At 36.9% G+C, this 63,249-nt stretch overlaps 2 protein-coding genes across 3 annotated transcripts; both read right to left on the bottom strand.

Annotated features, from left to right (window-relative positions):
- Nucleotides 1-34,317: 34,317 nt before the first annotated feature.
- LOC129258907 (uncharacterized) lies at nucleotides 34,318-47,801 on the bottom strand. The gene is made up of 4 exons (XM_054897145.2): nucleotides 45,151-47,801; nucleotides 40,021-40,365; nucleotides 39,324-39,443; nucleotides 34,318-37,230 (listed from the first exon to the last, which is right to left on the bottom strand). The coding sequence occupies exons 1-4, from the start codon at nucleotides 46,057-46,059 to the stop codon at nucleotides 36,997-36,999; spliced, it is 1,608 nt and encodes a 535-aa protein (XP_054753120.2). The 5' UTR covers nucleotides 46,060-47,801; the 3' UTR covers nucleotides 34,318-36,996.
- A 753-nt stretch (nucleotides 47,802-48,554) lies between these two features.
- LOC129258908 (uncharacterized protein DDB_G0271670-like) lies at nucleotides 48,555-53,909 on the bottom strand. Of its 2 annotated transcripts, none has more exons than XM_064098533.1 (2): nucleotides 53,446-53,909; nucleotides 48,555-52,204 (listed from the first exon to the last, which is right to left on the bottom strand). In XM_064098533.1, the coding sequence occupies exon 2, from the start codon at nucleotides 52,078-52,080 to the stop codon at nucleotides 50,539-50,541; it is 1,542 nt and encodes a 513-aa protein (XP_063954603.1). In that variant the 5' UTR covers nucleotides 52,081-52,204; nucleotides 53,446-53,909; the 3' UTR covers nucleotides 48,555-50,538. The 2 variants fall into 2 exon arrangements, with proteins under 2 accessions (XP_063954603.1, XP_054753121.2); XM_054897146.2 differs by having other exon boundaries at nucleotides 53,442-53,779.
- Between the last annotated feature and the right edge of the window lie 9,340 nt (nucleotides 53,910-63,249).

Raw genomic sequence — 63,249 nt, 5'->3', positions numbered from 1 at the left:
TGTGGGCGTGGATGGGAGTGGGGGTGTGTGTGTGTAGTGAGTATGTAGGCTGTGTGGGTGTGGTTGTGTATGCGGGCGGGTGGGTAGGTGTGTGGGGATTGATACGGGTGTGTGAAAGAGGATGTGGCGTGGATGAGGCAGAGATATGGGTATTAATGTGGGTGTTTGGGGAGTGAGGTGTTTGTCTAGGTTTGCATTGATTTAACGCAGTTGATGAAATTCTTTAAAGATGTATAAATCAATGCGATGATTATCGCGTTCATGATTATTGGCGCTCGGACTCTGAATCGTAAACCCTCTCAAAAATTATTCAGGTTCGAAAAATTGAATGCATGGTATCAAAATCGCATAGCTCGCTCGCCTTCTCGATTTCCGATTTCTTTCTTTAAGAATTTCCCCTCTTTATTTTCAGAGTATACCCCTCCCCAATTAATTTTCAGCATAATATTAGCCTGAGCCCCAATGAACACCTCCCCTCCTTTCCAACCTAAAATATACACCCCCCTCGGTTGCACCTCGTTATTCGCTATTTTCCCTATAAAATTAGAGTTAACCAATTTCCATCGCGTCCATGAACGCTAACAATCAAACATGAAAAACACTAGTGTTTCAAACCTCATCGATAATTTACTTATGCCAATAAGACGTTGTGGTGATGCATCCTAATTCGAAGCTTTTCTCTTCCAAAGTTTGCAGATTAGATAGCAAAGTCACAGCCCGCCTCCATTTTCCCTTCATCTTTTAATTTTCCTTTTATCCCGCTGTTACGTACGACCTTTACCTTTTTTCATTATGTTTTGCACACATTGTTGCCGTCAAGAGCTATTGTTGGTTACTTACATTTACCTAGAAGTCTTGTTTTCTTTCTGCAAGTAGATTGATTGACTCACCAATCGCTATGCGTTTGTAAAACGTCGATAGTCCTCTTAACATGCTCAGAATGTTACAAGAAATAAAAGGGTTTTTTTATCAATCAAAATCCTGAATGTCATTTTCTTCGAAAAAAAAACAAATATAAAAATCTATAAAATGCCCGAGTACCATGTTAGAAGTTGGACAAAACATACTGATAATTGCAAATACTTTATATTTAACATGGTAACATGGATTCCTCAACAAATGTAATATGATTACAAAGAAAAAGAGTTTTAGGTAAGTGAACAAATTAAAAAGGTAAAGATATCTTCAAATCGATATTCTTACCTAAAGCATGGGCGGCGGAGCGAAGTTAAAAGTGGGGGCACAGAGAAAAAGGGCACCTTTTCTTTCGAAAAGGGCACTATCTTAAACATGGCCGTATGCAGAATTTTTTTTCGCTGGGGTGGCAGCACGCGTAAACCTTTTGGAAAAATCAAAAGCGAGGGAGCGAAGTGACCGAGCTGATCATTGAGGCACTTTTGCATTTTTTTAACATGAAATTGTTGGATTTTTTTGCATATTTTGTGTGAATTTTGAAAAAATCTGCAGTAAAAAGTGTGAGTTTTCAAAATTTCGGGAGGGGGGCAACTGCCCCCCCCCCCCCCGCTGCGTACAGCCATGATGTTAAAACAAAGAGAAAATTACCTCATTACCCTACTCACATGACTCATGAATCTGAACATGCGTTTTTTTTCTTCATTTATTATACACTTGCAGAAGGAAGCAGAACAGCGCTAAATAAAGAAACCGGGAGCTCATCGGGCACGAAAAGGGTGTTTTTTTTCTGAGGACAACTTAACTGATATGAAAACAGGCACATATATGAGAAGGCAAAGGGGCAACCGTTAACACATAAAACAGGTCCTTCTCAGGTGAAAGGGACACAGACCACATTCGTGGGGGCACTTTTATTAGGTAAAAAGGGGCACTGAAACGAGAAAGGGCACCAATAAGAAGGCAAAATGGCACTTGCTAACGGCATAAAAAGGATCCTTCTGAGGTGAGAGGGGCACAGGACATGTACGTGAGGGGCACTTTTCATGCGTAAAAAGGGGCACTGATTCGAGAAAAGAAACTTACAAGAAGGCAAAGAAGCACTTGCTCAGACGTAAAACGGGTCCATCTCATGTGAAAGGGGCACAGAACACGTCCATGAGGGGGCATTTTTTTAGAAAACAATTGGTACTTATATGAGAAAGGGCACTTGGAAACACCCAAGTCGGGTCCTCTTCCGATGAAAGTGGCACTGTACACGTCCGTGAGGGTGCATTCTTCTTGCGTAAAAAGGGCACTCTTTCAGTGCTTTAAAAAGTGGGGAGCACTGTGCCCCCCCCCCCCCGGGATCGCCGCCCCTGACCTAAAGTACATGTGCTCTTCAGGGATTAACGTCTACTTATATAACTATTTCTAAGTTTTTAAAAGTGGTGCTTACTCAAGCGGAAAGACTTACCGACAGACATATTGCCATTCGCTTAAAGACAGTGGCGTATACCGTGGGTACCGGCATTGGGGGGCACCAGCAAACAAAATTGAGTAACTTAGTGGGCGCTTGAAGCGCGCTCAATTTCCATAGAAACATTTAAGGACTGTGCCATTACAATGATGTATCTCACTGATCAAATAATGCGAGCGCGAAGCACGAGCTGAAAAATTTTGATATTCAGACCTAAAAAGGGATATTATAAGTATTTTTTGTGATTATGATACGTACCTATCTTATTAAACAAACAATGCAAGCGCCAAGCGCGGGCCAAAATTTCTGTATACATTGACCCCAAAACAGGAATATTTTAATGACTATTTTCTAGGAGTCCATAAAGAACATGGATATCCCTCCAAAATCAACAAATGCGAGCGCCAAGCGATTTTGTTAGAACTACACCTAAACACATGAAGCATATCTTGTAGTCATTGTAATCATGAACATGATACGTACTAATCAAATATTGCGAGCGCGAAGCGCGATCTGAAATTTCTTGAAATTCAGACCTGAAGAGGTGCATTTTAAGACTTATTTTTAGAAATTTACCGAGACCATAAGTATTTCACTATATGATGCGAGCGCGATGCGCGATTTTTATCGTTTGTTCATTGTGTGTATATGTTTATAAATATGTGTATCCTATTCAACTTCATATATATTTTTTTTTTTCATGTGGTAAATGTGTTGAACTCTCATAAAATCTAAAATATTCATGATATTACTAAAGACTACTTTGTGTGGGTTATACTTTCGAATGACATTTTACAGAAAATTCAATTCACTTTACTTCAACCAAGACCTGTTCGTTTAAACGTGTTTATGATCTTTCGAAAGAGAACAACAATAATGCCATGGATGTATAAATAAAAATATCTATATTTTGCAGCTGTAATGATAAATTCGTGTATAATTTGTCATCATTCTGACAAGCTGTAAGGACATATTGTATATATAAATTAGTGATTTTATTCTCCACTTTAGAAATAAAATATCTCCAAGAAAATCTGGTCGGTGAAAAAAAAAATCAATAAATATGCAGTATAATCTAGGTAGTTGTCTTTTATAACACTTGTTGTGTAGAACGACTCGTCCAATGGATTACATTACTTTGATTCCCTGTCCATTAATTAGAATTAAAAAATAACGGAAGTTTTGACCGGACAGTAAATTTGAGTTGGGCAAACAGACGTCTCGCAGTTTTAAGCTCTCCTAAATCAACGCATGGAGGGGGAAAACAAATTTTCTCTTCAAATATCCCCCTCCCACTTCCCCCCCCCCCTCTCTCTCTCTCTTCCTCTCTTTCAACTTTGTCTTTCATTGCACTTCCAGTTTTGTATTGGTTTAAAACTCCCCCTATCTCATTTACCTACCTCTCTCTCTCTCTCTCTCTCTCTCTAACTATTTACCTATCTATCTATCTAACTAACTATCTATCTATCTATATATTTATCTATTTATCTATCTATCTATCTACCTAAATATCCATCTATCTTTTATCTATCTATCCATCCATCTATTTATCTATCTACCTATCTATCTATCTATCTATCTATCTATCTATCTATCTATCTATCTATCTATCTATCTATCTATCTATCTATCTATCTATTATCTATCTATCTATCTGTCTGTCTTTCTGTCTGTCTGTCTATCTATCTATATATATATCTATATGTCTGTCTATCTATCTATCTGTCTGTTTATCTATCTATCTATCTAAGTATCTATCTATCTACCTATCTATCTATCTCTCTGTCTGTCTGTCTGTCTATATATCTATCTATCTATCTATCTATCTATCTATCTATCTATCTATCTATCTATATATCTATATATCTGTCTGTCTGTCTATCTATCTATCTATCTATCTATCTATCTATCTATCTATCTATCTATCTATCTATCTATCTATCTATATATCAATTAAACTACATGTCTTTAAAACCTCTCTCTATACCCCCCCCCCTCTCTCTGTTCCCTTTCTGTTTGAATTTATTAACAGCGCCGAGTCAACCCCTGCTCCATCCAGTATTCTCTCTCTCTCTATCTTTTTCTCTCCCCATCTCTTACCCCTTTCTTCCCAAACCAACAGACCAATAAGCCATCCCACCAGGCCACCACCAACACGGACGAAACATCCCCCTAAACAAAAAGGATATAAATCGGAAAACCCCACACCCATTGTTCTGGGCACTCATTTTCTCTTTTGTTTGTCGCCCGTTTTTTCATTTGCTTTGCACCTGCGAGAGAAAGTCCCTTTCACGAATTCGGTAGCTCAGGTGTGCCGTGTTTACAGAAACACGATTCCGAGCATTGCCGCAAACAATGGGATAACTCTTTAACTTTTGACTTTTAATTGAAGAGTCGTTATCAAAGGACGGCCCAACGACGTGAAGAAGGGAATTGAACCAATACATGAAGCGTGTTGGTAAAGCCCCTTTCACAACTGGTGGTCGGTCTGCCTACAACTGTCGCGATTTTGTGCAACATAATATTGTGACCAAATTATCGCACGAGCTATCAATAAGCCCACTTACTATTTAGCAATTACATGCTCTTAAGATTTTAAGACTTCCAAGCACCCCCTTCGTAATTTCACTGAGATTTGCCAATCTTTAAGCAAATTTGTATTATTTTTTTTTATTTTGATCGTGAAGATGGTGGATTAAAATGTCGAAATTATAGAACGTCAACTAAATACGAACTAAACAACGAAATGTAATAGGCTACATAATCATGTGTTTGCTTTTTGTTTGATTGTTGTATTTTTTCTTGAGAATAAGGTTAAAAAGCGAATTGAACATGAAATGTCCTTTTAGCTACCCAGGCATGGCCATACGAAGCGGGGAAATTTTGAAAACTTACATATTTTTAATGAAAATGTTCAACAAATGCAACAAAAGTATGCACGGAATACTTAAATTTCATTTTACAGAATGCAAAAGCGCCCCAATGACAAGCTCGGTCGCTTCGCTCCCTCTTTTTCGATTTTTTTTCAAAAAAAGTGTATGCATGCTGCCGCCCCTCCAGCGAGAAATTTCTGCGTACAGCCATCTACCCTGGAATACTATGATAATATAGACAATCTAATGCGATCAGACTCTGATAAAAACACAGTTAGCATTCATAATGGAAATGGAATTGCTAAGAACAGCGCTCGAGCTCTTAGAATCCAAAACTGCATTGTCTGCACTTGACACTGACACTTGAGATGTTAATTTGAGTTCTTTCTAGGAGCTTATACTTGTAGCTCTTTTTAAAAGTTTGGACATCGGCTGCTGTCTAGTGCTAGTTTAGCACTTCAATTTTCAGACTGTTATCCATCTATGTATTGGTGAGATCGGTAATCTGATTTGGCCTGTCATCATGGTCATGGCGAACATAGTTCCTAAAATCATGCTAAATTTTACCAATGGCGTTCCGACTACTCCCAAAGAGTGGTGTCTTTATTCTTAATATTAGTTTTCACAATAGCAACGGGGATGGATTCTGCAACGTTGTAAATCTATTGAAGGCCAAATCACAATGGACAACTGAGAGGTTTTTGTCGAAAGTGGATGGACCGGCACGACCGGAGCGGACGAAAAAATTGCAATAGATGTTGTTTGTGCATAAACCAGGACGACACTGCTAATTTGATTCACCGATTTTCGACATAGACGGTTTTGTCATGAAGGGGTTTTGAATACAGATTTTTCGTGTTCCAGAAGGCGTCGGTTGAGTAGTTGCGAACACTCCCCATTGAAGTTGTGATTGATGAGACCTCGATCTAACTGTAAATCTCTCTATTATCTTAGATATATTGACGGGCAGACTTGCAAATAGGTGTTATACTGTTCTCAGACGACATAATCATGATTATCGATGTTTAGAAAGTGAATGAACGTGATGATGAGGGGGTGGTTGTCTTCAATTAACGGGAGAGGATATAATCATGGCAATGGGCTGATAAATGTAAGTAAAAAAGAAAAAAAGGAGAAGTGGAAAGTAGGATAAAGAAAGGAAGGAAAGAAGGAAGGATAAAGAAAGGAAGGAAGGAAGGAAGGAAAGAAAAAAAAAATTAAAAAAAAAAGAAAGAAAGATAGACAGAAAGAAAGAAAGAAAGAAAGAAAGAAAGAAAGAAAGAAAGAAAGAAAGAAAGAAAGAAAGAAAGAAAGAAAGAAAGAAAGAAAGAAAGAAAGAAAGAAGTGAGAAAGGACGAAAGAAATTAAATAAGAAAGAACGATACAAAGTTCAAAAAAGAAAATGAGGAGAATCGAAAAAAAAAGAGAATTAAAAATACGAAAGCGATGGACGAAATATGATAGAGAACAAAATGTTAATCTTGTAACTTACATTCATATCAACATGCCCAGAATGATGCTCAAAAATAAATACAAGAAAATTAATATTATAAAAGCAAAGTACACTCTCAGAAATGTTTTAGCCAACCTTCCGGGTTGGTTAGAATATGAACTTACCAACTCTTGGTTAAGTAAGTAAATCGCTATTCGCTTTAACCAAGGGTTCATAATTACGTTAACGAACCTAATCTGTGAATGTAAATAAAAAAGAGAACAATATGATATACGTTTATGAAAATAGACCATAGAAATGTGAAAAATATATCTGGGTATCACTAAAACTTACATGTTATTGAAAACCTTACCTAACGGATTTACTTTCTTTTTTTCTTCTTATTTTTAAAGAGCGCTTTTTTATTTGTTTGTTTGTTTGTTTCGTTTCGTTTATCTTACTTTTTGTAAAAAAGAAAGAAATATATTTAATAAGAAATTGATAAGACTAATACAATTTTTATTATACACGTGGGTGGAAGGAATACAGACGATATTTCGACAATATTAATTTGCTAGATACAGCCCTTAATGTATCTTAAAACTTGGGAGCTAAATTGCACCTTTATAGCAAGAATGATTACAAAAAACCCTTGCAGAGAAACAAAAAGCGTGGGAAATTCTGGAATCTCCAGTACTTCCCCAATTATGGACATTGAAAGTACTCGAAAAAAACAGAGCAATTTAAGACCAATTACGCCACACACAAAAATCCCCAAACGATAACAAATAGGCAATAATTATGACAACTTTTTTGTGGGCTTATATTGATTATTTTCTTGCGTCTAGCTTCGAGATCGGAGCTCGTGCCGGTGAGCTAGGCGGGCGGACCCGGCGCAATATGAATCGGATTCACACCCTTTTATTGCTTATGGCACCCGTATAAGCTTTTTGAGTGGCTGACAATGAAATGAATAAACAAAAAGCTCTCTCTGGTTTAATCAAGACGTTTGGATGGGCATGATGGAAGGGGTGGGGCAGACAGAATTATGAACATGATAAAGGCACGTATTTGTGTGAAAGATAGAAAATTGGTGTTCAAGGAAATATCATGAGGGGTTCTGTTTTAACGGTTTATAAACTAATTATATAATAAATCGGGGGAATAGGTTTGGCAATTTGATCTTAAAATATGTACCTCACTACCACACACACTCCCCGACACAATAGCAAATGTTTAGGACCTCAGGATCAACCCAAAGTTTTCTTATTAATTGCTAGTGTAGAGGTCTATATTTTCTACGACAGAAAGCACAGGTCTCACCCCACCTATATCAAAATAATGATGCCGCGGATGAAATTTGCTATTTAACCTATGTATTGTTTAAACATATCTTCTCTTTGTACACATATATGTTCTGATCGAGAACTCAAATATCTTCAACAACTCACCTCCTCTTCAGAATCAGCCACTGATCTAGATCAGTGCGGGATTCAACTAAGTACGTTCATCATCATGTGCTTATTCAATGTTAACTATATAGGTCCAAGTTGAATAATATATATACAAAATTGCAAAAATATGCTCATTTCTGTTTTGCATATTCTTTGATATCATACTTTCTCATATTTGTTTTGTTTCGTTTAAATCGCAACTATTATACAATTTATGTTTTATGATATACTATTTGTATTTTACTTTTCCTCACAATGATGAAATCGAACTTTGAACTTGAATAATTTTTACATTATTTTATTAACCAAGACTTAATGCAGGTTTTAAGATACTTGGACATTAGCACGGCATTTCACAGCAAAAGAGTGTTTATCAGACAGTCAGACAGCATAATCATAAAATAAGATTTATCCAGGCGAAGGGGTGCTAAATACAATCCCCCGCCACGTCAAGAAGATTGCTTTTTTTTTTTAGTGAACATCTTAATCATGTTGCTATCAAAATCCAACGAGCAGTGCTTCTCTCGACAATACCATGAATACAGATGATGTACCGTTAATTCTGCTCAAAATGGCAACAAAAACATGTTTAGAAGAAAAAGGGTTTAAGACGATACAGACGCACTTGACCACGTTCGGTTCTTAAAGAGCAACAAACAACAAACAACAACAATCGGCAAGAAGCCAAGAAAGGGGTACAGAATAGCCCCCTCTTATAGAACACGTAGAAAGGGGTAGGGTAATCATGGGTCTCATTATGAGGAACAATGGCAGATTACGGAGCACGAGAAGGGTAAATTGAGGATACTAATTTCTTTTGAAAGGGGCATGAAGGGGATAGCCAGCTGTTCCGTAGTCTAGCACTGCGGATCGGTCGCGCTCGGGTGGAAAGGGTTCAGGGAATCACTGAGCACTCAGCTCCGATCATAAGTATGCCTTCTGAAATGAAATATAACAAGTACTAGTATTAGGATAAAAACAAAAATATCATCATGATCATCATGAAACTTGGCATCTTTTGACGGAAGGATTTTAGTATTCAAGTGGGCCGCAGAATCATATGAGAACGGCTTTGGAAGTAAATAGGGGGCGGGGTGATTAGAAGAAAGTGGGAGGGGGGCTGACCACGCAAAAAATCACAATATCATTGCGATTCTTGTTTTTGTACACATTTACTGAAAAGGGGGGCTCCACCTCATTGGCGCCGCGGGGCCACGCCCTCCCCCTCATCCAAAGTCAAATGAACGATCACGATGTGGGCATTATGAACGGTTTTTTTTTTAAGTGGGTCTGGTAGGCAGCCTAGGCGCTATTCGAAAGTCAAAGATACTTACACAAAGCCGCCAAAACACACTTGACACTCACTTAACGAGCACAATGACATCATCAGATCTTCACAGTTATGGTTTAGACAGTCCACCAATTAAACTCTTAAAGTCCTATCGCCATTTTTACACATTCCTGTCACAAGCTCGGCAATCTTTAACACATTAATATTAATTGTGGGGAAAGTGAACTATAAAGGGAATATTTGAGGGCGTGCGTCTTGTATTATGAGGATGAGTCACTCTTAAGGGAGTGGGATAAGATAGTTTTCTTATTACTATCAAAATCAAATTCAAATAATATAATGTTGATATACCTGTGGCTACGTATTCATCGATGTGATAATATTTTCGGCGATATCACAAACATGTATTTTTATTTGCTTGCTACTGAAGATATGAACTGATTTTATAATAATATTGATATCATCTATTTTTTTTTTGCTGGAAGTTTTGCATTTGTTTGCTTTATTGCTTTATTGTGGGAAGGGGAACTTCATATCCTAATTTACGAATGTTTCACTTGGGGGAACTATAGGTAGATGTATAAGTACCGTCAACTTCATAAAAAGACAAAATAATGGCAAAGGTAATGAAAAGAAAATTGAAGAAGTTATGGGTAAGGGATAGAGAAATAGAGGAGAGTGGAGAGAGGCTAAAAAATAAGGAACTGGATAATAACGTCTTTGGGAGAGAGAGTAACAGGGAGAAAGATGGACAGTCACAGAGTGAGAGAAAGAGGGGAGAGAAAGAGAGGAGAGAGACGAGGGAGAGAGAAGAGAGGAATATGGTATATAGAGAGGGGAGAGGGCAAGAATGGGAAGGAAAGAGAGGGAGGGCGTGAGAGGGGAAGGGAGAGCGAATTGTATCTATAGATGGGTGAAAGTTATTTGAAGAGAGAACGGAAAAAGGGGCGTGTGGGTTTTAATTGGTCTTCTTCTTCCCTCACACAAAGTGCGTGGAAGCTCGGCACTAATTACACGGTACACACGCGCACAATGGCCGCGTGCAAACAGTAATTACAGCCCAATGTTTGGGCGAGGGGATCAATAGGAGGGGGGTCCAGGGGGGCGGCGGTGCCTTCCAAAGGGCCTCGCCTGACTCCAGTCGGGCTGCTTGTACAGGTGTCCCTTTCCAATGACGTAAAAAATGCAGAAAGGGGAAAAAAAGAATGTGTGGAGGAACGAAGACAACAAGAAATACCTCGGTGTATTCAATTGCCGTGTTCAAACATTTCGTGTCGTGGCATGGGAATAGGGTGATTACGATTTTATTGGTTCTCTGTCTTTTCCTCGTACTTCTCTTGACTTTTATTTTTACCCCTTTTAAAAGCGTCTTGTTTTGGTAAAACAATCTTTGTAAGTTTCCTTCTCTGGTAGGTCTCATCTATGCACACACAGGGAGAAAGGGATGGTCTGCGGGTGTGGGTGTGGGGTTTTGAGGGGAAGAGGTGAGTATGTGGGTGAGGGGTGAGTAAACTTAAGTAAATTTGTTGAGATATTTAGATTGATAAATGGATACATACACTAGGTAGGTGGGTAGGTAGATAGATAGATAGGTAGATAGATAGATAGATAGATAGATACAGAGATAGATAGATAGATAGATAGATAGATAGATAGATAGATAGATAGATAGATAGATAGATAGATAGATAGATAGATAGATAGATAGATAGATAGATGGATAGAGATAGATGGATAGATATGGATAGAGATAGATATTAGATACAGAGATAGATAGATAGATAGATAGATAGATAGATAGATAGATAGATAGATAGATAGATAGATAGATAGATAGATAGATAGATAGATAGATAGATAGATAGATAGACAGATAGATAGATAGATAGATAGATAGATAGATAGATAGATAGATAGATAGATAGATAGATAGATAGATAGATATATAGAGAGAGAGAGATAGATAATAATAATAATAATAATGATAATGTGACTTATATAAAGCGCCAAATCCACTCTGTAGAGTGCTCAAGGCGCATAAAGAGCTAAGAGTTAAGTAAAAAAAAAAAAATTTAGAAGATTTTTGAAAGTTTCGACAGAGGTACATTTTCTTATATCTTCAGGAAGGCTATTCCACAAAGTGGGGCATGCAAAAGAAAATGATCTTTCCCCCCAGGTTTTTGAAACTTTTGGAATAACAAGGAAGCCAGAAGTGGATGAGCGCTGATAGATAGATAAGTAGAAAATATGATAGATTGACTAGAAAAGACAAAATGAAATACATACAAATAAAAGGAAAGGGATAATTGGTCGAGAGGTGGGGTGGAGAAAGAGAAGAGATTAACAGGAGAATAAAAATGAGAGCGATTAATAGAGAAAAACAGTGACAGATGAAGCAGGCTGATACACAATTACACACCATGAACATGAGTAGATGATATAGACCTTTAATTGAAAAATATATGAATTTGATGAGGGAAAGTTGTTGATATGCGTCAAGATTTACCGTTTGATTTGTTTCAATGTCAAATCCGAAAAAAAAATATCTCGATATATATTTTCAAATATTATTCTCAGCTTTTAGTAACAGAGAAGCTACAAGAAAGAAAGGAAAACATCTTTTAACTTGATTGATAACAGTGATGAATGAAAACACTTCTGTTTAGATTTTTTTCCTTCAATAAGTTAATATTTATTATTCAGTCGAAATTAAATCTCTCATGCAACAGGGATAACATTTTAAAAATACGATAAAAGTTTGTGTAATATCCGGTTATAATATCCCTGACAGAAAGTGAGTGAGTGTTTTGAGGTTTTTTCATCGTATTTTGGCATTTCTCCTCTCATATTTTAGTGGAATGGTGATCAGAATTATTAATACGCCCGTGAAAACTTAACAACTGCAATTTTGAAAATCACGTACGAGAACAATCAAGCAACCACTGAACTTGACACACCTTTTTCTAGAGACTAGGATCAGAGTTGTGGGATATAATGTATTTCATTCCATTCTAATTTTGCTAATGGTATCAAATCAAAATCGTTTGAAATAATCATAGCTTTCAATACATGTATAATCACCCATCTTCCCTTACCAGTTACCACCCCCCCACACACACATACACACACACTCACCCCTACCCCTACATTCTTTAAGTCCCTTCATCTAGAACTGTCACATCCGATCGCTGACCCAATTTCTCACCGTTAGCCCTCGCCTTGGCACGGGGGACAGAGCCGCGGAGACCGGCGAGTGGTGATCCAAAGAGGCGCGCCGGAAAGTAGCCGAAAAATTCAACTCTTACCAAGTCATTTTGCTTGAACAACATTTTTCAGAAACAAGCAAAACAAGGTTACGATAGATAATGAATGGCCTACACAACCCAGTTCACTGTCCCTTATAATACAAACTGCAAATTTACAAACGCAAGGTCACAGAATCCCCGTTAAATTACGAATGTAAATTGAAAGTTGGGGGAAAACTTGAGACGTTTCTTTTTCTTCAAGACACGGCAGGCCTTCGGTAAAAAAGGGGAGGAAGGATGAGTAAATTAATTAATTTCATTCTCATTTTGATGAATAAACCTTGGGGAAGATTGGTTTTGGTGCCATGTACATTTTAAAATATCCCAACACACATAATGGTAACCTAAAGTAAATGTCTCATCCACTATCAACATTTCAAAGTGCCGAAATAATGATTTGTTTGTAAGCTCATATTTTACTTTGACTAGCAAAATACATTTTGTCCATTAAGGATATCTTATTAGTTAAATAAACGAATATTCTTATGTTAACTATTCAAATAAAACTTTTCCTTTAATCGAGTAATATCATATTACTATATTCACCACAATATTGCCAATAAGTGCACACGAGATGTTGAAGCAACTGCCATTTAATTTCTTTTTTTGTTGTTAAACATTCGAGAAATGCAATCTCCCGAGTTCAAATTATTTTCCCATGCAAAGAACAAAACGAAATAAAATAAATAAATGACTATGAAGAATTTTGATCAATGTCCCCATATCTGAAGATCATTCATAATTTCTTCAAGTCAAAACTTACATTTTGTGAATTAAACTTTATATAGGATTTACTTGTTGGATGAAACGTCCAAAAAGCCAATAATTAAGTTACTGTTCATGAAAACGATCCCTTGATGGCCTCGACACAATATTATAATGAAAGACGTGTGATTCTGTCAACAAAGATGCGCGGGTCTCACGCAATTAAATCCTAATTACGATCAAAGAATGTGTTAATATAAAATCTAATATTTACCGAATTCTTCTCAATATATGCAATAGCATAATATCCCAGGGTAAAAAAAGTAAATTTTACACTCTCTTCGATGTGATCAAGCAATAGTTTGATATTCAGATTTTTGTTATTAAGGTTTCATCTTTTATTTATTTTTTTTTTTTTTTCAATTTCAATTTCAATTCTTTTATTTCATTTCCATTCAAAACATAATACAAAGTAATATAAAGTAATACGAATCAAGTACAATTTTACAGAAGGGCATTCTTACTTCGTAAAAAAAACACAGAAAAAACAGCATAATATAGAGCATAAATGGAAATGAGGGGGATCCACTAAAAAGCAAAGCTTGTAAAGTGTGGATCCCCCTTGGAAATGAAGAAAGTATAGTAGACTTATTCTTATATGCGTACATATATGTATTACAGGAAAGAAAAGGAGAACAAAAGAAATCATACGGATGCAAATATGATTACTGAACAAATGCACAGCTTTTCACACAATAAGGCATTCCACATGATAACTCACCATCAATTATGATTTACCCATATTTTAATTGGGACCATTTTCTCGTTTCATGTTTATGTGTAGTTTTTATGTGAATGATTATTCTGTGTAAACTTGAAAGCGTCTCGACACCCAAAATTATTTTGAACACAAACGTTACACTCTAGAACTTCCATCCAAATTTTTTATCCGAATGAGAGGTCGGTATCTCTCAATAAAACTTTGAGTAAAATTATTATGTCATTTAAGTTCTCCGCAGTATTCAATTGCGGAGATTCTGCAGTCCACAGACACTTCTTCACTATACATGCTATAAGTATAATGATTTTTTTTTTCGTTTTGCTATCTCTTCATTGCCTTTTTTTCTTTATTCTTTTTATTTCATTATTCTTTACTATATGCCTGATTGTATGGAAATTACTTCTTCCCAGTATTTTCATTATTTTTGTTTAATATCCTCTTTAATGCATCTATACCGTGCACTCCTTGCAAGCAACGCTTTTAGAGTTGTCATAACCAGTATAATATTACCGTAAGGAATAGGAATGTCATAACGTGAACAGTGCCGGGGAACAACGACCAGGAATTAAATGCTGAATTGATTCCTGAATCTTGATTCTCTTAAAACGATTCAAAATATTGTTTAGGTCGTCTTTTCTCCACCAAACTGTCACTCATCATTTAACATTTTATTTGATACTAATCATGCTAATGAGCGTCCACTTCAAGACTTAACACCATCAACACACCATCGGAGTCGACATTGTTTTATTAGCTCCAATTTCACTCCAACACCACCAGACCACAAGCCCATGATATTAAATCGAATGTTTGCTCAACATTGACTGAACTATATTGAAAGGACATACACGGTCTCACCCAGCAAATTTCAAGCCAAATTAGGAGACCAAATAAATAATAATCTTGTGTCAATAAGGGTATTATATGGTCTTTGTCTGTGGTATGCCTGTTGTTGGGTGTTTATAGCGACCCATCGCCAGTTCGTCATCCGTAATTTTGGGGGTGGCGCTAACATAATGATTGATGGAAGTGCCGAGGGCGTTCTGCGGCACGACGTTATTACTAATTACCCTTTTTTCCACCAGTTTTCATTTCTCTTTCTTATTTTTCGGACAATTCTGAATCATTACAATGTATCGTTTCTTCTTCACATAAATATATTCCGGGTTTTTTTAGTATGTGTGTGTTACAAAGATGAAAGTTTGTCCTCGAGAAACGACAAAGGTTCCATAATTCAGGGGAAAAAATTATCCATTTTGTTTCAAATTGGCATTCAACAGAAAATGTAATGAAGAATAAAGTTCTCGCTGCGAAAATGGGATATATAGGGCGTTATGATAATTTATCTCCCAAAAATAAAAAATAAAATAATAAATTGGACAAAAAGGGCTGCCAATACCATCCTTACCTTCAAAGGGGTATAGAAAAGAAGAGGCCGGGCACTACTAATCGCAAGGTATATGAATTAGGAACCCCGCGCAGGGTAGGCGGACGTGCCCTACCCCTTAATTTTTTTTTTTTTACATCAGCGTATGGGAGAATGCCGTCTCACCCCTCCCCCTCCCCCGGACCATAAATCTAACGAAATCGCGAAATGAGTACAACGTTAGCAAAAAAAGGGGGAGGGCGCATGGCCCCTGATAAATTCCCCTTTCCATGCCTGAAACCGTGATTGCGCAAACTTTCAAAATAATTATGGAAACATGATGGAGAGATATATATGCATTATGTTTTATTCAAATTGCATATTGAGAGGGCGTTGGTGAGAGTGTTTAGAAACTTTCTAAATGCTATATGCCTTTAATATTGTCATTGAAATTCATTCTAATTGTCTCTCTGGATAATGCTTATAATCATTAGCAGATATCTTTATAATAATATTGCTGTATCCTTGTCATGCTTGTGTTGGTGTTATTTTTCAATCAATTATTTTAAATTTACTCAATTCTTTTTTAACAGAATCTCTCACATATAGCCTGCTTTAATTCTTCACATTTCAATAAATATCATTTGGTATCTTATGATTTGGAATAGGTTAATATTTTTAAATCGAAAGCAAGTACATGATCATTTTCAATATTCAAATTCAATACATAAAACCCGGAAAATAACGATTGCATCTCGAAACATTGTTTAGGGTGGGCTAAGATTGATACAAATAATGATTGAAAAATAATTGGAATCCAATTACAAATATTGTTATGATTTTTTTTTTTTTTTACCTGGAGTATAATGATATTGCCTCAAAATTAATTCACTGTGATATAACTGTATGATCACAAATAAAGTATAGGCCTATTCATAAATGTGTCTTTGCAAATTTGAAGAGACAGGATATTAGTTACAGCAATATTTTTGCAATACCTCCACGATGAACGAATGTTGGCCGAGTCTTAAATTTTATTTGAATCTTTAAAGTTATGTAATGCTGATCGATAATAGTTTTTTACGTGTCGTTCTCGCTCCGATACGGAGTGGTTTTTATGAGCGTTTTCCGGACCCCTGGGGCGACTCATAACAACGTTTGAAATTCGTTTGTACAAGCGTGCAAAGTTAAAAACGAGAATTATCTTCAGAGATTGAATTTCTGACCCGAAATTGGACTGTATTTTGCACAGGACCGCCTGTGCATATACACAGCCAGCCCCAAAACAAATTGAACGAAATTAGAAAATGTTGTGGTGCATTTTCAACGCCGGACTCGCGCGCCTCTTCCGCCGAGTTTCAATCGTCGAATTCATTTCGTCTGAATTTAACAATTTCTAACTATGCGCGCTAAACTAACCCACCTGTCTGGGTACGTGAGATTGTACAATTCACTTCGTATTATTTACCTTTGGAAATCGATGGAGAAAGGTGCTTATTTCCGACGGCATATAGTACGATGCCTAGAAAAGGCAAACTAAAGGTATATCGGTTACATTTCTGATATAGTTTGGTTTGCCATGTCACGAAGCCTGCACGGCGCCCCCTTCTACGCATCAAAGCCCGCGAGCACCGCGACGCCAGGGGAGCGAGTCGCTGCGAAGTCCCCGGAGAGGAGGTCTTTGAATGTGACATTGGAAGAGCCATTTCTATAAATGCACCCAAATCAAATACAAGAGCAACCACACGCAACCCTACATGTTTGACACAGAGGCAACACGCCTTAGTTTATTTTTATCAAGTTGTTTAAGCCGAGTATTCTTGAGTTTCTTTAATTTAACAAGTGCAATGTTTGAGAAAAGAAATGAAAAAAGGGTGAATTTTTAAACCAAATTTCAACGTTATATCGCAAAGTGTATAAGTCTACCAGGTCCTAATTGATCGCATTCATTTCTTCAGATCCCTTACTTTAAATTTTCATAAAAATATTCCATTAATTCGGGAGTAGTACACTCTTAAAAATGATGGGTAACATATACCGTCCACCCAACAATTGGTTAAAACTTTATCAAATTATTGGTAGTTTTAAACCAATAATGTGTGCTCCAACATATCCAAGTAAAAACTAAACATTATTGGTTAAAAACTACCCAAAGTTGGATGATTTTTTTAACCAATAATATTGTTGTGTGGACAGTATGTTGCCCAACAATTTAAGAGTTTATCTGTAGGCTTATAGATAAACAAAACACTTTTCGTGTTAATGAAAATGGTTGGACTTTTAATAGAACGAAATTAATAATTGAAAAACAACTCGGTCGTGGCGTTTCTTCGTAAGTGTGCGTGCTACGGGGCAGGGGTGAAGACCCCCGATGATTAATAGTGGAGTGAAAAGTGATTGAATAAGGGGAGACAAATTAGAATACATAAAGAAGAATATAGGCATATCCAAATCCAAAAGACTAACATGAGATATATAACCCTATATACCCCTGTAATTCACTTGAGAAAACAATATGACGTCATCAGCTGGTTAGGTGCCCCCCCCCCCCCCCCCCCGATCAGATTCATCACACGACCATTGGTATATGGTATGAGTAAGCACAAAACAAATTAAGGGAAGGTTGTAAAAAAAGGTTTTTAAAATGTAATTTTCGTGTATTTCCAGATTTTTTCCCCCTGGATATTGTTTTTTTATAAGTCATCTGATAGTTAATCAACACTGGGAGCCAGGGATCATTATGCCCTATACCCTGTTAACATGTGAACAAAGAAGAAAACGAAAGAAAGAAAAAGAAAATCATGCAAGAAAAGAATAGGGCCTATATAATGTGTTGTGGTTTCAAAATATCTAGCGTAACTGATTTGTAATACACACTTGTTTGTCACTGCCTCCTCTGTACTATAGTTTAAGCTATAGTAGGCCAACGTTACATGATTAAAATATACATTCGAGTTTTCGCTTGTAGTCCCATGTGGATCAATGAATGTGTTAGAAATGCTGAGTTTCACTGTGCTAGGGAAAACAGTAAATTATCTCGCTCAGTCGCTATCCATCGTGCATGCATATACTCGTATATACCTTCACAACACTGTCTTCTTTTATGTCATATTTAAGTCAAAGACGCCATTAGTTTCAATAAACACGTAAAAATAACACATTGTCTTACTCGATCGTTACGCTCGCTCCCACAAAAGCACCACTCAATTGTACTGTCTTATTCAATGAATACCATGATGTGGATTTAAAAGAAAAAATTTCACTAATGTGAAAAAAAATCGAATAGTTTTTCATTTAAGTGTGTCATTCTATACCGTGTGTTGATTCAAAACGATCACTGGAGAATACAGCAAATAGTTTATCTCGGTCGCTACGTTGTCTCGCTCGCTTAAGCATAAAATTGCCACAACATCTCTTCTGGAAAACTTACATAATTCAGGGCCCTACTTTTTTTTACCATTTTGGATGGTCATATGGATCCCAACACTAGTGAACACATGTTTTGATCGGTCGCTGCCTAGTACACAGACAATCGTCATTTCACTGAAAAATATTGACAATATACGGCGTTAATTGTAAAGTAAAATATTCAGTTTCACTGGTAAAACATTGCAAAGACAATCAATTTTAATCGCTTGATCACCAAGCTTCTTCGCATATTGAGGATGATGTTACCAATAGCGTAATAAGCAAAAAAATTGAGAGGGGGGGGGGGGTCAGATATAGCTTATATACGGCGGCTTATATCTTAAAGAAAAAAAAGTGAGCGAAGCAAACCAGCAAAAAAATGATATTCCGAAAATAGTATATGTCACCTTTTTTGCGTTCGTTTCTTTTTGTTTGTCCTTTTTTCTTAATTCTTAGTCGTGAACACTTTGCCGAGGGTTCCGAGGCCCCATCCTCATCTGTACGCAGTAGCTGATACATTCCTCTATTTGAGTGGCTATCCTTTCTGCCTAACCCTAATTTCGAATTTCATTGTTCAGGATGTATTTCATATTCACGCATTAGGCCCTAATGCTATTTATCGCCTGAAACGAGAAGGGGTTATATTTTTTCACACCATTTTCATGATATTGATTCTCCGATCATGATCGTGATGATACGAGGCGTTCAAATTCAAATAGTTGATTATTTAATTCGATCCAACAAAACGTCACATTCTAAATTTGAGGATAAGGAACAACAATCAAGAATAAAAGCATAATACTGTCAAGATACCAAACAAAGTAAGGAAATGTTTCAATAATGTTTATATACATGTTTAGTTTACCAATATAGACCTAGTACAGTAGTAAATTGGGTGTGTGCTAAAAATCTTGGGCGAATCCAGCAAGATTTACCGAAGTCGGGGACTCGGGAAGGATTTCTGGCCAGAATTTTTTCGCCTTTAAAGATTCTGACAATCAAACTTAAGACAAACAAAATTAAAATTGACCAGTCTGCGAAACTGATTTTCCATTATTTTATGGAAAGAGTTGTATGCATTTTACCTGCAAAAATATGCAATTCACGACTTTGCAATGAGTGAGCTGATGATGTCTTTTCCCAATTTCTTTCTTTTTCTTGTCGTTCGGAAATTTAAATTATTAGGCCTATGTGTCGTCCATGTGTACACATATCCTGTAACAAAAACTTGAGAGTATAATGATGATCTTACGCGGTAGCTGAGAAGTATAGATTCTGTTTTTCATATTTTTGGACAATTTCGGGGAGGAATGTTAAAAAGAAAAAAACCGCAGCACCAGTGACATGACGTTTACCACCAAAGCATACTGATTCGTTAAAAATTATCAGATGTTATCTCCCTTTATAACACTAGATGGCGCTGTGCTACATTGGTGGACGTGAGATCAGAGTTCTGAAGTGAGGTCTTGCTGGGAAGCGGGGGTGCTATTCTCCATCGGCAGCACCCCCTGGTATTGTGGTAGGTGTTCAAAAATTGAGAAATTTAGCCGAAATGACATCAATTTTGTAGTGAACCTTTTTTTTTCCTTTCAAATTTCTCGGGACCGAAGGGACCTTTATTTTTTATTGACCCCCCCCCCCTCAGAAAAAAAAATAATAATTCCCAGTGTCCTGAAAGGCAACCACACACCTTACGATTGGTAAAAAAAAAAAACTAATAAAATTTAACGCGAATATTGAGACATGGAACATTACTGTTTAAAGTTGGAAATCATCATACGAATACGTATGTTCAAATTTGTGACTATGCATCCTTATCAAAACAAAAGCGAATTGAATAATGACGTCATAGCAATCGCACGATTGGCTAGTGATTTGACACCAATTTGGCATTTACTCCAAAATAAAAGCTTGCAATCATCCAAAATTGTTATATTAGTATTCATACAGAGAATTTGAACCTGAAATAAAAAAACATTTTCAGAAAAATAAATGAGCAGAACGCAATTTGTTCCAAAGTCGGACCATGGACCAAAGTGGCCATTAACGCGTGCCAAGCACAGCCTTAATCATAATGAAAATTCGATTAATAAAATCATAAGGTTATGGGTAGGCAAAAATAATTTGGCAGAGTATCACTTTTAGATTTGTAAATATACTGCAGGTCTGGTGGCAAGCACTAAAAATGATAATAATTGGGGGGATCCAGGCAGAAAGCGAATATAGAGTAAAATGGGCATTTGGATTTGACTTGAATTTATTACCAAAATAATATCACTGTCAGGTACAATTACATGGAATAGTACATCACATATAAACAAAACATTTGGTAATTGGAGTTAACATAATAGCAAGATGCTAATCGAGGTTAGCCCCAAATAATGCCATTATCATAGTTTAAACAATAATTTTAACAAAATCTCAATATTGTACATCAAATTCAGTACTAATTCTATTTATTACTGTTGCAGAAAATTGCGATAATTTTTAGTGAATATATTTACACTATTTACAAGAAAAAATATCTTAATTATTCACAAAATCTTTATATAGAATTATTTGTTTCAGGCAGTATTTACCATACCAAATCAATTATAATCTTCCATTAGCATTAGCTTTAACAATTTGCAAAATATCTTGCGACTGGGGATGTTTCTAATATACTTGACATGATTCCATAAAAGTAGGACCAGAAAATGAAATTGATTGTTTTTCCAAATTGGTATTATTTTTGTCAAGATTAACATTTCGCTTTTCTCTATTTCTCGTATTTTGTAAGGATGGTCTATTAATGAAAAATAATCAATAAAACTATGCGGCAACCGATTGTCAATTAAATCGTGCATAAATACCCCTATCAAATATTGGTATTGTTTGAAAATATCGAAAATAATTAGATCATAAAATAAAGGAGCAGAGTGATAAGTATAATGGTTGAACGTCATTATTCTAGCTATTTTTTTTTGAAATAATAATAAAGGGTTCAGGGTTGAAATAAACAAGCATTGATCGTTAACTACCTCCGCTTTAGCCAAATCACTTATAAACATGGAAATCGTGGTTTATATAAATTACTGTATCCCTCCCCCCCCCCCCCCCCCCATCGCTTATCAGACTTAATCAAAATGTGCATCTTCAAAAAAGCATGATTATCCTAATATGGCTATAACATTACTTGTATTTCTGATATTCGCTCCACTGAAGAAAATAGGGTCCTACAAAAATGATTGAATTGTTGTCTGCGCCACATGCGTGCGGTGGCGTAACGAGCCAAAGATTTTGAGGGGCCCGATATGGCAAATCGGGCAAAATTTACTTTTTACACACGAAAAAATGCGAGTGAGTGAAGCGAGCAAGCAAAAATTATATTACAAAAATCAAATTTTGTGATAGATTTTGACAAACTATTTCAGAAAATAATATCCTAATATCATATTTTACTTTTCTCTTTTTCCTTTTTTTTCTAGGTCATGAAAAATTTAGGGGGGCAAGCGCCCCAGGCCCCAAGATTTTAAGAACTTTGTGAAAAAAAGCGAGGTAAGCCAACTGACTGAACACGCTGAAGATCACTTTGGAAGAATAATCTAACTTTACGTTTTTCCCCCAAAATAGTAGAAAGGGTCTGTAACCCACATTTCTGGCTTCCCTTCCCCACCATGCACCCCACCCCCTATTTCCATGACCCCACCCCCACTCAGCATGCAGAGCTCGAATTAGAAATATGCGCCGCGCCCGCGCGTGAAAGCAACAGACAGACAAAGGAATCAAACGGACAAAGATTTGATGAACATGCTACTATGGTACGCCATAGAGGTGCAAAATAATCTATGCAATAAAACTCACTATCCTGCACTCAGAATTGTAGCAAGCAATGATTTCACGACAGAGTCTTTAAAATCAAGCTAGATTGGTACCATATCATGAAGAATCTGGAATGGGCTATTTACATCAACCTTATTGTATCAAATTATGAAATCTAAGGTGAAAAAGTACCACGGCTGAAGTCACTCACACAGATAAACACATGTGGGACATTGGCTGAAAGACCTGGCTGAATGGAATGCCATATTTATATTTAGGCCAATTTCTCAGCAATCACACATTTCTGCCAGGATCGTTTAGCAGATACATGTATTTCTAATCATACAAACACTAAGTTAGTAATTTTAATGAATTTGTATTTAAACTCGGTCATTTTAAACAGACTTTTCAGTTAAACAAAAAAATTGTCACCTTGTATAGATAAGATGTAAAAAAAGATTGAATTGATAGTTTGATTCAAGCTAAAGAGAAAAAACATCGAGTGAATGACATTAATAATGGAAATTGCGTTTGGATTGTTTACTTTATTAACCAGAACTCGGGCCAGAACTACCAAAAATAAAAATAGGTCTCGGTTCATATTTGTGCAAGTAGCTTACCATAATCTCCGTTGTATCATTTGACAGGAAATATGGCGCCCAAGCGGAATTTGTCCAGCAAAGACGATGATGATCACTCCAACGAGAGTTCAGATGCGGATGACACCTCGTCGCCATCTCCAAGTCCTGTCCGGGTAGATAAACGCAAACGAAAGCGAGCAAAATCAGCCGTTGAATATAAATTAAGAGGTCTCAGTGAGCTTAGTTTCAAGGAACAGATTGTTTTAATCAAGAGTTATTTGAAGGATCGAGAGTATCCGAAAGGATGCTCGCAGAGCTTTCGGAGGAGTCTGCGACGTCGCACGAAGACGTTTCGGCTGCACCCCGAGACAGAGGACCGCTTGCAGTATGGGAAACTGGAACATGGACTGCCGAAACCAAAATGGCTGGAGGTCATTGGCGACCCTGATGAACAGAAGAATCTTATGATGACGAATCATATCAGTGAAGAAGATGGTATGTTTCGTCATGTTGGTCAGTCATCATGTTCATCAATGTTCAATTAATGATGCGTGGGCCTGTCTGATTTTGATAACTGATGTGACTGACAAGTGATTGATTGTCTTGACTTGAGACTTGATCTTGATGCTGATGTGATGGGAGGGGGGGGGGTCACCTCTTGCCCTAATCTTTCCAGAAGTTGGACAGTGCTTCAAATATTATGTTAATGATACTAGGCCTATACATGTAGTTTGTGGAAAGACATTCATCTGTTCATCAAGTTCCGAGACCCAAACTCCAATTTCAGGCTTTGTCTTATCTTATGCGTGGGCTGCAGTTTTTCAAAATATCTTATGCGTGGGCTGCACAGTTTTTCAAAATTGAAGGGGGGGGGGCTGCACAAAATATAAAGAGATCCCTATTTCCTAAGTTACATGGCCATTTTCATATTTTTGTCATAAATCTACAGTTCCCCAGACTGAGGCCTGTGTGCGTGTACCGTCCACCCTTACCATTAAAATAGAGGTTTCCTAAAACCTGAAAATTTGTTATTGTAGGTAACAATAGCTAATGCAAGTTTGCAACTTCCATTATCCGCCACCACATAGATCTAGATGAGTGGTGGCAATTAATATTTAGTCAATCTTTTATTGTTGAAATTCATTATTGTCTGGTCCATTATTGTTACCAATAACAATTAAATCTTATTAATATTATCTTGAATCTTGAATTTTTTAAAAGGGTATTATTATGAAAGCATGGCAAGTGCAGGTTTTGAGCCCATGCAATTACGGCAGTGTTGCGTAGAGCCTTGACCTGACCTACCTTTAGACAATAAGCAATTATAAGCAGAATTGAGTGTCTAATTGATCATTAAATTAAGAATTTTCATTTGCTAAACTTTTTTTTAATTTTGTCCATTCCAGGTCACCATCTAGGCCGTGATGTCACTCACAAAAGAGTCACAGAGCAGTACTACTGGCAGACAGTTGGGCAAGATTGCATCAATTTTGTGCGGAATTGCGCTGTTTGTCAATCCAACTCGGCTCCTAGAACCAAGGAGAATACGTCGGTTGGATGGTGTCCACCAAAGACGGGAAGGGTCCAGTATGGTTCAGGGGTCTGGAAACAGGTATTTGAACAGGATATCCAGTGGGGGATTCAGGGGGTGGGGACACAAGGGATGCCCATCCCCCCTTATATTTTGAGAATTGCCCTATTAATGCAGCTAAATCTAAGAAAATTGCCATCTGCACCCTTCTATTGTCAAACTTGCTATTTGCGCCCCTTTATATCAAAAGTCTGGGTTATAATCGAATCAGCATCTTGAGAAATATGCAGTGTGAAAACAGTGGAGCCTATAAAAGTTTTTTTATATTATAATTATGAGTATTATTTACATGTATTACAATTAAAATTTTGTGCTACTGTTTTTAATAAATAAACAAGCTCATGTTATTATACTAGTAGTCTTTTTCAGGGATATAGGAGCAGCTTGAGCACATACGAAGGTGGGAATGTGCGCTACACAAATACCCTATTTTAATGAATGAAGAGTAATCTCATAAGTGCTCTTTCTCCTGTTTTTCTACAGGCAGGGGTCGCCATCCTAGGGCCGTTTGAGCGGACGGTGAGAGACAACAAATTCTTGCTTGTTATATGGGATTACTTCACCAAGTGGTCGGAAGCTATGCCCCTACCTTATGCATCGTCTCTCCTCATAGCTCGGTTTCTCTACTCTGTGATGACAAGGTATGTGGTTATGTGACTGCCAATCTTTAAAAATAGTTATTAATTTGGCAGTTCTATTATCTGTAAATGCAGTAAGCAATGCCATGGAAATTTCATTTCGTTGTATAAATTTTGTGTACAGTTTATATGAAATGGCTCAAATAATTGAACTTCAAAACAAAGAAAGGAATGGCAGGAGCTGAATGCTTTATTGTTACTCCACAATATAATACTCCCATGTGAAGTAATTTGTGATTACTCGACACAATTTTACCTTTTTGTGTAATTTCCAGTTAGGTTATTCACATTTCGTCTAATAGCCACTTGGTCTAATAATCAATAGTCTATAGATATGATTAGATGAGCTGATTAGTAACCAACGTTTCATTTGGCAAAGTGTGAAGGAGTAAGTATAATGAGGATTAGTCTTTGGACCATCTTGGCATGAGATTAGACTAATCAGAGTTTGCCCATATGGAGAATGGACCAAGTGGCATATAGACCAAATCAATATTAGACCAAGTGGGTTTAGCCATGATGGTGTTGAGAGATAGGCCGTCTGCTAACAGTAGACTAACTTAAATGAATACACTGTTATTTGTAGTAATGTACAATGACTTCAATGTTTCAATTTATCAATATTTCAAAATGCAGGCTAGGGTGGGTACGGCTTACGTTCTACGATGAGCCTTCCGACTTCGTCCAGGAGATCCAGGAGGACTTCTCCTCCATAAGCCGGACCAACCAGACATTCCACGCCGCAGACAAACCAGAGGACGTCACCCTGGACGAACCCTACTGCAACTCGGTGATGGAGACCCTCTTCGCCCTGACGCGGAACCATGTAGATGATTGGGACCAGCACATAGACTGGGCCATGTACCAGTATAGAACAACCAAGCACCCTATCATGGGTTACACACCGTTCCAGCTCATGTTTAACAGGTAAACATTACGTCAAACCCCCGTTTGAGAACGTACCGCAGTTCAGATTGCAAACTGCGGTATTTCACCCCATTTGCATTTGAAAATCTAAAACATCATTTCCAAGCCCAGGGGGCCGTTTCATAAAGCTGTTCGTAAGTTAAGAGCGACTTTAAGAGCGACTGGTGATTATCGCCAATGGTGTGTACCATTTACCGCAAGACAGGATCACGCTCTTAACTTACGAACAGCTTTATGAAACACCCGCCTGATCAACCCCGCTTGGCCAGGTAATCCCCGCTGTCTCAATTTCACCTCCACAGGCCAGATTATGAGCGTTGAGCCAAGGACGAAATGATAAACAACAGCTGTGCTATTACGTAAGACTTCTCTGCCTGTAGTAGGACCTTCTGAATGAAATTATTGTATTTGATATTTAATCACGTTTTCAAAGGCATATTGTATTCAGAAATTCAATGTTAAGTCCATTTTTAATTTCGAACGAAGAAAATTGACCTCGAAATAAGGAAAGTAAGCGAATAGAAATGACGGCATGCTTATACCGGGTCGTCCGCACTCAGCGCTGCGCATGCATCCCATCGTGTGTGGCCCCCTGCTGTGACTGTATATGCCGGGCTGTTGTGTTATCTTCGGACCGAGGTCAAGAAACAGGTGTTTTGATACTTACATTGCATGCTTGGGGCAGTAGGGTTTGTCGTACTTGGAGAAGAGAATTTATTGCAAGGGAAACTGGGGTATAGTGTTCTCAAATGGAGGTTTTTCGTCATGAACAAAAATTGATTGTTTGAGGAATATCATATTTTGTATATTACATAAAAGCATATAATGCAGGGCTACTTATTGTATACATTTAAACTTGCAATGAGATGTAGAAATACACGTATATAGTGAAGCTCATCTAGCACAGATATCCACTCGTCAGAGTGCTCAAGGCACTGCTGTCATTATTACCCAAGCTTTTACCCAGTAGGTCATCCCACGGCGCACAAGCATTCCAAGGAATAGATACTCCTGTAAGCTTTAGGTAACTCTTTACTCCAGCTTGGCTTAAAGTGATTGGTTAACATTGGTTTGACTTTTAAAAATTTTGTCACCTGTGTCTGTGATATGTTACAAAAATGAAGCCCAGAAAAAATTGGTTCGAAAATAATTATTTAGTGCTTCAAAAATTGAAATATTAGGCGTCTATAAGACGCCTATTTACAAAATCGGGGTTTGCCTTGTAGGTTTAGCTTTTCATTCTCAATAATGGTTGTTTTCAGGGTTTATTAGTTCTAATATATGCACTTGTACACATGTTTTATCTTGGTTTGAGAATTTTTTAAATCGGCTGCTCACAAAGTTAAACAATACCTTTAATACAGCATAAAATGCATACTCTGTAATGGAAAGTACCATAATACAGTACGTGCATTCATAGCTTAGCATTTCTCATGTATTTGACCCCATGATTTGGGCAAATTTTCAAATTACAAAGGTCAAGTTATGCAAGTTTTCTTGTTTTTAATTTTGCTACAAACAGAGCACCGTATGATCCAAACAACACAGATCAGAACTGTGAGACATACGAAGATCACGTCCAAGAGGCCGGTGAAAGGAAGCGGACTCTGCTCAAAGACGCGAGGCGTATCCTTGGCAACGCAAGATTGCGTCATCATAGGAGGATAAAGCGAGGCGACGAAACCAACAATTCAACTTGTACAGTAAGTATATAAAATATTCATCTTCTTTGTAGAATGGTTTCAAGTTTATCACCTGGGGGACCCATATTGTCCTCATTAAAAGCCAAATCAAAACCTCCATCATGGTGATTTTGATTTTTGAGGTAAATTTGTAAAAGCTGGACGACGAGAATGTGGATTCCATCAATATTGGATTTAAAATGAGATCAAGTTACTGATTTTTACAGGAAATAGTGAGATATGGCCTGTCGTTTGTCACCATTCCGTTCGCATTTAGTTATTAATATCAAATGTTCAATACTGTTAATAGAACTTATGCTATGATATCACTCTTTTATATTGTGCATAAAACATCAGGTCAGATCATTGTATTATAACTGGCAATAATCCAATATGCATTGTTGTGTAACCCTGCTTCAAATTTACATGATCTTAAGATTAACTTGGTATATGAAGGGAGAATTTCATTTCAAATCATTAATCACTAAATAAGGGTCTTCAATAATTTTTTTTTACAAAAAAATAGAAAATGAGGTGTGAAATTGAGCTGAATTGCTATAGCCATTTGATCTTAACCAGTGAATGGAAATGATCCTTTGCGTCATAATTAGTGGTTTGAATGTTGTATGAGTGAAGTGGGTGAATTCTTAAGAACCAGAGGCCTATAGCAGAAAGGGTTGCATTTAAACACAGCTCAAAAAAAGAATGTGTGCTTGTGATTGGTACGTTGATTTTTGGAGTTGGTTATGATTGCAACTCTTTTTGAAATGAGCCCTTGTACTTTGGATCAGTTCAGTTCGAGCTGATGATACTTGTATTAAATGTAGCTAAGCCTAAGGCACGTAGTTAATTTATTGCTCTACCACTTCCTTTACCAGACTCAGGGTCAGCAACAAGACTCGCCACCAAACCAACATCAGCAATCCGGGCAACAATTAGTACCACCCAGTCAGCCACAACACCAACAACAGCAGCAGCAGCATCATCAACCACCCCTAAGATTACCACCACCGCTGCCACCGCCGCCCGCACCACAACCCCGCCATCAACACCAGCAACATCAACCACAGCCACCACAGCAGCAGCAACAACAGCAGGGAGCCAGGCAACCGGCTGCTCCACCACACCAACCCGGACAAGCAACTCATCTATCGCAACATCCAGTGCTGTCACACCTGACACACCGTCCACCACCGGTCAACCAAAACATTGTAACTGCGTTCCCGGATCATGCCCCTGTGGAGACCCAGGTCATCAGTTCCAGCTACTCCTACATCGATCTTCCAACTCTTTCATGTTCCTAAGACTTCCTTTGAAGATTAGCTCATCCCAAGTGTTAAGTTGCTACATAGCATGACAGCAATACAACATATTTCTTCTTCTTCTGCCAACCATAGGTGGTTCCCAGAGGCATTACAGATTGTCCTTCCTTCCATCCATCCCGTTCTCATTCTTGTTATTGCCACAATTAAAGAACCATTCAAGGGTTCAACTTCAAACTTGGCTCATGTAATGCAAGCATATGAGAATGACGATAATCTGGGCCACGAGGTCAGAGCTCTAGGGCATTATATACATTGAATGATAACTAAAGAATTGTTTGAGGGTTTATACTTCAAACTCTGCTCATTTATGGGAGTGATTCAGTTATATACCTGAGAATATCTCTTTCTTGTAATAACGGATTGACTTTTGGGGTTATTACTAGCAAACGTGGCTCATGTATGCCTATGTGAATGAAAATGATCTCATTAGATTTTAGGGCCACAAGGTCACTAGGCAAAGGTCACAGAGGTCATCTACACTACACCTCAAAGTGGACTCATCCCAGAATGAATTAACAATGCTACGCTAGGCTTCGCGCTCTGACATGAGAATTGGTAAATCATGTAACAAACTACTTGTATCCCCACACATGTAATCAACAAAAAGGTCATCATTCAACATTTTAGCATTAAGGTTTGTAACACATTCTTGATCTGGTAATAGCGGATGCATAAATTTCAGCTGTGCAGTTGGGAATCTGTTGGAATAATATTGAATTTGAAGTTGAATTTAAATCCATTTAAATTTTACATATTTGATTGATCAACTTCTTTCTATACTTATCACTTGATAATTTTAGATTTTCCTCCTCTTGGAATTCTTTGCTTATACTTTCCCCTCTGCATTGTGTTATTTTTGGTCTTGCCAAAAGAGTGTAAACTCTGACATTTTGACATCAACCATGTCACTAGTTTTTAGAAATGTTCATTATTTATAGGCTAAGGATATGCTGCATTTTTATGCTTGAATGAATTCTTACCATTTTATTTTTTTTATGATTACATTGCATATTCATTTTTTTTTTTGCATGGCCTTTACACATTATGTTACTTAATAGGTTTGCTCATAAAGAGATTTGCGGATGTTTCTCTCCTCATAACAAGGTATTCTTTGAACTACAGTACTTGGATTCCATTTTGCATTTGGTCAAGGTCAAAGGTTATTTCGGACTATTTACAATAAACTTAAATGAGAATTAATATTTTGATCATTGTTTCAAAAAGATATTAAATCAAATGAAATGAAATTTATGAGATTGTTAATTGAATATCACAAATGATATGAAATGAATGAAATGTTTAAAAGTCCAGGTGTGTAAGGTCATTATGAGGTCAACAAACGTAAGATTTCATTATGAATTGATATTTTTCTCTTATTTAATTGTCTGCATTGCTGCTTTATTGAACTGCCTTATGCAGGCAAGACTGTCAGAGGCGTTCTATTTGTTCTACAATAACAAAGCCACATATATTATGCCAAAAAATTTTCGATTTCAATTGAAAAGTATTCTCAAAAGCTGCAGTGTTATTGCTCATATAGACCCTGTGTCGATCGTGGGACAAAAAACACAACAAAGAAAAATACAAAAGCTATCATTGTGTACTTAGTGAATGTTTACTTTATGCAAAATTGATTTAATTTCATCATTTTCAACTAATAAGAATAATGTGGATTAATTTTTTTTTAATAATGAACTGCCAAAATTGTATGATCAGCTATTCAATTTGATGAATAAATGTGTGTAAACATTGTACATTGTGTACAATAAAGTCAAGTATTGCTTGAAGTTTGTCAGTGAGTAGAAATATAACCTTCTTGCAAGTTTTGTAGAAAAGAAAAACATTTGCAGTTTCATTTCTTTATTGTGTCCAGTATCAGGGTACTAATAGGCTAAAAATATTATTTTAAAATGGAGTCAAACAGGCAAAATCAGAGGGAATTTTCAAGTTTTACAATATTTCAGAGCAGTTCCATGTTTTTCATCATGAAAATTTAATGAGTGAGCTCGTGGTTTCATTTCCTCTGTTTTAATCTCATGATTTTTTATGACAATATTTCTGTTATAAAATGAGTTAGAGCATTGCTGGTCTCTCTCCCTCTCTCTCATTCATTAATCATATTCTACAGATTCTAAACCTTCAGAAGTTACATCATATGCTTGCATTCTAGGAGCATTTTGAATAATTATAATAATTTGATATCAGGAGAACCCAAATGAAAAAGCAGGTTGATGACATCATCAGCTTGCTCATTGCACATTCATGCCTTATCTTTATTATTATTCAACGAATAGAGGTGATTGTTTTTTCAGCCTGGAGTACCATTTGAATATGTGTGTAGATCTGAAAATGAATCATTCCTTTTATGCGCATGTACGAATATGTAACAGTCTATGCATGCATTGTCTATAGAAAGGTCCAGCGAGAGACCAAGTACACACACATGCGCAAAAGCATTAGCAGAGCTGCCAACCATTACGTTTTTGCCGTAATCATTACGTTTTTTCATTCAAATTACGGCATTATGGTTTTTCTTTTCAAATTACGTTTTTTGACAATTTTGATAATGTGTGTACATAATTGTATGTATGTGTATAGTGCGTGTTGAGCCCGAGATGAGCCTGGTACTTGCGCGTGCGTAGTCGCCCGCCGGCCGGTTTTCCAACGCACTTTAATAATTTGATAGCGCGCGCGTACATATACGTTTGTTGTTGAACATGCGAGCGGCATGCATGGCACGAATCGCGATGTATAGCGACTGGTAAATACGTCTGTGAGGATGATGATGTCATCCAAGATGGCAACTTACGATGACCAACGAAAGGATCGAGGATGATTATGTTTTGATCATCATTTGAAAGGAAATAGCTGTAACTGCGGTCTAAGGTACGATATTTCTGAATTTTATATATCTTATCTTAAATTTGCATGTAATTTCTTTCCTATAAAGTGATGTTTTATGTACAAAAAAACGATCTGAAAATCGGATTTCCGCCGAATGATAGATCTAACGCTACTGCTAATACGTTGTCTTTACGCACGGGCCAACACTCTTGGAGTGGAGTCAACGTTCGTTCTGCAGCGTAAAGCGAGGAGTACGATGAATTGGGTAGGGTAATTCCCCAAATGTAGTAAGAGAAGAGTCCATTTTATAATGGAGGGGGATTTGGAGGTTTGAGGGAAATTATTATTCCATTTGCAAAATTTTACAAAAATACTCATCATATATATTAAAGATGAAATCATCTAAAAATATTTTTCATATACTTTTAAATTAATTGTGGTGATAAAGAAATGAAATTTTGAGGCTATTTTCTTGAAATGATTAACATAAATTCCCTTCGGATAATGGTACTGTCTGCTTAATTTTCATCAACTCGTATCAAACAAATACGATAAATTCGGCTTTGAAAAGACCTGGAAAGCTCTTCATTGTCCCCTGAAGTACTAATTCTGGGTGATATTCAACATTTATTGATAGTTTCACATGATTTATACTAGAGAGATGTCCTACTGCTTTTGGAATTCTTTAAAAAAGTCGGCAATGTAGCATTCAGTTTAGCAGGAATGGGAAGATTTCTTCCCCGGTTCTGGCGGCCTAGATGTCTGCTCTATAGTGCTGTCACTGCTGGGGATGATTGAGTGTGCGTGCAGTGTGATTGAGGCTGAGCTGTGCACATCGTGAAGTGATCTACGATGGGACTTTTGTGGAATGATTTCAACTTCTAGATCTATTTGAATTTTAGATTAGATTGATTTATGAATAATTTTTTATATTTGTGGAATGTTACATGGGGGAACCGTTACATGTACTTCCATTTTATGACACTTTTTTAAAGGGTACTGTTTGGCAAAAACAATGTTACTTGGGAAGAGCAGTCTGAATTGATGTGAACTTTTTTTTATTTCTCTTAGTAAACAATGTGGTAGTTTGTCAGGAAACTCAACACAAAACAATATATTATTTTAAAAGTGGAAAGGTAGCCCCAGAAAAATGGAGCCCTAAAAATGTTCACCAGAACTGATTTTGGTGCCCCTGAAAGAATTTTTTCTCGACAGATCTTTACTCTGATGAGGAAGTGCCTGAGTAGGTTGCATTTTGAAATTTAGGGGCATCCAAGGCCACTTTGCCGGTTGCCCCAAGCTGAAAGTGCCCTTTTAAAAATGGCCTTGCCCCTCTCAATTCTTAATTCGAGCCCTGCTACTGACTTAATTAAAGTTGGTAGATTTTGTCAAAACAGGCCCAAGACTAAGGGTCCAATTTGTGACACTCGGTAACTTAGCCCAGACTAGGCCTAGAGATTTTTTTTTTTTAATTGTCCACTGCATACGTACTTTTTGCATTGGATATTTGTCGCGTGTGGTTTTAAGGTTCGTTTTAACGCATTCCTTTTTTTTGTTGGAAATTCCTTTTTTTGGCCATAATGATTCCTTTTTTTGCTTGCACAAGGTTGGCAGCTCTGCATTAGCCCTTTTCAAGTCTGGAGAAAAACAAAATCACAAGAGAACGTGATTTTCCCAAAAGAGTTGGTGACAGGATTTGCCATAACCTCTTCAGGGAAAATTACTTGCTCCTGCTGGTGGCATCTTACAACCGTTGCTGCTAAGAAAGCATGCATGCTCAGTAACTACCCAGAGGAACTATGGCTTAACATCCTCTCCAAAGGGCACTAGCATTCGACTTCCCATTGAAAGTAAGTTACAGGGGGTGGGAGCAACCATTCGTGTAACATCAGAAAACGATGAAGATTACGATCCAACAAATTAGACTTGGGTGATAGATCAGTGATATAAAAACAATTTTATTAAGCATATCTCTGTAAAAAGGAACAAATCAAATGTTACTTATCTAAAGCAAATGCCAATGTACACAATATCACAACTATTTCAATAAATTTCCTTCTATCAGTATATTTTTTTCATATCAAACTGTAGGGGCCACTCATTCAAAAATTGAGTTGAATTGTACAAAATTATTTTGTCATTATTCTCCTTCACGTAAAATGGCAACAAACATGCCACAATGTTGTCGGCTTCAAATGACTGAAAGACACTTTATTTCCCTCACATTTACATGCAGTTCCGTATTTGGTTAGCATATTCCCTTTAAATAATTACATCTTTGGCTGAGTTTTATGATTTATCATGTGCAGTAATCAATGCAATCAATGGTAAAAATATATCCACGATCAATCGCTAAACTTTGTTACAGGGCCATAGTAAAGATAGACATACGTGCCTAGTATCCATTTGGAAAAAAAATGGAACATGAATAAAGATAAAAACTCTCGTGGAAGTGCATATACCATTGTCTTTATATGAGAAGGGAGGGGGGGATGACATAAAATGTGAAGTATTTGTATTATTTCTATCACAGTATGATGTTGAATATGGAATATGCCATGATTCCATTTATTTTTTTTTTCATAAAAAAGCCTTAAAAACGGACATACTGAAGCTTTTCGACGTGCACTCATCGGAGTAAAATCGCATGAATGACTAAAACGCTAGAGCAAAACAATATATTTGTTTTTACAACACTGATGTCATGATGATGACTCGTAATTTAGATGCTGTAAAATTGCTTAATGAAGTTAAATCAATACCCTGTTTCACATTCATTTATAATGTTTCAAGTAAAATATATTTCTCAAAAAGTCGGCATCCTTTGGCTTTTAAATACACATAGTACCATTATATTGAAAGACTGTCTTAAGTACAATTGGAAGAATGTTATTCTGTTTCCGTACAATTATAATAAAATTTGTGCATAATCTCGAAACATGAGGAATTGGTTGAAGGAAAAAAAACACATTCCCAAGCTCCACACAAAGCTCCACACAAAGGAACATATGTATATATACATAATATACATTTCTGTGTTAAGCTACATAACTAGTCAATATATCACAAATAAGACAATAGGACTATTTGAAAATACTTTTAAAATTGGAAATGCGAAAATTGATGTATCATCTGAAACAAACAAGTAATAAAAATAATATCTTTAAAATCACAAGCTAATCTGCCTATTTTAAAATAAAAATTTAGGGAAGTAGCACTAGATAATCTGAATTACAAATGCAAGCCCAGTTTACTTGTTACACTAATTGAATCTATATACGAAGGTATTCTATGGTTAAAACTATATCTATCAACTTCATTCTCTAAAGTTTATTCCTTTTACATAATTTACATAAAACCATTTAACTAATGATAAAATATAATGCAATCCCTCTCTCATTTTATCTGCAACATGTGATATATATTACAATAATCAATATCGATTTTGAGGAAAATACATGTTTATCTTCAGTGTTATTGCAAATAGGAAAAAACAAAAATCTGATGGAAATAAAATTGTTCAGATTTTTTTTGTAGGGGAGGGGTATTAAGTTCAGCATCATGATAATAGTTTGGAAAACGCCCTCTTTCGATTAATTCAGTCTCAATTCTCACAAAAAGATTGGGTTTAGCACGATATTGAATACATACAAACATGCAGAGCAAGGTAAACCACACTCCCTCCATTTTTGGGTGAACGAAGAACATTAAAGCAACAACATGCATTCATTTGGCAACATTGAATACAGATAGAAAAATATTTAAACATTTACCCCACATTCTACAAGTGCGATTAAAAGAATAGCTTATGAGCTAGAAGCCAGATTATGGTTTTGAAAAGAATACCCTTGCTGTGAAAATTCATTGCAATAGACATAATATCATGAAAACGCACATGCCACAACCTATTTCCGCCTTTCCTTGATCATATATATTTAAAACGTACCTCAAACATTCCAAATGATAAGATGAAAGAGTTAAAGCTCATAAGAAAATGGAAACTTGAAAGCAAATGGAGAAAGACTGAAAGAGTAAAATTATTTAAAAAAATAAACACTAGAAACTCCCTCATTATACCTGATTGTTCATATTTCATTTCGACAAAAACTACATCTTACACATCATACTTATAGTCTAATTTATCTAAAATTGTTATCTTTGCCTTGTTTGGTCTCTTTTAGACAAGTTGTACGTGTGTTTGTCATATACCGACTAACAGTATTGTTCATTGGTATTTCGTTCAAAAACTTATATACCGTATGATATAAACCAAGAGGTTGAATTTTTATGAAACTAGAAGGCAATTCCTCTATGAATATTTTCAAGATGTTCGCGAATCGCAGCGAAGATAATTTTTTTTTTGCCAAGCTTAAAAAGCGTAACCATGGTTAAATCGATATAAAATTTTACCACATTAAAAGCGATAAAGCTGAAAGACGAAAAAACACGTATTGATTGTCGGAGAAAGGCACATTTTGATATATGAAATATTCATTTATGTTATACCCATCGTGGTATGAATATCCATGCCTTTATGATAAATGAATATTTATTTTATCGCCGACATGAATATTCATTAAGTTCTCATGATTGAGGCATGCGTGCATGGACATTCGGGCCATCATAGTTCCGTGCTCACGACCACGGGTTCCGCATCCTCATCGAAGTTCTTATCGTAGTCAGAGAACATGCTGAGCTCGCCAACCAACTCCTTCTCCAGGTCGAGATCGTTCTGGGGAAGGGGCTTCTTGTCTTCGATCACGGCATCGATTTCGTCGTCGTAGCTGACGTCGTAACTGGCTTTGTTTCTGTACTCCTCGAACTTGGGATTGACTTGGTAGGTGTAGGTTTGGGTCTGCGTGCAGGCAAGGAAGAAGGAAGTGGAGATCGAGGGCGGCAATAAGTGAAGGTGGAAAGAAAAAGGAAAGATGGAGGGAAAGAAGGAAAGAGAGATATAGAGGAAGGAATCGAACAAAAGAGTGCAGAGAAAGGCACAAGAGGGAAGATGAAAATCGGGCAAAAAGTTTTTTTTTTAATGTGGAGAAATGAATCGAGATTCACAAAAGGAAAGTTTGGGGGACATTGAGGCATTGATAGATGGTGTAATAACATATGAAATAGAATTGTCGAGTGGAAGGGACCGAGGGAAAAAAAGAAAGAAAAGAAAATATGGTTGTGGTAAAAACAAAATTAATCATGCAAGCAAAATGCGTAAAAACAACAACGAAAGTAAATGACACATACCATACAAAATCATCACGACAAATATAAATCAAGACACAAACACACAACAGTGTACTAAGCATTCTTGATGCATGCAACAATAATAATTCTAAACATGAATGTAACTTGAAAGACAATGGTGTCCTTTCATGCACAATATACGAAATAGTCCAGATTGTGTCACTCTTCTGAGATTGACTGAAAATATCGTGCGTATATATAGATGGAACATTCATGCAAATCTCAGAGATAATACCAAGCCTACCCTACCCCCCAAAAAAAAAAACATGGTTAAATTGATAGGGGAACAAAAGGGGCCAACTTCTTTAATCCAGTCCTTGTATCAAAGAGGGGAATTCATGGACACAGGGGGCATGCCGACCGACCCCCCCCCCCCCCCCCCCACACCATCGGGAAACGAAAAATGAGGATATGTTTGCATTTCAAAATAATATTCATATTGTCAAACATGACTTCCAACGCGTAAAGTAAAAAAAAAATTTGTGGAGGCCAAACTATATACAGTCACGGATATTTGTCGACCTTACCTTATTTTTCAAAATACAGGGACACGCCTAATGATGTGTCATATTCATAAACAAATAATTTCATCAAAATGTATACGTACTACGTACATTTTACTGCTAATTTCAATACTGTCACTGGCTTGTATGATGTGAACCGCGGTAAATAGGTATCATCGGGACTTTTTGGGGGGGGGTTTGGGGGGCATACACAATTGCTTTGCTTATAGAATGCCTATATCATCTTACAAACGTTTTGATTTTTTTTTGTTCTGTCACTGACAAATATGGTGTTTTTATAATTGAAGAAGATCTTAATCATGTTAACACAAAAATGGCCGTTCTTGCAATCATAACTACCCGGTGGCGACTTTGGATTGGCTGTTGAGCCCTGTTTCCATGGTAATTATCGTTATGATAATGTTACCAAAGTGATAACTCTTTGTAAAACAGGTCCAAGCTAATGCTATGTGGAGATGGGCCTAAACGATCGTGAATCAGATACGTGCGTCAAATTTACAATTGCTACAAAAGGAATTTATTGCCCCCTCGCATTTCCTATCTTTACATTAATTGTAACGCGGAAGGATCTACCTTATGGTTGATATCTTCCATAAGCCTATGACTAACCATGTAGACCTAGTATATTGTTAATAAAGGTTTACAATCAGATAACTTAACTTATTGCATCTGAGATCAAGAGCTTATGAAACCCGCGTGTCCGAGGGAGCTTTTCATGCAAAGGTTTGCCTGTGACTTTCACTGACCAATTTGCTCTCAGTCAGTCCGAGTGCAAAGAAGTTTGCAGTACGTAGCTCATAACAATTGTCAAGATCGCTCAGTAACAAATCTCTTCACATGAAATCATCCCCAGATTTAGCATATTCAGGGGCAGATCAAGGATTTTCCAAAGGGGGGAGGGCATACTGTACAGTAGAAATTCTTCACTTGCATGTGCATGACAAATATCTTTTGTGTGCCTCTTAAAAGGGAGGGGGGCACGGGCCGGTTATGCCCCTACCGGGATGCGCCACTGAGCCTATTTATCACTTCATGAACAGGACCACACTTGAAAAAAGTAAAGATCTGCATGTAGTAGCCTCTTATTGGGCAATTTCTGACATAACCTTAAACTCTGATTGGAGACTCGACGTCGTCGTCATAATCGAGTCGAAGTCGTAAAACGACCCACGATCCTTACCACTTCCTCGTCGACGTCCATGGCGATGTAATCGCTGTCGGTATCAACACTTTTACTTCCCTGCCTTGCCGGGATAGGCTTGGGTTCGCCCGTGTCGTAATCCCGCTCACTGGGCCTCGACTGGGGAAAGAAAACGATAGAGATGACAAAACGGACCCCTTCGCATTTGATCGATCTTATAAAAAATGGCATATGTTGAGTAGGCCTACATTATCCCCCTGAATTGATAATTATCTAAATTTCAAATATTTGATTTTTTTTAGCTCGAGAATCGAGTGCGGGATTCAAGTCCCTTTTCTAACTGTTAAAAGGCACCATCGACACAAATTAACATTTGATTTTATCACTGGGATACAGATAGGGCATTGGGAGTTGCCCCCCCCCCCCCCCCCGAAAAAAGGTTCCACGACCGAAAAGGAAAAGGAAAAGAGATAGGAAAAAGAGAGGAATCAAATTAGGGGAAACAAGTAAAATATTAAGTTATTTTCTCGACATTTTGTTAAAACATGTCACAACAGTAAAGTCCATTTTATAAGGGATTATGTTTTTGCTCGCTCACTTGCGACTTTTTCGAAAAATTATTTCTTACGCTTTGTTCTCCCCCCCCCCCCCCCCCCCCCCCCCCCCCCGTCCTCTGGTGTGATTCATTATTATGCCACTGGATTTTATAGATGGTTTGAAAACAACGCGTAATTACCTGGTATGGTTGGACGTCCGGTCCGTAACCGACGGAGTCTATTTCAAGATGAGAGAATCCAGTAAAAGCAGGGTTGACATTGCCATTCATCTCCGTCTCGATGGGACCAGAGCGTGGTCGAGTGCTTCGACGAATCTCGGAGAGCTTCTCCAGTTTCCTGTGCTGCCTCGATCTCCAGAAGCAGAAACTGATGAGGAGCACGAGAATGATTGCGACGATGATGGCGCAGAGGCTCCAGGCGATGACGGAGGTGGTGTTGTTGCTGGCCACGCGGATGGGGAAAGTGCTGACACCCTGGCCGTGTTCGTTGACCGCCGTGCATTCGAGGAGAGCGGCGTCATCGTCCTGCACGTCATTCAACGAAAATATGTTATTAGCTATATGCATAATACTGATATAGACATGATAGATATAAAGATGTAAGCAATCCGACTTGATTGCAATATTTTTTACAAATTAATTTACAAATGGAGAAGGGGGTGGTCGTGTCCGTCGATCATCACCGCTCTTTTCTGCGTGGTCATTGTGGTAACAGCAAATGATCTCCGTGACCACTAAAATCCATCATTCCTCCTGATTATACGGGAATCAACCGATGATTTAAGGAGCTGTTTTCACGGATAAAAAAAATCATTCTATATAGCAATCAAGAATAATCCGCGAGTTTAGGAGGGTGACGTAATCCAGCATTTCCTGTTTATGTGTCGAAGATTCGCCAAACTTAGGCATACCTGTTTCAGAAACATCTCCATATTTTGTTAAACTCGACATTAACGCGGAACACATTAATAAGACATTCAAACTTAAGCTAAATCCTGTCGAAAGAAAAAAGTTCATCTAAAAACCTGCGCAGTTACATGCTATTTTTGTGAGGAGGGGCATGATCTAAATTTGACATCACTTTTTTCCAATTTTTTCAATGGAATAAAACGAGTTAAAGGGATGGTCCGGGCTGAAAATAGTTATATCTTAATACATAGCATAGAATTCACTGAGCAAAATGCCGAAAGTTTCATCAAAATCGGATAACAAATAATACATTTATTGAAGTTTAAAGTTTAGCAATAGTTTGCGAAAACAGTCGTCATAAATATTCATTAGGTGGGCTGATGATGTCACATCTCCACTTTCTGTTTTCTTATGTTATTACATAAAATCATAATTTTTTCATTATTCCATACTTGTGTGAATAATATGTCTCCCTTATAATGAAATAAGTTGCATCAATAAATATTTAATGCACTGAATCAGTTGTCAATCCAATTTTTCTAGTTCTTGGAGGAAAACAATTGAATAAACCTAATTTCATATAATAAATTTATTTATTTATTTATTTATTTTGTTTTATTTATTTTATACTGCAGGGTAGGCCTGTTCAGTTCTTAAAATTGCTTTACAAAGGCGCCCTGCAGTTTAAAATACATGTCAAGATAACTATGAACAACAACAACAAACAACAAAAGAACAAGTGGGGATGTGACATCATCAGCCCACCTAATGAATATTCATGACGACTGTTTTCACAAAAATATTGCTAAACTTTAAAATTCAATAACTTTGTTATTTGTTATCCGATTTCGATGAAATTTTCGGCATTTTGCTCAGTGAATTATTTTCTATTTATTAAGTCGTAAATAATTTCAGCCTGGACCATCCCTTTAATACAGAGTTACGAGACACATTTCTTTCACGTTTCTATCTTTTTTTATACTCATCTTACGTCTTTCTTCTTTTTTTTTCTCACTACTTGAAATATAACAGGGGCGATGGCCCATTTTCCACCCCTAGGTTGGGGAATGGGTGCGCTACTATGTGAGACAGTATGTCGGGCAAACCGTGATATTTGGGATATTTTTACATGTAAATCGACATTCAATTCGGGGAATTGCTTGTGAAAATACACACTAGGGGGTCCGTTTCATAAAACTTGTTACAAATACAAATTTGCAATAACAGTTAAAAGCTACTGAGACCCTTCTATCTGATTGGCTGATGGTAAATATGTTTTAGAAAGTGTACATTTGTTATTAAAACAAGTCTTTATGAAATCGGACCCAGATTACTGACCTCAATCTCTCTGGATTTTCAAAACTTTCCAGAAGTTTTAGAGGATTTTTTTTTCTACGAGATCTTTAATATTCTTTTTAATGAGTGCATTGTTTGCTTGCTAAATCGCAGAATCTCGGTCTTTCTTAGGGAAAATCAGGGGTCCGTTTCACAAAGAGCTATATCAATTGTAACTTTTTAATTCTAGAAACTACCATACAAACATTTATTTTTATTGGCGGTTGAGCAACATTATCATAGTAGTTGCCCTAATGGCAAAATTACAGTAGTTGTAACGCTTTACATTATAAAACGGGCCCCAGAAGTTAATACTCTGCACTCTTAAAAAGGTTGGGCAAAACCCTAATTTTTAACCATCACTGCATGGGCAACATACTGTCCACACAACTATTGGTTAAAATCTGTCCAAATTGGGTTATAAAAAGGTAATAATTGGGTTATAAATTTGCTCAATTGGGTAATAATTACCCCGAATATAAATATTTTTTACCAACATACATTACCCAACACAGTGGACAGTATGTTGTCCAACATTTTAAGTGTGTGTAACTTTAATAAGCATGGTTCATTAACTTCCATTCTTGAAGTCATAATACATCGGGGAATATACAGATATGATATTGCACCCCATAATTATTATCATGTTTGTCGGATAAAATGAAGTTAGCTCTTGTTTAAGAACGGGATTTTCGCTTGATTTGATTATGTATTTATATTTGATTAGAAACAATTAATCTAAATGAAATCACATGGAGTTCACCACCATTTTGCCAATTCTAGTGGTACTTGCGAGGTCAGTGGTAATTTACATCAAATACTTTTAATTCAAAACAATATGAAATCCTATACCTACCACATGTGTGTCGCGCACAAACTATGATTTATCATTTGAGATTATATACAAAGCATACGTTTAATTTCACTTTGATATTAGCCCTATTTAGCTAATTTCGTATTCTCGCTTGCATACAAGGCCATACACATGGCCAAATATTTCAAAAGAATAGGGTGGTATTTATTCAGCTCGTGCGGCACCCTCGTTTTCACAGCGACTTTCTTTTGTCATTCAATCACGTACTCTTTAAACATTTACTAAGAAAACTAACTTCAGAATCAGACAAAAATATTAGCATCAACTGCATGACATGGTATGAGGACAAACTTTTCGTGATTTCATAGCTAAAAGTTTACTTGGATATTTGTGCAGTATAGGGCCTAATCTTTGGGAATTGCTTCCGAAATTAAATTACCAGTTATGGCATTTTTTTTTTCATTCATTCATTTTAACGAAATTGTCACGTGGTGACGATTCATATCATGGAACTGACGATGTCAAGCAATCAGCCTTTCTTTTGAGTTTTATTTCTAGGAACATTTTTATTCCAGTTGTGTAAAACTTAGTTCGATTCCTTCAAGGAACACGAAAACTCATCTAGCATATGGAAAATTGGGCCATAAAATTTGCTAATCATTTCGATAACATGGATAATGATTGATATTGATAAAAGGAAGTCGGGCAGCTCAAACCAAGCATGAATTGATACAGGAAGAAAGAGTTTGAACTGAAAATGGAGAATAAGAATGGGGGGTATTCAACCAAATTTGTTAGAAAAATGATATCAATAGTTTGCGTGTTATACATTAAATTTCAAACACAAAACAGGTATTCAATTGCATTTCCCTTTTATTGCAGAGAAAATACAATTTATGGGGGTGTTTTGACGAAAATATTGTCAAGTTCCTTTGGTTTTTTGTATCATTATGTACTTGGAAAATTGTGTACAATTAAATATTTACTTCGTTTGGCTTTTATGGTTTTTTGTTGAAGAAGAAGATGATGATGATGATAATGAAGAAGAAGAGGAGGAAGAAGAAGAGGAAGAAGAAGAAGAAGAAGAAACAGAAGGTGACGAAGAAGAAGGAGGAGGGGGAGAGGGAGAAGGAGGGGGAGAAGGAGAAGAAGAAGTTTCACCATGCCCATGCAGAACGGACAATGGAAGCGTTATGTCAACATTCCATTTTCGGAGACGAAACTAATATTTTCTCGCCAAGGCTAACATGTCCGAAGATAATAGTAAAGTAGTAGGTTATTCAAATATGTATTCTAAAGCTTAGAAATTATTGTAACGCTAGGTCTCGACGTAACGGGATAAATTTTAAAGATATATATCAGTAATGGAAGAATTGCCACATTAAATAAAACAATATCAATATGCAGACGTCGAAAATAACAATTTGTGATCATTGTATTATTTTATTACAAGTCACCAGAAAAGAGAGTATAGAATATGAAATATAACTTACAATGGCCTTTTCTTCTCTTTCGTATAAATTATGGCAAACAACATAAATGCGAGGAAGATTAACTTGTCTTGAATTTCTTATTGTTGTCCTACGTTCCAAAACTGATAACTATGACACAACTGTTAACCTAACTTGAGCATTTCTCATGTTCCTGCGCTGCCTTAAAGCTAGGCATCGATGTTGTTCTTTTTTTTTATAAAGACAATACGCTTATGACAGAGCTGCTTATGACGTTAATATGCTGACCCTCATCACGAATAAATGTGTCAAGGGTTGCAGCATCCACTTCATCAGCTGGTAGACCGTTCCAGTTCTTCACATGGAAGATACTCTGGGCTGGGATCTACATGTGCCAAGTTGAAATCGTCAAAATTAGAGTGATGATGGCGGGATAAATTTGTATGTGATCAATGAGCAGTAAGCAATATCATCAGACGAAAATGAATAGGACAGAAAGATAGAAATAACCCCCGTCATTATGGCATTCGTATTCATATTTAACAATACCACAATCACCCACGGTAGTCTGTGAGAGTAGACCTACATGACTTGTGTAGATCTACATGAAAATTGTAAATGAATATCAAAATTAATGATTGCAGTCTTGACATGAATTAGGGGAGGGGAGCTTTAAAAAAACATCAAATTAATGCATCTCATAGTCATTGCATGTTACCACTCTGACTCTAGGCGAGGATTATCACATTCACGTGATATAATTATGAATAACATAATTCGGTCTAAATTCGTCATTATTACCTCATCCATATCAGGGAGGGCCAAGATCGTATTGCTCTCTTCAAGGATAGCCCTATTGAATCGACGATGGTATCTGTACTCGATGACCTCCTCATTGTACTTCCAAAAATAGACGAATACATTAGGGTTTCCCGTAGCCGAGCACCGAAACCGCCCTTCATGACCAGCCCTGATCTCGCCAACAGGTTCGATTGTGACTTCGGGAGGGAAGGTAACATCGAGGACGATCTGACACTGTCTGTTGCGGTCCGACTCCGACGCGCAGGTGAACCGTGCCTCGTTCATCGAAGCTTCAGCCGTAAACGTCGTCATGATTAACGTCGGGATCGTCGCTGTCGAGTTAGACGACGACGTCAACGAACTCGAATCTTGATTCCACGTCAGGGAGTTGTTGGTAAAGATAGAGGCGCAATAGATCGTGATGTCTGACCCGACATGGACAGTGCGCCTTGGGGAAGCCCAGCAAGCCGGTGCGCCGGTCGGGCTCAACGTCGCCACCGTCAACGAAGCCTCTCTTGTCTGGGCAATCTGCGTCGGCGCGACGTTCAGATCTCCCCTTCCAGGCTGAAACAAAAGACATATATAGTCTCCATCATCTTCAGCCGTTACATCATTGATCACAAGATTATAGTCGTTGATTCTTGGATCACCAATGATCTCGTATTTATTTATATAGCGGGAAGGTACATCATAATCGGGTCCTATGAAGTCGTTGGTAGCAGCCGGCGTTATCCAATACACAAGCGAGCCTTCCGGACGGTTAAACACTCGACATGTCATCGTAACTTTGCTCCCGACAACGACTTCTGTATCTTGTGGCTGCACAGAGAAATACTGTCCTGAGGAACAACTTATAAAGCACATAGCAGAAAATAAAAGCGTCAAAAAATGATTACTGGTTGACGCCATGATTGATGTAGGCAGCTGTCAGAATCACCACACACGAAAGTGATAGGGGAAATTATGTCAACATGTGACGTTTTCCTCGAAGAATGAGTCGTTTCTAGATATTAAGATGCGCATTAGAACATCTCTGCATTTAGTCCTCCCATTGTAAGTCGAAAAGTGATATCCCAAACGTAAAATTTGCACCTTTTTGTTGGTATCTTGGAAGAAACAACGCACATAATGTCCTCAACAAGTGGCGGTAGCACGAATCCAACGCCAATCCACCGGTTTCATTCGGCGCTCCTGTATGCACGGTGTATGTTTGTGTACAGTAGACCACCAGCTCATTTCTCGCGCATCGCGAGATTTTCCCTCAATTTCCCCATAAATTCACCGGCTGTCTTACGTAGATCGCACTCCCACAATTATACACTCACAACCGTTCTCTCAACAATACAATTGACTCACCCTTTTGTACAATAGACGAGATTCTACAATGGGACAATTGAATTTGAATAAAGAAAGCAAACGAGCGAATGCACTCGATCAGTAAAGACCGTGTGTGTGTAGGTTTGAGCTGCGGGGAAAAAATGGTTTGGGGTAGTCAACCATGTCAATTACTCTGTAGATTATCTGTTCTGACTTTTGTGTCGTAACGACCGGAATGAATAAATCGACACACCCAATAGAACACTCCTCTCTTTTATTTTATTGAAACTTTCAGGGACTCTCTTGCAAGTAGATTATTATAGCACTGTAGAATTAATAGCTCTGAATTTAATAGGTATATATTACCACCTCCGTTTTCTTTTTATATATATGTTGTATTATTTTGTTGATTCTTACTCCTAATAGAACGAATTTTGATTTAAATGTCATCATTATCATCTATTTGGGATGTAAAATATACTATCGTCCAGTTTTTATTTGATATTTAGCTTGTCATCTCACTCTAATGGCATAATCATTTTGTGTCGATGATATCATATATATGCGTTTTAGTATTATTATCTGTATTATTAAATGATAGGTGTAAGTATATGAAACTTGAACACAAAACTTAAAAAATAACTCCCTCCACCCCTCCCCCTCTCACTCTCTCCCTCTCTTCGGCTCTTTGTGTCCCCACGCCATCTCCCCCTCTTTTTGCTCTCTCGCTTCGTTTGTTTGCAACTTGTTATAACTATGTTCCATCAGCCAAATCTAGCCCCCTAAAAATTTGGACTCATTACGCCACTGTGTTTGAGGGTGTGACGGATGGGTGTGGGTGGTTGAGGGTGTGTGTGTGTGTGTGAGGGTGCCTGGTTGTGTGAATGTGCCAGGGAGGAGAGAGAGGGGAGGAAAGAGAGAAACCAAGACATATAGAAAAATGGGGGAGGAAATACCGAGATGAATATCACCATGAATACCACAGCTAAACGATATGTAAATATGATTTGTTCTCTGATAACAAACCAGACCTTGGTATATTAAACGTTTCAATTATTCTATTAGGAATGTGTATTATTGACTGATCTTTTGTAAAGAGTGGACGATAATGATTCTGTTTATTCAGGATAAAATTGTCTGCATAATATACCCGTTCCAAATGCACTTACATTTGTATTTATGCTAACAACTGTTCATTTAAGCCTTAATATACCGACTTTGAATTGTGATTTCAGATTAATATCGTATTTCGAAGTAAGAGTTGACCAAATAAGCGTGATATAAGGTAACTAATATTAATGGGACAATCGTTCTATATTGCAATAAAGTGGGCGCAAAGTACCCTCCCCCCGTTTGTTTCTTTGCTTATTTCCGAGAAAGTACTATTACTTCTACTTCTTCTACTACTACTACTACTACTACTACTACTACTACTACTACTACTACTACTACTACTACTACTACTACTACTACTACTATACTACTACTACTACTACTATAATACTACTATTACTACTACTACTACCACATCTACCACTACACCTATAGTAAATCATCTTCGTCTCTTGTTCTTTGTTTTCTTTCTCTTTTTCACCAACTTTATCACCTTAATTTCACCATCATCGCCATCAATAATATCGTCGTCGTCATCATCGTCATCAAAGGTATCAACAACACCGTGATCACCAACAATGATGAAATAATTATCAACTACTTCACCATTATCATTATCATCAGCACTATCATCAGCACTATCATCATCACCGATGCATTCAATCTATCTCGGCATCATAATCGTAAGCATGATCATTACCACTACCAATTTCATCATCGTCATCATCGTAACCATCTCCATCATTGCTTTCATCACGCTTAGCAACATCGTCATAATGTTCATCAGCGTCTCCCTCATCATCACCATCATCATGACCATTCCCATTACCACTGGAACAATGACATTCCAACCGCCATCACTAATTTTATCATCAACACAATCGTGCTATTGGTAGCGTTATCATATTCGGCATCATATTCGCCGTTTAACATCGCTATCAAACATGACTTAAGTTATTAAACTCAACACAATATTATCATAGAAAACGAAGTTTATAGTAATATTAGCAAAACTCTTTTCCTCGACGGTAAATACATGTACTGCCATGAGTGTGTGCTAGAAAATGCGTCGATTTCAGGTTAGAACAAAATGATTGTCGAAATAACGATGGAAATACAAATGAAAGACAGTGTATATTGAAAGACAAAAACACAAAATGAATATAAATTGATAAATTATGAATTGTCACAAACATTGCAATCGATTTCTCTTAATATACTTTTAAAAAGTGAATGATTGTGCCCATTTATCCTATTGAAATTCTTCGTATTACATGTATATGTTTACTAAGTACCAATTTTATGTATTTTTATAGGGATATACATATCTAAATAAATAGAGTAAAATACACTTAGCTAAATGTTGAAAATTTCGTCAAAATCGGATAACAAATAACGAAGTTATTGAATTTTAAAGTTACGCAATATTTTGTGAAAATAGTTATATGCACGTCATCCTGAATATTCATTAGGTGGGCTGATGATGTCACATCTCAACTTTCCTTTTTCTTATGTTATTACATTAAATCATAATTGCTTCATTTTTCCATACATGTGTGAACAATGTGTCTCCTTCATAATGAAATAAGTTGCAGCAATCAATATCTAGTGCATTAAATCAGTTGTCAATCCAAATTTTTCAGTTCTTGGTAGAAATAAATTGAATTAACCTAATTTCATATAATAAAATACAAAAGAACAAGTGGGGATTATGACATCATCAATTTGCTTAATGAATATTCATGATGGCATGCCTAGAACTGTTTCACAGGAATAATGCAAATGTTTAGAATGCCATAACTTTGTTATTCCTTATCCGATTTTGATCAAATTTTTAGTGTTTTGTTTATCCGATTCTTCTTTATCTGTTTACATCATATTATTTTCAATCCGGAGCATCCCTGTAACTTCACTCAATAGCTCGCAACAATGGATTAGAAATAAATCGTGATTTTAGTGTGTGTTGTGCCACTCTAAATTACAGGGATTTAAAATTAGTCCACATGGACTGTAGTTAGGGACCAATCGAATTCCGGATTTAATTGAATCCTTCAGATTCCTTTTTTAAATCTCGAAAGATTTAAATTTAATTTGAATTTAAATCATTTGAGATTTAAATTTAAGTCTTTAGGATTAAAACAAAATCCAGAAATCGATTGGTCCCTAACTACAATCCATCTAGACTTATTTTAAATCCCTGTAATTTAGAGTGTGAGGGAAAACCCGGCTTAGTTCAAGAGGAAGGATTAATCAGAGCTTGCACACACAAAATGGGTAAAAATGACACAAATAATAAGTAAATAATACGTTGAATACGGTTGAATAACAACACAAAAACTTAAAACCAATAACAAACATAAGATTATAAATTAATCTTATAAATTTCAATGCCCATATTCTGTGACATAAAATTTTAGAATTACTGAAACTCAAATGATTTTGAGGATCACTCCATTCTATTACAGTAGGCCTATACATCATGAGGTTAATCAGACACGAATGTATCCTTGTCAAGTGATTTGAATAAAATGTTTTCTTGCAATGCCACAATTCAGACATATTGTTGATTAAACATTTCCTGAAACAATTATTTATCGAGGTAAATGTATATTATCTATGAAATTTCGATAATCCAATTTACTATCGCTTTTGCAAATATTTTTGTATGCGAATAAAACCTTTGCAATAGGTTAATAGGGTACATATTGATAAGCTAAATTTGCCGAGAAAGGGTGCACAGACAATCTGATTCTGAACTGTGAAATTGAAACTACCACAAATATTAACAATGACACAAATTTCTCATTGTACCTGTGCTGTGGGTGTGTGAGCATTTTTTTTCATTAAAGAAAAGGTTATCAATAAAAAAAACTAACACAATCATCTGTACCTCAATACCATGATCAATAATGGCACAAGATGTCCTTCAGTTGCCTTTGGAATAAAAGAATAATATAATTACAAATGTTCATCACCGAGTATATTCATACCAACGTTCTTGCTGAAGTCTAGCTCGGCATAGATGACCGATTCCGATTGTCGCGTCGCACTGCTTCCTGGCTCGGAGATGTTCCGAGGGGAAGTAGATGAAGCGCCCGATGGACTTGACGACTTCCTAGAGTTCTTTTTTCTTGTGAATCTGTTTTTCCTCCCGACCGAAGCATCGAGATTGTTAATACCGGAATGGTTTGTACCCTGTGACGTTCCGGGCTGTGACTGGTCAATTTGATTGTCGATTGATGTCGTAGACGTGCTGCGTGGAGTTATATTGTGATCGACACTCACCGGGGATGTTGATTTTGGTGCGTCCCTGCTTGAAGAGGTTGATGACGAGACTGAAGGTGATGGTTCTCGTTGAGATTGCCCCGATCTGCTAGAGAGCGTGCGTTTTTTCTTCATTCTTCTGAGTTCAGAAGGTCGAAGCTTTTCGACATCGGATGGCTTCTTCGGCGCCACCGATTCCCTGTTGTGGTTCATGTTTTGACGTAAGGTGCTGTTGGGGGATTTCTGAGCTATGGTTGAAGGACTGATAATGGACGATAAGAGATCTGGTTGGCTGTCACTCAGGGTGGGATTGTCAACACTATCCCCTCCGACAGCCTCATCGCCATCGCCATCATCATCGTCATCATCTCGGATTATGGTTGTAAAGCCACGACCAGCTGCGATGGCCTCGGCATCGAGAACCATCTGGGGCTCCACTGGTTGTTCCTGACAAAAACGACACCGTCGATGTCGAAAGAGAATGAAGAGAACGATGACAAAGAGGAGGATGACCACGACACTAAGAATCCCGACGATGATGAACGGAATCAGGGCAGTGGTTCCCGAGTTCGAATCGCTCTCGGGGTACGGACCGAGCGTGCACTGGTAGCGCTGGTCGAGCCCTGGTAGGGAGGCATTACACGTGAAGGTGATAGAGGAGTCACTGGGTACTATTTCAAAGTGTGACACACTCACCATGGTGTCATCGCGTGTTATACTACCCGGGCCAATTAGCGCACCATTACGTAGCCATTGAAGCGAAGTCGACGACGACCCCGTAGACGAGCACCCAAGTTCGACACTATCACCCACGAGCGTCCGCTCACTTTCCGGTGTCTTCTCGCACACGGGTATCCACGATGTTGGAAGCACAGTCAGCGTCGCGTTCCGCGTTGACGCGGTTCCGTAACTGCAGCCGTAGAGCCCGCTATCGCTTAACCGCGTCGCGTTAATGAAGAGGTTATAATGACCGTCGTTGCGGTCACCGGCAATGAAAAAGCGGTTGTCTCGCGTGTTGTAGAGTTCTTCCTTGACCGGGGGATCGCCGGTGTAGCGGTGCCAGAAAACCGGCCTTGATACTATGTCCCCATCGAAGACACAGTCAAGTGTTACCGCTCGAGGAAAAACAACCGCTACGTCTGTTGGCTGGAGAACAAATTGGCTCGCCACGAGTGATACATCCCACCATGATAGCAAGAACAATGCGAGATGAAACGGTCTGCTATAAGCATCCATTGCGATTTATATTTTCATAATCCCTGTCAGTCACATAAGTATTGCCAGTCGCATAAGATGTGGAAACGATGGAGACCTCGCTGATGTTATCCTGTGACCATGGGCATGATTAGCGTACCAGTGACTGAAACAAAATGAAAGACAAAAGATGTATGATATAATGAGTATCAAAGATAAAGGAATCATGAAAATTGCCATTATAATCAGCATAGACATTAACATCGTGATAATCATTAAGAGCAGCATCATTGGCATCACCACATCATCATCGTCATGATAATTTCTTGTTATCATCACCACTATTAAGATCATCACCAAAATCGGCATATCGTCGTCATCACAATCTCATCACCATCATCATCACTGTCATCACCACAATTAACACGATTACCCCTCGTCACAATCATTCCCCACCACGATCACCATCATCATCATCACCATCATCATCATCACCATCATCATCATCACCGCCATCATCACCATCATCATCATCACCATCATCATAATCACCGCCATCATCATCATCATCATCACAATAATCATCATCATCACCATCATCATCATCACCATCATCATCATCACCGCCATCATCATCATCACCATCATCATCACCACCATCATCATCTCCACCACCATCATCATCTCCACCACCAACACCACCACCACTTTAGCCACTTTTACTAACACCACTTACATCACAATTATCATCATCGCCATCAACCTCATAATCATCACCATACCTCCATCATCATAATCAACATTTACACCATCACCATCGTGATCACTATCATCACCACTGTCACCATCATCGTCAGCATCATCGTCGTCGTCGTCATAACTATCACCATCAAAATTTCCATCATCATCACTAGAGTCATCACTATAGGCTTTACCGTCATCATTATCCATGGCGGAGGTCAACATCCCCACCATCACCAACGTCTTCTCTTTCGTTACCAAATCAATAATTCTACAAAGCTCGCCCAATCATCCATCCTCGTTGTCAACCCTCTCCTCCCCCCCGGACATACAACCATTTTTATTATCTCGAAATACACCTCAACCATGGATTTGATTCCGATCAAAGTTGATTGAATGCAAATCTGTATCAACTAAAAAAAGTAATTGCACTCACACAGTTTCTTATTAAATTGTTAAACAAGTATATTTCAATTAATATCAAGAATATTATATTATCATTTCAATGCCAATATCAATCACATAACTCGAACGTATCTAAGGCAATAAAACTATTGTATGTACACATTCCCATCGAGTCTATCATATCCTTATTAGTTTCATAAAATCACGTGGTTTTTTTCTAAAATAATGATCTAAACAATAATTATGTTGATACTTACTAACCTGAAGATTCAATTTTTCGTGTGCATCTGCAGAAAATGAAAGTAGACGATGATACACACTCGTTTACGTCGGCTATTCCATTCATTAACTTGTGTATTTCGGCTTCGATCTGCTTTCTACCTACGATAACACAGTCTACCTGTATGCTGTGGCTATTCTCCTATTCACATGATTCATGTCATGTTTTCGGTTGATGTTGACGAATATTTGACCATCGTTATCTTCACCTCCCGACGAAAAGCAAGGAAATCTTCTTGCTGAAATTTAAACGTTAACCCAAAACATGCTCTATTGTCACGATTGTACTCCAAACGGCAGTCCGTTGGTTGGAAGTGTATTATGATCCATTGTGTTGCCCACACAATACTTGCGTCTTAGCGCAGACGACACGCCTGACCGATCCCAAAAGGATCGATCGATATCCCGAGCCTTTGCCACACGCAAACAGAGATATATCATGACTCAATGCCTGGCATTTGTTCTCTTTTGTGTGATTCCAAGACTCGATTTGTTTCATATGCAAATCATATAGGTCACTGTGTTTTTTGTGGCGGAGTACAAAAACAGTCAGGTTCACCTTTCAAGGATTGGCTTGAGCAGAAAAAAAAGCGAAATATGGAAGAATATCCAAGTTTCCCATGGTGGCTTTGAAAGTGAAACAGAATTGCCATATTCTTTTCTCTGGGTAAAAAAAATCGCTATGAAATTGCAGGTGTAAGGTGGGGTTGAGGGGCGTCCCTTCTTATCTGAAAATACCCCAAAATCCAAGCATCCATTTTCAAATCTGAAAAGAAAAAAAAGATAACATATTTCAAATATGGAACATAATTATCAAAAATACGTTTCCTTCATGATAAATGTCGCTCAGCCGATTATAATAATTCGAAAAAGAGACAGTTCTCAAAGCTTTATTCATTTTGTATCAGACGACAATGGTGATGGTTTCCGTGCGACTCAATTAAAAAAAGGGTTATTTTGTTAACTATTTCTTTATTTAAGCGGAACATCAAAACCAGAAAACAGAGGGGCTTCATTCCCCTCATCGTATGGTACTTTTAATCCATTCTTATTTTTTAGCTGAATTCATAGCAAAAACAAGATTCAAAAGTGAATTAGAAAGATTTGAGATTTATTTATTTCCTTTCACGAGATGTAAAGAAAAACACCATAACAACAGGTAAGGAATTTCCTTTTCTTTCGTATAACACCTATAATCTGTTTCATCCGAATGAAGCTATGGAAGTTTTTATCAAAACATAGCAATTAGTAAAAATGGGGCCCTTTTGGGGATGTGGGATATTTTGCAACAAATTTGTAGAGGTATACCCTGTTGTCATGGTTATCTAATTCGTCTTATGATTTAGCTAAATATTAAAAATGGTTTTGAAATTTTGTGCGATGACGTACATGAACACGTTATGTCCGCTGTTTTTGTTTTTGTCAGGTTTGGTCCTCTGCTTATTGAAGAAATATTTAATTGATATTCGAGCAATCAAAAGTGGAACAGTATTCTATAATTTCATCATTGGGGCTTGGTACAAAAATAGATAGATAGATAAATAAATAAAAAAAATAGATAGATAAATAAATAGATAAATGGTATTCATTATGATAAAATTCAATTCTCATCCAAAGGCCGAATTACATGAATTTGTATAGACTAAAATGTCAGTATACAAACAAGCAACGCATATCCATGTATATATGGAAGGGGGATACAGAGAGAAATGTATGCAAAAGAAGAAGTAATGTCAGAAAGAAGAATGAGAAGAGATTAGGAGTAGACTTAAAGGGGAATGAAACCTTTGGAACAAGTAAGCTTGTGTCGAAACAGAAAAATAAAAAAATAAGAACAAAGAAAGTTTGAGAAAAATCGGACAAATAATGAGAAAGTTATGAGCAGTTGAATATTGCAATCACTAATGCCATGGAGATCCTCCCATTGACAATGCGACAAGGATTTCCCTTTGATGGACTATAAAATACCCCAAAAATGTCTCTTTTTGCTTATTCTTATGGTGATACAAACTCTTTATCCATGATGTATTCTTTGAAAATCTGTATTACATGCCCTCCTATAGAAAGATCACATGATCTACTGATAGATGTGATAAAAGAGGCAATTTAAGTGAAATATATACTAAAGTAATGGGGAGAGTTGTTCACAAGTGACATCACACATTGATCTGTTTCTTTGATTTTTCTGTTTTCACACAAGCTATCTTGTTCCAAAGGTTTCATTCTCCTTTAAGTTATGTCATTAGGTCCATGTTTTAACATAAAGAACATTTTTAACATGAATATATATTTGAGCAATATTGAAAGAATAACAATGTGTTTCTCACTTTGTAAAGAGTGGATTTGTATGAAATAATACTTTTTAAAGAAAACGAACGAACGAAAGCTATTAAATAGGGGTGAATTGAAAGAGGGAAACATTCATGGCATGTATTCCATACAAAAGATTGTTAAATAAACAGTAATGTTGGTTGGTATTGTTATCGATATGCTTGATAATGATATCTATTCTAAAGAAAAATTGTGTTGATAATAGTTGCAAGAAATGGAATCATTTTTTATTTGATAATATTACAAAGAATTATCTTATAAGGAATTAAATACAAAAAATGAATACAAAAGATGACATTGAAGCAAAATGATCTGAACACAAGGAAAGGTAAATATAACGTGGATTATGTCAAAGGTAAAACAGCAGTATACAGTTATACAGTGTCCAACCCCACTTCCCACCTCCCAGTCTTTCCTTAAAATCCCCAACTCAGGTAATCACTCAAACACTCAATACTGCCTTATGAATAGACTAAAAAAGAAGGAATTAGCCTTAAAAATCTGACTTGCAAATTGAAATCACTCGTTATTTCGTTTCCGCATTCTGGCTTATTCCAACGCACATTTCAATGTATATCAGGCAAATGATTAAAAATTAAATTAAATCACAGGCCAGCGAGTGTAAAATATTACCCTCCAAATCTATTCATTTTCTGGCGCGATGTCAGAAGATGAATATACCATTTCATGCAGTGTACATGGTGCATTAAAAGTGAGAAACTAGTAATAATAATAATAATAATAAACAGTTCTTGTATAGCGCATATCACAATTATGAATAATGTCTCTATGCGCTTCCAAAGGACTTGGATATTATTACCCCAGCTGTAGCTTGGCAGCCGTAATTACTAAGATTACAGCGCACACGCATTTCAAGGAATACATTCCTGCCAGGTACACATTCACCTCACCTGGGTTGAGTGCAGCACAATATGGATAAATTTCTTGCCGAAGGAAATTACGCCATGGCTGGGATTTGAACCCACGACCCTCTGTTTCAAAGTCCGGAGACTGATCCACTGGGCCACAACGCTCCACTTAATAATCAGTAATTTGCATGTAGTTGGAAGAAAATACTTGAAAATATTGAGATTGATCTTATTTACCAATAGAAAACACAAAAAACGCAAAAAGAAAAATAAAATGATTATCACAAGCATTTAACGAAAGCAACTTTTTTCTTTTGACAAAATTGAAATTACTTTCTTACAATAAAATGAATAAAAACCGAGCTCCTCAGCATAAGTTGGTGGCCCCAATACACAGTATATATATTTTAAAAGTCGATAAGAATTTGATGTTGTAGTTGTTGTGGCTCATACACATCATCTGTCCCGGCCGCGAAGTTATTTTTCCCACCACAGTTCTGGACCAACATATGAATATTCATGACTTGCGTCTTCGGAATACGAGTACGCATGCGCGTGGACAGACAGATCTTCACTCAGATCAGACAGTATAATCATAATAACCATGCATGTGAAATCAAATCCTATGTGTTAATGCTTTATAGGAATGCAATTTATACAGACTTGATCTGTAAATCTGTGCAGTAATTGCTCGTCGTACAATTGGCTTTGTATACCGGTCTTCTGTATTTGATGAAGCAAATTTCGTTTTAATCATTGCCAATCAATCATAATGACATTGTATTCCTTACACCCCATGCAGGGGAGAATTGTATGACTTTGGTCAGAGAAAAGGAGTATTATCTGAGCAAAGCTCCATGTACGCAGACCTCACACTGTTCCGAAAACATAATAATCTGTCATATTGTTGTAAATGGTAGCATGGATCCTAGTTAAATACTTGGCCGAAATCTGCCATATGACCAGTCATTTATTTCACCTCACAGGACAATAATATTTATTAATGACTGGGAGTAATAGTTGTATTGACCAGTCATAGTATTTAGATGAGGATGGTTTGTCAAATAACAAGGATATCACTATAATCTCAATACGCATCATTTTGTTCGGACATAAGATCAATTACAAACAGTTGCTACCATTATAACGGTTCCAAATGCCCTCAGCTCTGACTCGGGTGTGTGAGAACTGTTAAAAAAGGACCTGGTGTGTGTGTGATTCTTACCAATGGTCTCGATGATGATTTTGTAAACATGTATCAGAAAATATAACTATTATATTACTAGTATTTGAAAGACGCCATCTGCGACACTGGGCTTGTGATCGGCTAGAAGGGTGGCGTGCGCCGGTAAATTGCCAATTCGTCGATACTGCCAACTCTTCCACTCACCACATGGTCTACTTTCATTTAGTCTAATGCCATTCCGTCCATCCACAGTGATGGGAGTGATGCCATTAATATTTTCAAACTCAAATATCATGAAATCGAATAATAATGAGCTAGACGATTCAGGCCTCTCTTTTTTGTGGTAAATTCCTTTCTCTTTTCTTAAATTTTCTTCCCTATTTTAATATACTTTCTTTTTTTCTCCTTCCCTATTTCTCTCACTGCCCCATTTTACCACTACCAGTGATAGCGAATGGAGCTGCGGAAGGTTGGTGAACTTTGCCAGCTATTAAGCCCAATTTACCGTAAGAGAGGTTTAACATTTAAGAGGATAACAGATGAATGAAATAAAAGCCACCCTTTCCTTGCATGATACTCAGTCACGTAATACCCACCCACCCACCATCCCCCGCAATCCTCTTACACTTGGGTTAATTTTGGTACCTATCAGAAATAAAAACAGCTTATTATACAATTTAAATACGTAGCCTTCGAGCATAAAATCTATCCAACTCTGGATGGTAGTTTTCAACCAATACTGTGTAGTTTTCACCCAAAGCACACATTATTGGTTTAAAACTACACCAAAAATTTGATAAAGTTTTAACCAATTGTTGTGTGGACAGTATGTTGCCAAAACATTTCAAGAGTGTAGTGAGACAGACCATCTGTGCGCCACTCCATGAGGGGTGCAAAATACATAAATTGGAGGGGAGGGAAAAGGGGGAAGCGAATGAAAAAAAAATGAAGAGAAGGGGGTGGGGAAAGGAAAGGAAAGAGGGACAGAGTGTGTAAAAGGAAACAAGAGAAACATTTTTTCAAAGTAATCTCATGACGTAATTGGTGTAAAAAAAATGGAGAGGGAGCGAGAATCAACAGTGCTACCCTCTTCAGATGTTAAGGCCTGGTCCCACTGGCCGACGAATACAAAACATATTCATTACACCTTGGTCACATTTGCTCTACGGCGAGTCGAAAACAGCCGTTTTATTAATTTTAAAGGAGAATGAAACACTTGAAACCAGCTGAATCCATATCAAAGAGAAAAATCAAAGAAACATATTGTTGAAAGTTTGAGGAAGATTGAATGAATAATAAGAAAGTTATGAGCATTTGAATATTGAGATCCCTAATGCCATGTAGATCCTCCCATTGACAATGCGACCAAGATATGTGATGTCACACACGTACAACTCCCTCATTTCTTTAGTACTTATTGCACTTATATTCTCACTTTTATAGAGTCTATCACAAGGTGAGGTGTTCTCTTTATGAGAGGACAAGTACAGAGATTTCACAACATTATATCATTGATGCTATGCTATATACATGCTATGGTAAAATAATTATTATAAAATGTTTACTTGTGCCTCAAATCGTTTATGTTGGTTCGGTTATACCAATGCCAGACTATATATGCAAGGGTTTACATAAGATAATGTATTGCTTTTTATGGAATTCAAAGCGTGAAAAAGTTAAACGTAATATTTGTGTCAGACCGATAGTTGAAGGTGGTCTTGGTATGATCGATCTATATTCGAAATCAAAATCACTTATATTGTCTTGGATAAATTCCTTTTTTAATAATTATGATGCAGTCTGGAAAACACTTTTCTCGTTTTGGTTAAGTTACATAGGAGAAATCCCCTACTGTTTTCAAATGAATTGTCATCCAAAACACATGTTAAAGCTTTGTCGAAAAAAGGGTTTACCAATGTTTTATATTGAATTTCTATATACATGGGCTCAATTACGATATTTAGATGAGCAGAATGTTGAAAATATATATCGTGAAACATTATGGAATAATAGTAATATTACAATAAATGGACAACCTTTAAATTTTCAGGAATGGAAAGAAGCTGGTATTTTATATGTTAAACAAGTTGTATATAAAGGTAAATGGAAAGATATATCATTTTTTAGAAACTTTTTTGATGTTGATAATTTAGTATTTAGTTTTAGATTTTTAAAATTAAAAAAAGCATTTCCTGCTCATTGGCTTGAAAAAATAAGTACGATGAAAGAAAAGCAAAATGAGTCTTCAGAACAAGAAGAAATTGATACATCTGTTGGTGAACGTATTAATATAACTTGCACCAGAGCAAAACAATATTATGTGTTGTTTTTACAACAAAAGAAGGTCGATTTTTATATTTTGGACATCTGGGGAAAACAACTAAAATTGCCAGAAAATTTAGTTTGGAAAGATATCCTTCATTTTAAATTCAAAAAGATAAAAGATAACAGAATTAAGCAATTCAATTTCAGACTGTTACATAAAATATTACCTTCTAGAGACAATTTGTTCAAGTGGAAAATTGTAAATACAAATCAATGCGAAATCTGTAATGAAATCGAGACCATTGGCCATTTTCTGTTTTTTTGCAAAAAGATAAAAGTTTATTGGAAAATCATATCGAGGATGATTTATTTCATTTTCAAAGAAGAAATGGTGATAACTATGAAAACATTGTTAATTGGGTATAAAATAGAAAACCCAAAATTTGAACTTATTAATTTGACGATCAATGTTGCTCAGTTTGTAGTTTATAATCATTATGTAAAATGCAACCTTCAGAATCTAAATCATAGCAATACGAGATTGATCACGGAATTTGTTTCATATTTGAAGTTTTATTTGAATCATTACGGATCTAAACAATTTTGTGTATTAGAGGTCAAGAAAATTATTGATATATTGTAATTCCTGTTATAAATATTATATCATTTGACTCTTGAAAAAAAGTTATTCCTATGTAAATATGTATATATGTAAATATTTTGAAACAATAAATCCTCAAGGAAGAGGCAAAGAGAAAAAAAAAAATATCATTGATGAATCGTTTGTCATATGATTAGAATGAGCAAAAAGAGATGTTTTGAGGTATATTTTCAGTGTCCAAAAGGGGAGAGTTGTTCATCTGTGACATCATAGATCTTGGTCGCATTGCCAGTGGGAGGATCTCCATAGCATTAGTGATCTCGACATTCAAATGCTCATAACTCTTCTATTTCTAGTCCTATTTTACTCAAACTTTTGTTGATCTTATTATTTGATTTTTCTGCTTTCACAAAAGCTAACTTGCTCCAAGAGTTTCATTCTCCTTTAATTCAAACCACCGATATGTAGTTGGTACAAAAAATGTTAAAACGGCTGTTTTCGACTCGCCGTACGGCCGCCGTAGAGCCAATGTGACCAAGGTATAAAGGACACATCGGACGAGCAAAATTTGGCGGGTTGCTCCATTACATCCGTTTTCATCCGCTCCATAAATTGACAAACTTGGCGAAAAATTTGCGAAAACATAACGGAAAAGAAACGGACGTGGGTAGTATGTAGCGCGGATGTTGAAGGTCAAGTTCATCCCAGAAAAATGTTGATTTGAATAAATAGCGAAAAATCAAACTAGCATAACGCTGGAAATTTCATCAAAATCGTATGTAAAATAAAAAAGTTATGACATTTTAAAGTTTGTCTTATTTTTCACAAAACAGTGGTATGCACAACTCAGTGACATGCAAATGAGACAGTCGATGTTGTCCCTTACTCACTTTTTCTTTTGTTTTTTATTGTTTGAATTATACAATATTTCTTTTCAGATTTGGCATTAAAGACCAACTTGACTGAACCATAATAGTACTAAACAATGGTAATTCCACAGTTCAGGGAGGAATTAATCGTTGTTTCATTTGACAATGAGGAGAAATTTTATATGATTAAATACAAAATAAAAGAGTGAGTGGATGACGTTATCAGTCTCTTCATTTGCATACCGACCAGGATGTGCCTATAACTGGTTTGTTAAATTAAGAGAAATCTTAAAATGTCATAACTTTCTTATTTTACATCCGATTTTGATGAAATTTTTAGTGTTATGCTTGTTGGATTTTTCTCATTTTTTTCAAATCAACTTTTTTTGGCGATGGACTTGTCATTTAAACAGTTGTTCATCGGAAACATTGCGGATGAAAATGGATGGAAGTGGACGACAGCTCCGCAGGGGTTACCGGGGGTTTTGAAAACTTAACTTACGAGAAGCATACGCTTACATCCTTTCTATTTCCGTGATATACTAACGATGTATAGACGTTCCATGTAACTTATCTTTCCTCCCTCTTTTCGTTGTTCAGCTTCAGAGGATCTGAGTTGCTAGGATGCCCAGAGGATGCAGAGACGATACAGCGGACTTTTAACGGATGATAATGGACAAGGAACATATGCAATTTCTGTGTGTCTCGTCTTTCTTTGCTCATTACGCCTCTGGCAACAATAATAAGGTTGTTATCATCAACATTTCTTTTTAGACTATGAAACATTTTACGAACTGATAGATAATAAAATTACTGAACCGAGCAAGGTTAATAATTGAATGTAGCTCACGTCAATGATACCTTGAACAAGGTGAACAGTATACGAAAAATCCTTTGATGAGCAACCAGGAACTCTGAGTGAAAATACCACTAGTGTAAGTTTTAGATAAAATTAGGTATTATGGTGCATTTCGTGTTTCAATTAAAAAAAGATTTCCAGACAGACGTAAGGATAAGGACGGAGTTTTATTTCATGCGATATATCTTTTCAACCATTTATTTTCTCTTAACAACAAATTTGGTCAATCCTCAAAAGAATCACAAAAATGTCATTACATGACGGATCCAAAGACGGGGTACACCCAAACCCCCCGCCCCGCCCATCCATTATTTTTTTTAAACTCGCCCACATGTATTTGTCATTTCTCCCCTTCTCAAAAAATATCTGAAGCAAAAAAATTAGTAGAATGTAATACACCAAAATGTGCTGTATCATCCGTGGTACACTGTACAATTCAGACCGGCGTCACTTTCGTCACTATCCTCATGTGTCAGCCTTTCTCTTTTACAATTTTTACTATTGTCTGCATCCCCCCCCCCCCACTCCTCATTGCTTCTATCTGTCTAACTCCACCTCCCCTGCCTTTCTCTACTTTGGGAAAGGTATGCGTGTTTGATTTTTAAAGAGGTGTATCAATTGATGGTGTTATTATCTGAATGTCATTCCAATGACACAAAGAAGACTTCAATTTTGGCCCCTGCCCAAGCTACGGCTTTAAATGGGAGCCTAACCACGTTGTTTAATGATTTATGCACTACATCGCTACATCGTTATTTTTACTATTTTTTTAATACTAACATACATATAATTTATATACACACACA

The sequence above is a fragment of the Lytechinus pictus genome, chromosome 4 (assembly GCF_037042905.1).
Source record: "Lytechinus pictus isolate F3 Inbred chromosome 4, Lp3.0, whole genome shotgun sequence".
Classification (NCBI taxonomy): domain Eukaryota; kingdom Metazoa; phylum Echinodermata; class Echinoidea; order Temnopleuroida; family Toxopneustidae; genus Lytechinus; species Lytechinus pictus.
The sequence above is the reverse complement of the archived record's forward strand: the minus strand, read 5'-3'. Positions and strand labels throughout refer to the sequence as shown.

What these genes read in the sequence shown, in the direction of transcription:
- LOC129258907 (XM_054897145.2), bottom strand. Translation starts at nt 46,059, where the DNA reads ATGGCGTCAACCAGTAATCATTTTTTGACGCTTTTATTTTCTGCTATG. An exon ending in CGGACGTCCAACCATACCAG is followed by an intron (nt 39,444 to 40,020) that starts GTAATTACGCGT and finishes TTCTTTCCCCAG; the next exon opens with TCGAGGCCCAGTGAGCGGGA. An exon ending in TGGACGTCGACGAGGAAGTG is followed by an intron (nt 37,231 to 39,323) that starts GTAAGGATCGTG and finishes GCCTGCACGCAG; the next exon opens with ACCCAAACCTACACCTACCA.
- LOC129258908 (XM_064098533.1), bottom strand. Translation starts at nt 52,080, where the DNA reads ATGGATGCTTATAGCAGACCGTTTCATCTCGCATTGTTCTTGCTATCA.